The 72,089-nt window shown below is 42.1% G+C and overlaps 3 protein-coding genes across 4 annotated transcripts in view; 2 read left to right on the plus strand and 1 right to left on the minus strand.

Moving 5' to 3' along the window:
• Nucleotides 1-5,000: 5,000 nt before the first annotated feature.
• Nucleotides 5,001-13,800, plus strand: ccndbp1 (cyclin D-type binding-protein 1). The gene is made up of 8 exons (XM_023984048.2): nucleotides 5,001-5,207; nucleotides 5,538-5,597; nucleotides 5,750-5,829; nucleotides 6,300-6,381; nucleotides 7,595-7,691; nucleotides 10,549-10,622; nucleotides 12,981-13,057; nucleotides 13,516-13,800. The coding sequence occupies exons 1-8, from the start codon at nucleotides 5,120-5,122 to the stop codon at nucleotides 13,771-13,773; spliced, it is 816 nt and encodes a 271-aa protein (XP_023839816.1). The 5' UTR covers nucleotides 5,001-5,119; the 3' UTR covers nucleotides 13,774-13,800.
• A 3,973-nt stretch (nucleotides 13,801-17,773) lies between these two features.
• Nucleotides 17,774-31,840, plus strand: LOC111960669 (cyclin-D1-binding protein 1 homolog). Its single transcript, XM_023982843.2, has 8 exons — nucleotides 17,774-18,132; nucleotides 19,350-19,446; nucleotides 22,309-22,382; nucleotides 24,741-24,817; nucleotides 25,276-25,529; nucleotides 28,756-28,816; nucleotides 29,154-29,200; nucleotides 31,163-31,840. Exons 1-8 carry the CDS (start codon nucleotides 18,027-18,029, stop codon nucleotides 31,269-31,271), a joined length of 825 nt encoding a protein of 274 aa, XP_023838611.1. The 5' UTR covers nucleotides 17,774-18,026; the 3' UTR covers nucleotides 31,272-31,840.
• Nucleotides 31,841-55,612: 23,772 nt separating this feature from the next.
• The window catches only part of ppp4r1l (protein phosphatase 4, regulatory subunit 1-like), a 44,786-nt gene continuing 28,309 nt past the window's right edge, over nucleotides 55,613-72,089 (minus strand). For both annotated transcript variants that reach the window (XM_070438644.1, XM_023984091.2), the window contains exons 14-20: nucleotides 68,326-68,511; nucleotides 65,074-65,235; nucleotides 62,863-62,963; nucleotides 59,041-59,161; nucleotides 58,143-58,277; nucleotides 57,411-57,552; nucleotides 55,613-56,648 (exon numbers count right to left, since the gene is read on the minus strand). In XM_070438644.1, the coding sequence (XP_070294745.1) occupies nucleotides 56,503-56,648; nucleotides 57,411-57,552; nucleotides 58,143-58,277; nucleotides 59,041-59,161; nucleotides 62,863-62,963; nucleotides 65,074-65,235; nucleotides 68,326-68,511 (993 nt within the window). In that variant the 3' untranslated portion in view covers nucleotides 55,613-56,502. The remainder of the gene's footprint in view (nucleotides 56,649-57,410; nucleotides 57,553-58,142; nucleotides 58,278-59,040; nucleotides 59,162-62,862; nucleotides 62,964-65,073; nucleotides 65,236-68,325; nucleotides 68,512-72,089) is intronic.

Raw genomic sequence — 72,089 nt, forward strand, 5'->3', positions numbered from 1 at the left:
CCAAAAGTAGTCATTACATTTTGAATGCTTAGCAGGACAGGAAAAGGGTCCAATTCACAGACTTATCATGAGAACATCCCTATCTGTACTTCCTCTGATCTGATGGTCTCACTAAACACACAAATGATGTCTGAGTGTTGGCGTGTGCCCCTGGCTATCTGTAAATTGAAAAAAAATAATACAAATAGTGCTGTCTGGTTTGCTTAATATAAGGAATTAGATTTTTTTAATACTTTTACTTTTGATACTTAAAGTAAAGATTCACCTATTTTGAGTGTTATTGTTTTTGTGYATCTCTGAGCACTGTTCTATCGATTTCCTGGGTCAATTCCTGTTTAAATGTGCATCTGAGATATTGCTGTTCAAGCAGGCAGAAATTCAGCCGGTATGACGTAGCATTGAGAAAGCTGCTCTCACAACACTGGAAGTTAAGTTAATCTTTAAAAGGGAAGAGTCCTAATAACCAAGGCTGAAGGTATCTCTAGAYTAACATATGCCGCTAATTCTTTATATTTTGATGATAAAATAAGCAAAGAGAGAACAGATGCTTTCAACATTCTGTGGAGAAACCGTACCCATTACATTAGGAAAACTGTTGAAATKAACACTTATGAGTATGGTGGACTGAATTTTCTGGAGTTTACTACCTTAAATAATACTTTTAAGATTAATTGGATAAAACAATTCCTAAGAAGACCCACTTCTATGTGGAACTTTATTCCTCATCATGTCTTTACTTTTGGTGGCCTTAACCTCATGTTGGTTTGCAATTATAATATTGACAATATTACAACACAAGGCGAGACCCAGATGCAGACACAGGAGGCAGATGGTTTGAGTTCTGGTATTTATTAAAATCCAAGGGATAAACAAAAGGCAGGTCGGGGACAGGCAAGCGTTCATAGCCAGGGCAGTCCAAAACGGTACAGGGCGGCAGGCAGGCTCGAGGTCAGGGGCAGGCAGAGTGGTCAGGTAGGCGGGYTCAGAGTCAGGACAGGCAAGGGTCAAAACCAGGAGGAAAAGAAAAAGATACTGGGAAAAACASGAGCTGAGAGAAAACCGCTGGTTGACTTGGCAAACAAGACAGAAAACAGGTATAAATACCCAGGGGATAAGTGGGGAAGATGGGTGACACCTGGAGGGGGGTGGAGACAAGCACAAGGACAGGTGAAACAGATCAGGGTGTGACAGACAAAGTTCCAGTGAAACTCTGCTTTTCATTGGCAAGTTTTCTTGTCATGGTCCTTAATTTATAAGCATAATTTTTCTCCAGACATATTATATATGGAATAATCGGGACATTGTATGAAAACACTTTGTTTTTAAGAATATTGGTTCTGAAATAATATCCTATTGGTGAGCCAACTTTTAAATGCAGATAGGGAGGGCGTCACACTCAGACATTCAGAGAGGGAGGGCATATTATTGTGGCCCTGGTGGGACAAAACCAAAGGTCTGACTGCATGGAGATGCTTGGGAATTTGGCCAATATGGGGGATCATGTTGTGGGTGTTTCTGGGGAAGGGGGTATATCTGACCTCCATCATCTAGGACGTGACAACGGTTAATCAAATCTCTCAATTTCTGCCCATTTTTTTTGCACAGTTTTTACAGGCCTTCTCATACAGCTGCAACTGTATATGTATTCGTAAATCAAGACCTTTCTTGAGTTGGGCCCTGGGACGGTGCAGCAGTTGAGAATCTGAGTCTATGGTTGTTGTGGGGGAAAGGGGTTGAGTGTGTATCCAACAACTGTTTTAAGGGAGTAAAAGATGTTAGGGACAATATAGGATGATTCACAATAATTGTTTGCTAATATAATAATTGCTTGCCATAATGTAATTTTGGTAATGGCGACAGAAATGTATTTATACCTGAAACTTATTTATACCTTTATACCTGTATTTATACCTGTTTTCTGTCTTGTTTGCCAAGTCAACCAGCGGTTTTCTCTCAGCTCCTGTTTTTCCAGTAGCTTTTTCATTTCCTCCTGGTTTTGACCCTTGCCTGTCCTGACTCTGAGCCCGCCAAAATGGATGGTGTTAAGAGATAGATGGGAGGGATTGAATGGAGCTGAAGGGTGGGACAAACAACAACCATTGTAAAAGATACGGGGTCTGTAAAATGTATAATAGGTTCAGAAATTGTGAAATACYGGTTACAAATAGAAATCAAACTGGTTGGACATCAGAAATAGAGGAAGGACTAAAAATAAATAKGACTATTGTAAAATATATTGTGTCTGTAAAATGTATATAAACTGAAGATAGGCTTCTAAGTGTTATTGTTYATTAGTTTACTACAATTGGGGAGGGGTGGTAGGGTTTGCAGGGAATAATAAAGGTATAATCTAAAAAAAAGTATGTGTAATACATGAATACACACACCCCAAAAATATATGGGGGATTAGAAATGCAGACATTTACATTGATGGAAGCAACAGTCTTTCCGCAATATTAAAGCTGACCCACACCTTAAAAAAGGGGACAAAACCAKGAGGATGAGAAAAAGAGAGACTGGGTGAAACCAGGAGCTGAGAGAAAACTGCTGGTTGACTTGGCAAACAAGACGAACTGGCACAGACAGACAGAAAACACAGGTATAAATACCCAGGGGATAAGTGGGGAAGATGGGTGACACCTGGAGGGGGGTGGAGACAAGCACAAGGACAGGTGAAACAGATCAGGGTGTGACAGACAAAGTTCCAGTGAAACTCTCTGCTTTTCATTGGCAGGTTTTCTTGTCATGGTCCTTAATTTATAAGCATAATTGTTCTCCACACAAATACATATATGGAATAATCGGAACATATTGTATAAAAATACTTTGTTTTTAGAATATTGGTTCCCAAATAATATCCTATTGGTGAGCCAACTTTTAAATGCAGAGGGTCTTTCACTTAATTATAAGGAATTCTTATCACTTTACAAGATCCCTGTAACACCTAAAGATTTTGCAATTGTTTTTGATGCCATGTGTATCAAGACCTGACCCTCAGAACATACCTACAATTAACCCCGTTGACTCATCAGTAGGAAATATTTGTTTTTCTTTTAGTCCATTCAACAACAATAGAGCTATACGAGCCTTGTTTCAACAGGATCTATACATTATGTCATCAATCAATCAATCAAGTTTATTTTATATAGCCCTTCGTACATCAGCTAATATCTCGAAGTGCTGTACAGACACCCAGCCTAAAACCCCAAACAGCAAGCAATGCAGGTGTAGAAGCATGTAGAACCATGCCTTATTGGAATGGTTTTATTGATGTCTGTTGGAAAAGCGTTTGGATGTTAACTTTGGGGCGGCAGGTAGCCTAGTGGTTAGAGCGTTGGGCCAGTAACCGAAAGGTAAAAAAATGTAATAACGACTTATTAACAAAATTAAGGAAGTTTATTTTAAAATTATTCATAAATATTATCCTGCCAACCACTATATGAAGAAGTAAAAAAATTTTTTTTTTTTAAATGACCACCCAGAAACACGGTTGCATCTTTTTTGGCATTGTATTCGTGTAAGTAGACTTATAATTGAACACATTTATGAAGATTTGACACTATTATGGAGAGATGTGCTGCTTGGATTATTTACTTTTGAAAGAAATAAGTAGAAAAATGTTATGTAATTAATTTCATTATTCTTTTGGCCAAGTTTCATATTCACAAATGTACATTTACAAACAAAACACCACATTGTATTACCGTACAAAAATAAATTGAACTATATTTTAAGACAATTAAATAYTGTTAGAATGATAAATGTGTGTATGTCCCTTAACGTCCTTATGTAATGTGATATTGTACCCCCTAGCCCAACTGTCCTTTGTATATTCTTTAGATATACTTTTGTTCCCCATGTACTTTTTGTATTGATTTGTTGTTAATAAATAATGTAATAAAATATAGAAATACGACTTTTWGATCGTGAAAACTTATATCATACATTATCTATACTGGCTGGTAGGTTGTCTTCTCTCGAAGGAGCCATTGATTYCTACCTCGAGAATGTTTTTTAATAACAGACGGTCAAACACATTTCTGCTATTTGTCTGCCYCTTCAGTCCAGAATGCATTGCATAGTGCGGTACGAATGCTAGACTCCACTCTATGAGGCACATTGATCTGTACTGCAGGTCGAACATTGGGATATTGTAGACTCCTAAATTGATAGCGCAGTTTGTTTAGGTGATTTTACAGCTAACTAGCTACTTCAGATGCTGTTATTGACTTTGGTATTGTTGTGTGTAGCTACGTTTGCTARCTAGCTAGCCAGCCATACCACAGRGMGCATTGCATTGTGGACTTTGTAGTCGATTTGAGCTGCAACAGATTTCCACGTGTTGCTACCAACCTTATTCTAACGACAGAATTAAACATTTGTTCACAAAAATGTTATATAACACTAATATGTGGACAGGAATGAGTGGTTTTGGGTGGATTTTTCTTTTAAGTATATTTKAGCAATTATGTTTACTTTTGATACTTACGTATTATAAACACAGGGTCGTTACAGTATATTTAACACCAAATACTTTTAGACTTTTACTAAAGTAGTATTTTACTGGGTGACTTTTACTTGAGTTATGTTCTATTAAGGTATCTTTACTTTTACTCAAGTATGACAATTGGGTACTAACAGACATATGCAAATATGTGCTAGAACGCGGCAATAGGATCTCGCTAGCAAGTATGTGGAATGTGCATAAGGGGTATTGGYATGTGCATAAGGGCTATTGGCTCTGCCCACTATGATTAATTTGCTCCGATTTGAAACGACAAGGCCGTGGTCTATCTTGGGTTAGTTATAAACAACTGTTCATTTGAATGACGTTTATTGTTATCTGGTTCATCAAAATGTTTATTGGAGAACCACCATTTGTTTTTTTTGACAGAACTTCAGAGAAATTAGGCATATCTGAATTAATTGTATGCCTACTGTTAGTGAAATAAACKAATCTGATTGCAGTAACACGAGACTGCCCCAAGGTGGGGTCAGAAACCGAGCTATGATGGTGTGTCACTTATTTTCTTCCGACTGCCATTACAAAAATGTTCTAAGTAATAGTTGTTCCAGAATAGCATGAAGTTGTGCGTTCAACGCGTGTATACATGGTGCCATGAGTGCTGATAATTCTTGTGCGGACGTGTCGGTACCTTTACGGAACCTTCTGAACTCGGTCCAGTGTGTTCGAGACCGAGTAAAGGGTAGCTATTTGRATGGTGTTACCAGCTTTTTGTATTGATATGTTTACCATTTAGATAGCTTGCTTCAATCTAGAGCCATGTGATAGCTGTTGTTAGCTAGAAACATGGTGGTAACGTTAGCTAGGAGGCTAGCTAGCTAACAACACTGTTTTGATGCAGATAGCAAACATGGCGTGCCTTCTGAGGGAGSTAATTAAGGATAGGGTGTTGTTTTAGCTTCCCAAGTCTTCCTAACTAGCTCATGGTTGCTAAAGCTATAATGAATTATCTAAGTAGCTAGCTAATTAGCATATTCAGAAATTGTTGTAACGTTTGTTTGTTTGTCTTTAGATGGGGAGTCCAACGAGTCCAATGGGGTGTTCAACCTGTCAAACTTCTGGGATACGCTGAGTTGAGTTTTGCTTTCTTTAACACACAGTAAGATGTGTGACTCCATTGCGCTGACATTTCCTTTAATATTTATTTTGGTTGGTTTTCTTTCTAAGGCTTCGGTGATAAAAATGTTAAAAAGCAGTGAATAACGCTAACCCTCCAATCCCCAGCGCAAGCAGTGAAAGCAGCCTCACAGGAAGCCACTAAACTCAGCCTTGCCTTCTCTAAGCCTCCCGTGCCAACACAAGAGGTAAAACTGAGTTTACAAATGTTTAGCTAAATAATATGGTTCTCCGCAGKGACTGTTACTCAAGGGTACAATAGTTGTCGTCATCCCTCATAGACACTGTGGTAGATTATATAAATCCATATGCTTGGCGCATCCATAATTATTGGCCCAAAATATTGACTACTGCGAAGCTGCCACCAGCGATAGGGGGAATGCTGACAGGCACTGCAGTCAGGCATGGAAGACCACGACAGGCAGTCTCCCAATCGTGATTCTCCATGCCTCAAACTGTAGATTAAAACACGTAAAACAAATCCCAAAACTGAAAGTCTGAAACCTTAACCAATCCCCTTCAACCCTTCTTACACTTTGCTGCTGCATTCCCCGTCGTCTCTAAAACATGGGATTGAAGTTCAATTTTAATTGAGTTATAACCATAATSCTAGTAAACATTTTGTCATTAGTAAATGTTTCCACTTCTTCCTCATCAGGATGGTGAGAAGTTTGCTGAATCCATCCAGAAGAGCATTTTGGCACTATCCACTGTGTATTACTGGTTGCCCAAAAGCCATGGTAAGCTACAGTAAATGCAGAAAGTGTCTGCATGTAGGACTGATATTAGCGGGATATATATATATATATATATATATATGCATGCATACCTAGTTGGAATTATTACCCTGATCAATAGGGAAATACTTGGATTGCTTGAAGTCAACATAATATGCGGTGGTTGGAGTTCTCTTTGAGGTCAGTGTAGATCCACAATACAATTCTCTGAGGGGGTTGTTGGGGGGGACTGAAGATTACAGAATCATGTCTGTCCTATGAAATAAATTCCCAAATGTATTCTACAATATTTTATTTTCTATGTTATGCTGTGTGCACTGAACTGGCATGCATGATTGTTGCTGACACTCAGATATTCAGATGAAGGGAATTAAATGGTCTATAATATGCACCGGGGCAGCCCTCAACTCAAACAGTGGTTCAAAGCCTATACTTTATCACTCAGGGTGTAACTTTCCAGTGGTACAATTTTTGCCATGTTATTAAAACAAAATCAGACAACCCCCTAGTAGAATATTTTTCCTTTTTACCTAGTCGGCTTGTGTGTTCTATGCGAGATAAATATTCCTTTCAAGGCTCACTCTTAATAAAGGGAAAATGGTGTCTTACAAGGGCAATGAAATGCTTTATTATAGAAATCCATGTTTTTTTTCTTAGAGTGAATAATAATAATCAGGATGTTGTGTCCAATGGGTAAATGCAGAAGGACAAACCTCATTCTTCAGCCTATGTATTTATAGCCACTATGCTGCATCAGTTGGGCTATAACTTATAGTGCTTATTGCTAATGATGTATATGATAATAGACACATGGTCCAATATGTTAAAATGATATTATCATTTTTACCAATATGTTATTGGGCTCATTTCTGAGGTGCAAATTCTATTTTAAATGGTGCCAGTATTCTCAGTCCTTTTACATAAACATGATCCCGGAGAGGATCCCAGACCCCCTATGCAAGGGGACTGGAATTGGTCAAACTCGCAGTTTAATACATGTACAAAATGACCCTCTTTCTTTACAAGCATGATGGTCATGACTTTTTTACATGAAAGGGGTGGTTAACCTGGCCTCAGAAAATCAATCTGAGATCGACTTAACTTTCAGTCATGTTTTGTTGTTGCTTTAACCCCAAATGCCCCCCCCCCCCAAAAAACAAAACAGATACACCCTATTGGCTTTTAGTTGTCTTTCAATTCTCTCCTACTCCTGTAGGTATCACATTGCGGAGACTGGTGAGAGATGCCACAGCTGAGGTGCTAGATGGCATTGTGCAACTGGTGGACGTCATCGTCAGTTCCCCACTACAGAGGTAACACTGCCCACAGCTTTGAAACAATCTACATCGATATGCATTACAATGTTAAGGCTAGTTATTAGTTAGAATTTCAACAWTTTTTTTTTTTACATGGCTATTTACTGTGTAGGATTTGTTATTGCCTACATTTGGAGTGCAGGAGTTTGGAATTGAACAGAGTAATTTTATGGAGATATTCTCTCATCGATACAAAACATAAACGATAAAATAAACATTTTTCAGGGTGTTCTTAGTGGTGTCCTTAGTAGAATTGATGCAGAGTCTTAAAGGAAAAGGTTCCAAATAGTTTTTCTCACGTGTATTCAATCAACCCACTGGTAATACTCTCTGGAAATGTAATTGACAACTTTCACCTATTTAAGAAATCTTATTTGAAGCTCTTGTCAAGCGAAATGTTTCTGCTTTGGCAATTGCCTTCAAATCTTGTGGTCTTTGCAGCCAACTTTGCTCGCTTTGACAGCATTTGGGTAAAGCCGGTGGACCGACAGGCAGTCAACCAGTTTTAAAGTTAAAGAGCTATAATGGAGGAGGCTGCTTCAAGCTTAGTTGCAGAAGCACAAACAATAATTTTGTTACTAAGGCATGTATATCGCTGTAGGTGAAATGCACCCAGTGACAGTTTTCATGCCCTCATTTAGCTCGATAGAGGTGGAGGGATCAGGCCGCAATGCGTTGTGGGAATCGAAGGCCTGGGAGACAGGCCATGCTCCAAGGTCGCAACGACAAAATATTATGTTTTTTTGACAGGCAGTAGTCATTATTCAAGATTTGCCGACAACATACACTAGCATTCAAAAGTTTGGGGTCACTTAGAAATCAGTCAAGATAACTTTCACAGTCAAAAAGCAAGCCGAGATCTTATACTGAGACATTTTTTGTAATGTAAAAAAAACTACCCTAATAAAAACAATTCTGTAGGAATCAGGTTTGTGCAGTAGGCCTAATATATTATTACAGCATTTTGGCTATATGCCTGACCTGCCAATATTGTTCTTCTCAGACCAAATTATTTCAGAACTTGAGCTTTGATGCAAAATAGATCAGTTGGTGTAGCAATTGCGAGGTACAGCTGAACATAAATTGAAATAATTAGCTTTTTTATTTTACTGGACTGATGGTCATGCTTTGAAGACAACTGCTCTAGAAAGAGCCCAGAGTTTCTGACTTGGAATGCCTAGTTGGATGATCGTTTTTGAGTTCCCAGTTGTGTTGAATGCACTGAAGTCGGAGATTTCTGAGTTCCCATTTGTTTTGAACAAGGCATTAGTGTCCGCGGAGGGAGGGATAGAGCAGCAGAGGCTGCTCATGGTCCCTGCTCTCTCTTTCCTTTCATCCGGTGAGACTGACCAGAGAGGGGACACAGTCTTCCACCTGATGGAAAACCTTGAGTCGCTCTRCATCTGCCTCATGCACAAATTCATGTTACTATGACCAGAGAAAGTTAAATATTCCTCAATACTAAAATAGACACCAACGAGCTGCTAATAATGAATAAAAACGCAGGGATATCGATATACTTGGCTACTCATTCATAGCAGCTGAAGTGGGAGTTGGGAGAAGTGTGTTTTGTAATAGTGTTGATTTAAAAACATGAACTCATAAAAACAGAAACTCTTTGCTCTATTCTTTGACAGTCTCTGGTCATGGTTTTAAAAGTTTGATATTCTCTTAGGCTGGTACCAAACTTTGCTGTGGCCAGGTCGTGGAAGCTTGTAGGCACAGTGATTTGAGCTATCCGATTGGCCAGCGCACTATGTACACTTAGCCACAGATCTCCCAGTATGCTGGGTCAGCGAAGTTTGTCTTTTCAGAAAAACGAAATCGTCCAAAATGGGAGCACTTTGCCTACCCGGTGCGCAGGACTTCTGAATCAGGTGTGGCTACCACCAACAGTGCAACACAAGAAAAAAAATTACGCTTGGCTTTTCTATAGATGTGTTTGGTGATCAACTTGGGTGAACTTTGCCTTTTTAGCATGTCAACTATAGCAGTAAGCAGGTTTCGATCCAAACAGTTCAATGCAGATTAGTTACCTGACAGATGGGAAAGTCAACGCTGGGCTGATGGAAAAAGGAAATGTCAGTACAATTTAATAAATGCCGAAACACAATTTGTTTGTTCAACATGGTGGAATCTTTTTGTGTCAGTAAAATTAATTATGCGTGAAATGGCGATTGGAAATAGCTTTTTATGCGCAAATCACACAATGATATGTTGTGGTCCTCCCACTACTACTTGGGAAAGCATGTGGTTTATTAGGCAACAGATAAAATAAGTTCTGAACTTCACAGGGTGGTGAAAGTGCATGGTGATGAGCTTGATGCTCTTTTCCAATAAATATTGAGGGTTTTGTTCTGGTGACATGACGATTGATGCTTGGCTGCCATTTGACAAATAAAAATACTCTCGCTCTTAATAGCATCATCATTTAGGCTAGCCTACCTCCACTGTATCTGCGGGCTGTTGGCCAGAGCGCATGTGCAAAGATGGGAGTGGGCACATTTTCTATATAACGCAACAGTTTTGGTGACAAAATCATTCGTAGAGTTGAAAATGCGATTGAAACGCGATTGAAACCCATCTTAACTTGTATTTTTTTATTCGGTACATGGGAATTTAACCGCAAAGTTATTTTTAATGTGCAGTACGTCATCACACAGCCTTTTATCCGTACAAGTCAATTTCATAGAAACATCTCTGGTGGGAAAATGTACGTATTGTTTTAATGCAGATTTTTGCATGAAAATCTGTCGTCAATTGGATGGAATCCTAGTTGGTGTCTGTCAGACATAGTAGAATTATACCGTTTTATTGAAGGACCTACAATTCTTACTAAAGCTTTTTTATTTAGTTTATCACAGGAACAGCTCCAATCTACAGGTGGGGTATGGTCAGCGTGTGACCAGTTTGCACATTTACCAAGAGGTGAGTAAACTTTACAGAATTCATCTAGTTCAGCATGTACTGAACGTTGCAGATAAGAATGCCATGAATAGAGCTGGCATGATTGCTTACTGTACATGTCAGATTGTGTAAACAAGATGTGTGTATTTCTATCTGAATGTTCCACAACGGTTTGCCCTGCTGAACGCAGCCCTGAGCCTCCATGTCCAGAAAAGTATACTACGAAGCAAGCTAGATCTACTCAGGGTTTCCTAAAGCTAGCCAGTTTCAGTTGCCTTCCATTCCAGCTCAGGCTTCATACGTACTACGACAGTGGATATTGCTCGTCTGCCTGCCGCTAACTCTAGCAGGCTTGTAACTGCGTGTGCATGTCACACCTGGCTAGTGGAACGCCGAACTCGTCAGTAAGACGATGTTGGAACATMAATTAAAAAGTTTAGCAAATTCAGCAGGCTATCGTGTGAAATTGACTTTTAGAAGTGCCGTCTTTATTTTATTACTTTGGTGTGGTTATCAATGCACGAGCAGCTTTCTTCCCCACTAAAGTTTTACTGTGTGTGAAGTTTCCAATGCATTTGTCATTACTAAATGTGTAATGTGATAGGTTTTTTAACACAAAAACATATTTGATTTAATAAATATTTAATCAGTCTTCCGCAAATCAAGTGGATGATGACACAATCTTTGTAAGAGGGAGGGAATCTGATTACGTTGGTCCTCAACTTGCGCCTCTGATTCTTCATTCTGGTTAAATGTAGTTAGCCTACCCCGGAGCAGGTTAGATCTGAATGATTCGTTGCCATAGAAATKTACCTGTATAAAAGGTGAGCCAATTTCATGGTACCGGTTATCCTAAATAGAACTTAAAGTTGTCTCGCTAACTCCTCAACTTACATTTGTAGTACGGGGCTATTTTTAAAGCAAGAATCCTTAATTGTAGCAATAACAAAGTGGCCACCCTGCTTCATTTTTAGTTAAAAATGGATGGGCCTGGAGAAATGTAACACTTCTCAAATTCATAGACAGCTATGGAAGGAAGGACTGATCATCCATGATATCAAAATTATAGTTTTAACTGTGTATTGAGGCTAAACAGTTTGTTTACATTTGCGTTGTTTACAAACATTGGAGTCATCAAACAAGCTGATATTTTGGGTTGATCAAAGCTCATGAGGCATTGAAGTATACAATGCTGTGAAAAAGTATTTGCCCTCTTTCTAATTTTCTCTCTTTTTGATACTGAATGTTATCAGATCTTCAACCAAAACCTAATATTAGATAAAGGGAACCTGAGTGAACAAATAACATAACTTTGTTTATGAAATAAGTATGTAATTGTTCTAACACCCAATGCCCCAGTGTGAAAAAGTAATTGCCCCCTCCCTTACTCTTAACTGCTTGTGCCACCTTTAGCTGCAATGACTCGAACCAAATGCTTTCTGTAGTTGTGGATCAGTCTCACGTCGCTGTGGAGGAATTTTGGCCCATTCTTCCATGCAGAACTGCTTTAACACGGCGACATTTGTGGGTTTTCAAGCATGAACTTCTCGTTTCAAGTCCTGCCCATCTCAATTGAGATTAGGTCTGGACTTTGACTGGGCCATTTCAAAAYGTCAAATTTGTTGCTTTTTAGCTGTTTTCATGTGGACTTGATTGTGTGTTTTGGATCATTGTCTTGCTGTGCTTCAGCTCCCATACGGATGGCCTGACATTCTCCCTTAGAATTATCTGATTCAGAGCAAAATTCATGGTTCCTTCTATCAAGGCAAGTCGCCCAGGTCCTGAGGCAGCAAAGCATCCTCAAAGCATCACACTACCACCACCGTGCTTGACCGTTGGTATAAGGTTCTTACTGTGGAATGTAGTAATTGGTTTTCTGCAGGCATAATGGGCCCCATTTCATCCAAAGAGTTATATATTTGACTCCTCTGTCCATGGAACATTCTTCCAAGATCATCCAGGTGCTTTTTGGCAAACTTGAGTCAACTTTTTTGGGGAGATGGGTCCTATTATGTCTGGTGAAAACCAGACATTTCATAATACTTGGCTCTAGTCTAGAACATATTTTTCTGACAAAGATAAGCTGCGTAAGAAAAGGATGATACATTTTGATTGGCACCCAAGTAATCAAGTGTTTTATGTACAAGGAAAAACTATGCCAAAGCAATCCCCAACTGTGTACATTCCCATGTTAGTACAGTATATTCCTGTAAAAAAAAATCTAGTGTGTGTGTATATAATGTCTGGCCCAGAGCCATAAATATACATGGTTAGGCATGCAACTGCTGGTGTAAAAAGGGCTGTATTAAACAATCTGATTGTTCCGAAAACCATAGGGCCATAAGAGCATGTCTGTGCCTGTCGTGTTTGTCCATGCAGATAACCGGGCAGCAGTGCTGGGGGTCTTGGCCTCCTATATCGGGGTGGTAAAGGATGCCATAGAGGAGATGGAACAGGTGCCCTTTACGCTTTCACCAATGATGGCTTCATTTCACTTCTCACCACATTTTCTTCAGGAAAATAACCCTTTTATAATTGTTGTAGCTAACTTAATAAAAATGTCTGTACACGTTTTCCATGAATACATTAGCATTTTCATTGAGCTGAAAATGTAATGTCACCTTATGTTGCCATCTCGTCTGTCTCCATATGTCCCTTTTGTATCCTACACTTGTCCTCGTGTTCGCTTGGGTGTCCCAATAATATATATGTTTTTTATTCTCCTGAAGTGTACACTCGTTCACCATAAAGCATTGGATTTGTGGATGCTGAAGGGAGTTTCCACCATATGTCTTGTATCAGTCATTTCCTTTTAAATCAGTGAAAGGAAGTGAACAAGTGCACACTTTGGGAGGAAGGCACAATAATTGTGACACAGCCCAAGTTTATATCCTCAAATCCCCTCTCCCACTAGGCGCAGGCTGAGAGCCAGGACCCATTCAGTGACGTGCTGGATGACGAGGACCAGGACTCGCGGGGCAACCAGGACACATACTGGTCCGAGGAGGACCGCCAGCTCATGGCGCCCTGCCAGGGCCTGATGAAAGCATCTGCTGCCTGCCTGAAGAAGCTGGTGTCTGCCGTCAAGGCCAATGGCAACGTAAGCATGCCAGAGACTGTGGCGCAGCTGGATGACCTGGCTGATATCGCCAAGGAGATCAGCCCCAGGTAAAAGAGGATGGTCGATTCCAAATGCATTTAAAGGGATGGATAAGTTAAGGGAGTTTAGTCTACATAAGTGCTTATTAGGGTGTAGAGCTAGGTTAGAAGGTTGATTTTGGTCTTTGGCAGATGACATTGATGGTGGTTGGTTCATCTCCTGATTATCTACACGGGATGTTTTACCCCCAACCCTGGCTTAGTTTCCCAGATGCCAGGATGATGAGACAATGAGGCGTTCTTCTAAACTCTTCCAGGCTATCTCTATCTCAGGTCACACACCACATCTTGTCTGGAATGCCGTTTGTAGGTTTTTATCAGTCATTGTCAACTCAAGCTACAGTTGAAGTCGGAAGTTTACATACACTTAGATTGGAGTCATTAAAAATCGTTTTTCAACCACTCCACAAATTTCTTGTTAACAAACTATAGTTTTGGCAAGTCGGTTAGGACATCTACTTTGTGCATGACACAAGTAATTTTTCCAACAATTGTTTACAGACAGATTATTTCACTTATAATTCACTATCACAATTCTGGTGGGTCAGAAGTTTACATACACTAAGTTGACTGTGCCTTTAAACAGCTCTGAAAATTCCAGCATTATTCAAGATTTCTGACAACGTACACTACCCTGTTCAAAGTTGGTCACTTAGAATGAGTCAAGATCTTATACCCTCAGAATTTTTGTAATGTAAAAAAAACATTACCTCCATAAAAACAGTTTCTGTGGAATGAGGTTTTGTGCAGTAGGCCTAATAAGTATTATTACAGCATTTTGCGATATGCCAATATTGTTCTTCTCGACCATATTATTCAGAATTTGAGCTTTGATGCAAAATAGATCAGTTGGTGTAGCAATTGTGAGGTACAGCTGAACATAAATTGAAATAATTAGCTTTTATTTTACTGGACTGATGGTCATGCTTTGAAGCAACTGCTCTAGAAAGAGCCCAGATTTCCGCTTGGAATGCCTAGTTGGTGACCGTGTTTGAGTTCCCAGTTGTGTTGAATGCACTGAAGTCGGAGATTTCTGAGTTCCATTTGTTTTGAACAAGGCATTAGTATCCGGGAGGAGGGATAGAAGGGAGGGATAGAGCAGCAGAGGCTGCTCATGTCCCTGCTCTCTCTTTCCTTTCATCCGGTGAGACTGACCAGAGAGGGACACAGTCTTCCACTGATGGAAAACCTTGAGTCTCTCTGCATCTGCCTCATGCACAAATTCATGTACTAGACAGAGAAAGTTAAATATTCCTCAATACTAAAATAGACACCAACGAGCTGCTAATAATGAATAAAAACGCAGGGATATCGATATACTTGGCTACTCATTCATAGCAGCTGAAGTGGGAGTTTGGAGAAAGTGTGTTTTGTAATAGTGTTGATTAAAAACTTAAACATGACTCATAAAAACAGAAACTCTTTTGCTCTATTCTTTGACAGTCTCTGGTATGGTTTTAAAAGTTTGATATTCTCTTAGGCTGTACAAACTTTGCTTTGTGGCCAGGTCGTGGAAGCTTGTAGGCACAGTGATTTGAGCTATCCGATTGGCCAGCGCAGATATGTACACTTAGCCACAGATCTCCAGTATGCTGGTCGCGAAGTTTGTCTTTCAGAAAAACGAAATCATCCAACATGGAGCACTTTGCCTACCCGGTGCCGCAGGACTTCTGAATCAGGTGTGGCTACCACCACACAGTGCAACACAAGAAAAAAAATTACGCTTGGCTTTTCTATAGATGTTTTGGTGATCAACTTGGGTGAACTTTGCCTTTTTAGCATGTCAACTATAGCAGTAAGCAGTTTCGATCCAAACAGTTCAATGCAGATTAGTTACCTGACAGATGGGAAAGTCAACGCTGGCTGATGGAAAAGGAATGTCATACAATTTAATAAAGCCGAAACACAATTTGTTTTGTTCAAATGGTGGAATCTTTTTTGTGTCAGTAAATTAATTATGTTCGTGAAGGCGATTGGAATTAGCTTTTTATGCGCAAATCACACAATGATATGTTGTGTCCTCCCACTACTACTTGGGAAAGCATGGTGGTTTATTAGGCAACAGATAAAATAAGTCTGAACTTCACAGGGTGGTGAAAGTGCATGGTGATGAGCTTGATGCTCTTTTCATAAATATTGAGGGGTTTTGTTCTGGGACATGACGATTGATGCTTGGCTGCCATTTGACAAATAAAATACTCTCGCTCTTAATAGCATCATCATTTTAGGCTAGCCTACCTCCACTGTATCTGCGGGCTTGTGGCCAGAGCGCATGTGCAAGATGGAGTGGGCACATTTTCTATATAACGCAACAGTTTTGGTGACAAAATCATTCGTAGAGTTGAAATTGCGATTGAACCCATCTTAACTTGTATTTTTTTATTCGGTATCATGGAATTTAACCGCAAAGTTATTTTTAATGTGCAGTACTGTCATCACACAGCCTTTTATCCGTACAAGTCAATTTCATAGAAACATCTCTGGTGGGAAAATGTACGTATTGTTTTTAATGCAGATTTTGCATGAAAATCTGTCGTCAATTGGATGGAATCTAGTTGTGTCTGTCAACAGACATAGTTAGAATTATACCGTTTTATGAAGGACCACATTCTTACTAAAGCTTTTTTATTTAGTTTTATCACAGGACAGCTCCAATCTACCGGTGGGGTAATGGTCAGCGTGTGACCAGTTTGCACATTTACCAAGAGTGAGTAAACTTTACAGAATTAATTTAGTTCAGCATGTACTGAACGTTGCAGATAAGAATGCCATGAATAGAGCTGGCAATGATTGCTTACTGTACATGTCAGATTTGTGTAAACAAGATGTGTGTATTTCTATCTGAATGTTCACAACGGTTTTGCCCTGCTGAACGCAGCCCTGAGCCTCCATGTCCAGAAAGTTATACTACGCAGCAAGCTAGATCTACTAAGGGTTTTTCCTAAAGCTAGCAGTTTCAGTTGCCTTCCATTCGCTCAGGCTTATACGTACTACGACAGTGGATATTGCTCGTCTGCCTGCCGCTAACTCTAGCAGCTTGTAACTGCGTGTGCATGTCACACCTGGCTAGTGGAACGCCGAATCTCGTCAGTAAGAACGATGTTGGAACATAATTAAAAAGTTAGCAAATTCAGCAGGCTATCGTGTGAAATTGACTTTTAGAAGTGCCGTCTTTATTTTTATTACTTTGGTGTGGTTATCAATGCACGAGCGCTTTCTTCCCCACTAAAGTTTTACTGTGTGTGAAGTTTCCAATGCATTTGTCATTACTAATGTGTAATGTGATAGGTTTTTTAACACAGCAAAAACATATTTGATTTAATAAATATTTAATCAGTCTTCCGCAAATCAAGTGGATGATGACACAATCTTGTAAGAGGGAGGGAATCTGATTACGTTGGTCCTCAACTTGCGCCTCTGATTTCTTCATTCTGGTTAAATGTAGTTAGCCTACCCCGGAGCAGGTTAGATCTGAATGTTCGTTGCCATAGAAATTTACCTGTATAACAAGGTGAGCCAATTTTCGGTACCGGTTATCCTAAATAGAACTTAAAGTTGTCTCGCTAACTCCTCAACTTACATTTGTAGTACGGGGCTATTTTTAAAGCAAGAATCCTTAATTGTAGCAATAACAAGTGGCCACCCTGCCTTCATTTTTAGTTAAAAATGGATGGGCCTGGAGAAATGTAACACTTCTCAAATTCATAGACAGCTATGGAAGGAAGGACTGATCATCCATGATATCAAAATTTATGTTTTAACTGTGTATTGAGGCTAAACATTTTGTTTACATTTGCGTTGTTTACAAACATTGGAGTCATCAAACAAGCTGATATTTTGGGTTGATCAAAGCTCATGAGGCATTGAAGTATACATGCTGTGAAAAGTATTTCCCTCTTTCTAATTTTCTCCTTTTTGATACTGAAATGTTATCAGATCTTCAACGCAAACATCCATAATTATTGGCCCAAAATATTGACTACTGCGAAGCTGCCACCAGCGATAGGGGGAATGCTGACAGGCACTGCAGTCAGGCATGGAAGACCACGACAGGCAGTCTCCCAATCGTGATTCTCCATGCCTCAAACTGTAGATTAAAACACGTAAAACAAATCCCAAAACTGAAAGTCTGAAACCTTAACCAATCCCCTTCAACCCTTCTTACACTTTGCTGCTGCATTCCCCGTCGTCTCTAAAACATGGGATTGAAGTTCAATTTTAATTGAGTTATAACCATAATGCTAGTAAACATTTTGTCATTAGTAAATGTTTCCACTTCTTCCTCATCAGGATGGTGAGAAGTTTGCTGAATCCATCCAGAAGAGCATTTTGGCACTATCCACTGTGTATTACTGGTTGCCCAAAAGCCATGGTAAGCTACAGTAAATGCAGAAAGTGTCTGCATGTAGGACTGATATTAGCGGGATATATATATATATATATATATATATATATGCATGCATACCTAGTTGGAATTATTACCCTGATCAATAGGGAAATACTTGGATTGCTTGAAGTCAACATAATATGCGGTGGTTGGAGTTCTCTTTGAGGTCAGTGTAGATCCACAATACAATTCTCTGAGGGGGTTGTTGGGGGGGACTGAAGATTACAGAATCATGTCTGTCCTATGAAATAAATTCCCAAATGTATTCTACAATATTTTATTTTCTATGTTATGCTGTGTGCACTGAACTGGCATGCATGATTGTTGCTGACACTCAGATATTCAGATGAAGGGAATTAAATGGTCTATAATATGCACCGGGGCAGCCCTCAACTCAAACAGTGGTTCAAAGCCTATACTTTATCACTCAGGGTGTAACTTTCCAGTGGTACAATTTTTGCCATGTTATTAAAACAAAATCAGACAACCCCCTAGTAGAATATTTTTCCTTTTTACCTAGTCGGCTTGTGTGTTCTATGCGAGATAAATATTCCTTTCAAGGCTCACTCTTAATAAAGGGAAAATGGTGTCTTACAAGGGCAATGAAATGCTTTATTATAGAAATCCATGTTTTTTTTCTTAGAGTGAATAATAATAATCAGGATGTTGTGTCCAATGGGTAAATGCAGAAGGACAAACCTCATTCTTCAGCCTATGTATTTATAGCCACTATGCTGCATCAGTTGGGCTATAACTTATAGTGCTTATTGCTAATGATGTATATGATAATAGACACATGGTCCAATATGTTAAAATGATATTATCATTTTTACCAATATGTTATTGGGCTCATTTCTGAGGTGCAAATTCTATTTTAAATGGTGCCAGTATTCTCAGTCCTTTTACATAAACATGATCCCGGAGAGGATCCCAGACCCCCTATGCAAGGGGACTGGAATTGGTCAAACTCGCAGTTTAATACATGTACAAAATGACCCTCTTTCTTTACAAGCATGATGGTCATGACTTTTTTACATGAAAGGGGTGGTTAACCTGGCCTCAGAAAATCAATCTGAGATCGACTTAACTTTCAGTCATGTTTTGTTGTTGCTTTAACCCCAAATGCCCCCCCCCCCCAAAAAACAAAACAGATACACCCTATTGGCTTTTAGTTGTCTTTCAATTCTCTCCTACTCCTGTAGGTATCACATTGCGGAGACTGGTGAGAGATGCCACAGCTGAGGTGCTAGATGGCATTGTGCAACTGGTGGACGTCATCGTCAGTTCCCCACTACAGAGGTAACACTGCCCACAGCTTTGAAACAATCTACATCGATATGCATTACAATGTTAAGGCTAGTTATTAGTTAGAATTTCAACAWTTTTTTTTTTTACATGGCTATTTACTGTGTAGGATTTGTTATTGCCTACATTTGGAGTGCAGGAGTTTGGAATTGAACAGAGTAATTTTATGGAGATATTCTCTCATCGATACAAAACATAAACGATAAAATAAACATTTTTCAGGGTGTTCTTAGTGGTGTCCTTAGTAGAATTGATGCAGAGTCTTAAAGGAAAAGGTTCCAAATAGTTTTTCTCACGTGTATTCAATCAACCCACTGGTAATACTCTCTGGAAATGTAATTGACAACTTTCACCTATTTAAGAAATCTTATTTGAAGCTCTTGTCAAGCGAAATGTTTCTGCTTTGGCAATTGCCTTCAAATCTTGTGGTCTTTGCAGCCAACTTTGCTCGCTTTGACAGCATTTGGGTAAAGCCGGTGGACCGACAGGCAGTCAACCAGTTTTAAAGTTAAAGAGCTATAATGGAGGAGGCTGCTTCAAGCTTAGTTGCAGAAGCACAAACAATAATTTTGTTACTAAGGCATGTATATCGCTGTAGGTGAAATGCACCCAGTGACAGTTTTCATGCCCTCATTTAGCTCGATAGAGGTGGAGGGATCAGGCCGCAATGCGTTGTGGGAATCGAAGGCCTGGGAGACAGGCCATGCTCCAAGGTCGCAACGACAAAATATTATGTTTTTTTGACAGGCAGTAGTCATTATTCAAGATTTGCCGACAACATACACTAGCATTCAAAAGTTTGGGGTCACTTAGAAATCAGTCAAGATAACTTTCACAGTCAAAAAGCAAGCCGAGATCTTATACTGAGACATTTTTTGTAATGTAAAAAAAACTACCCTAATAAAAACAATTCTGTAGGAATCAGGTTTGTGCAGTAGGCCTAATATATTATTACAGCATTTTGGCTATATGCCTGACCTGCCAATATTGTTCTTCTCAGACCAAATTATTTCAGAACTTGAGCTTTGATGCAAAATAGATCAGTTGGTGTAGCAATTGCGAGGTACAGCTGAACATAAATTGAAATAATTAGCTTTTTTATTTTACTGGACTGATGGTCATGCTTTGAAGACAACTGCTCTAGAAAGAGCCCAGAGTTTCTGACTTGGAATGCCTAGTTGGATGATCGTTTTTGAGTTCCCAGTTGTGTTGAATGCACTGAAGTCGGAGATTTCTGAGTTCCCATTTGTTTTGAACAAGGCATTAGTGTCCGCGGAGGGAGGGATAGAGCAGCAGAGGCTGCTCATGGTCCCTGCTCTCTCTTTCCTTTCATCCGGTGAGACTGACCAGAGAGGGGACACAGTCTTCCACCTGATGGAAAACCTTGAGTCGCTCTRCATCTGCCTCATGCACAAATTCATGTTACTATGACCAGAGAAAGTTAAATATTCCTCAATACTAAAATAGACACCAACGAGCTGCTAATAATGAATAAAAACGCAGGGATATCGATATACTTGGCTACTCATTCATAGCAGCTGAAGTGGGAGTTGGGAGAAGTGTGTTTTGTAATAGTGTTGATTAAAAACTTAAACATGAACTCATAAAAACAGAAACTCTTTGCTCTATTCTTTGACAGTCTCTGGTCATGGTTTTAAAAGTTTGATATTCTCTTAGGCTGGTACCAAACTTTGCTGTGGCCAGGTCGTGGAAGCTTGTAGGCACAGTGATTTGAGCTATCCGATTGGCCAGCGCACTATGTACACTTAGCCACAGATCTCCCAGTATGCTGGGTCAGCGAAGTTTGTCTTTTCAGAAAAACGAAATCGTCCAAAATGGGAGCACTTTGCCTACCCGGTGCGCAGGACTTCTGAATCAGGTGTGGCTACCACCAACAGTGCAACACAAGAAAAAAAATTACGCTTGGCTTTTCTATAGATGTGTTTGGTGATCAACTTGGGTGAACTTTGCCTTTTTAGCATGTCAACTATAGCAGTAAGCAGGTTTCGATCCAAACAGTTCAATGCAGATTAGTTACCTGACAGATGGGAAAGTCAACGCTGGGCTGATGGAAAAAGGAAATGTCAGTACAATTTAATAAATGCCGAAACACAATTTGTTTGTTCAACATGGTGGAATCTTTTTGTGTCAGTAAAATTAATTATGCGTGAAATGGCGATTGGAAATAGCTTTTTATGCGCAAATCACACAATGATATGTTGTGGTCCTCCCACTACTACTTGGGAAAGCATGTGGTTTATTAGGCAACAGATAAAATAAGTTCTGAACTTCACAGGGTGGTGAAAGTGCATGGTGATGAGCTTGATGCTCTTTTCCAATAAATATTGAGGGTTTTGTTCTGGTGACATGACGATTGATGCTTGGCTGCCATTTGACAAATAAAAATACTCTCGCTCTTAATAGCATCATCATTTAGGCTAGCCTACCTCCACTGTATCTGCGGGCTGTTGGCCAGAGCGCATGTGCAAAGATGGGAGTGGGCACATTTTCTATATAACGCAACAGTTTTGGTGACAAAATCATTCGTAGAGTTGAAAATGCGATTGAAACGCGATTGAAACCCATCTTAACTTGTATTTTTTTATTCGGTACATGGGAATTTAACCGCAAAGTTATTTTTAATGTGCAGTACGTCATCACACAGCCTTTTATCCGTACAAGTCAATTTCATAGAAACATCTCTGGTGGGAAAATGTACGTATTGTTTTAATGCAGATTTTTGCATGAAAATCTGTCGTCAATTGGATGGAATCCTAGTTGGTGTCTGTCAGACATAGTAGAATTATACCGTTTTATTGAAGGACCTACAATTCTTACTAAAGCTTTTTTATTTAGTTTATCACAGGAACAGCTCCAATCTACAGGTGGGGTATGGTCAGCGTGTGACCAGTTTGCACATTTACCAAGAGGTGAGTAAACTTTACAGAATTCATCTAGTTCAGCATGTACTGAACGTTGCAGATAAGAATGCCATGAATAGAGCTGGCATGATTGCTTACTGTACATGTCAGATTGTGTAAACAAGATGTGTGTATTTCTATCTGAATGTTCCACAACGGTTTGCCCTGCTGAACGCAGCCCTGAGCCTCCATGTCCAGAAAAGTATACTACGAAGCAAGCTAGATCTACTCAGGGTTTCCTAAAGCTAGCCAGTTTCAGTTGCCTTCCATTCCAGCTCAGGCTTCATACGTACTACGACAGTGGATATTGCTCGTCTGCCTGCCGCTAACTCTAGCAGGCTTGTAACTGCGTGTGCATGTCACACCTGGCTAGTGGAACGCCGAACTCGTCAGTAAGACGATGTTGGAACATMAATTAAAAAGTTTAGCAAATTCAGCAGGCTATCGTGTGAAATTGACTTTTAGAAGTGCCGTCTTTATTTTATTACTTTGGTGTGGTTATCAATGCACGAGCAGCTTTCTTCCCCACTAAAGTTTTACTGTGTGTGAAGTTTCCAATGCATTTGTCATTACTAAATGTGTAATGTGATAGGTTTTTTAACACAAAAACATATTTGATTTAATAAATATTTAATCAGTCTTCCGCAAATCAAGTGGATGATGACACAATCTTTGTAAGAGGGAGGGAATCTGATTACGTTGGTCCTCAACTTGCGCCTCTGATTCTTCATTCTGGTTAAATGTAGTTAGCCTACCCCGGAGCAGGTTAGATCTGAATGATTCGTTGCCATAGAAATKTACCTGTATAAAAGGTGAGCCAATTTCATGGTACCGGTTATCCTAAATAGAACTTAAAGTTGTCTCGCTAACTCCTCAACTTACATTTGTAGTACGGGGCTATTTTTAAAGCAAGAATCCTTAATTGTAGCAATAACAAAGTGGCCACCCTGCTTCATTTTTAGTTAAAAATGGATGGGCCTGGAGAAATGTAACACTTCTCAAATTCATAGACAGCTATGGAAGGAAGGACTGATCATCCATGATATCAAAATTATAGTTTTAACTGTGTATTGAGGCTAAACAGTTTGTTTACATTTGCGTTGTTTACAAACATTGGAGTCATCAAACAAGCTGATATTTTGGGTTGATCAAAGCTCATGAGGCATTGAAGTATACAATGCTGTGAAAAAGTATTTGCCCTCTTTCTAATTTTCTCTCTTTTTGATACTGAATGTTATCAGATCTTCAACCAAAACCTAATATTAGATAAAGGGAACCTGAGTGAACAAATAACATAACTTTGTTTATGAAATAAGTATGTAATTGTTCTAACACCCAATGCCCCAGTGTGAAAAAGTAATTGCCCCCTCCCTTACTCTTAACTGCTTGTGCCACCTTTAGCTGCAATGACTCGAACCAAATGCTTTCTGTAGTTGTGGATCAGTCTCACGTCGCTGTGGAGGAATTTTGGCCCATTCTTCCATGCAGAACTGCTTTAACACGGCGACATTTGTGGGTTTTCAAGCATGAACTTCTCGTTTCAAGTCCTGCCCATCTCAATTGAGATTAGGTCTGGACTTTGACTGGGCCATTTCAAAAYGTCAAATTTGTTGCTTTTTAGCTGTTTTCATGTGGACTTGATTGTGTGTTTTGGATCATTGTCTTGCTGTGCTTCAGCTCCCATACGGATGGCCTGACATTCTCCCTTAGAATTATCTGATTCAGAGCAAAATTCATGGTTCCTTCTATCAAGGCAAGTCGCCCAGGTCCTGAGGCAGCAAAGCATCCTCAAAGCATCACACTACCACCACCGTGCTTGACCGTTGGTATAAGGTTCTTACTGTGGAATGTAGTAATTGGTTTTCTGCAGGCATAATGGGCCCCATTTCATCCAAAGAGTTATATATTTGACTCCTCTGTCCATGGAACATTCTTCCAAGATCATCCAGGTGCTTTTTGGCAAACTTGAGTCAACTTTTTTGGGGAGATGGGTCCTATTATGTCTGGTGAAAACCAGACATTTCATAATACTTGGCTCTAGTCTAGAACATATTTTTCTGACAAAGATAAGCTGCGTAAGAAAAGGATGATACATTTTGATTGGCACCCAAGTAATCAAGTGTTTTATGTACAAGGAAAAACTATGCCAAAGCAATCCCCAACTGTGTACATTCCCATGTTAGTACAGTATATTCCTGTAAAAAAAAATCTAGTGTGTGTGTATATAATGTCTGGCCCAGAGCCATAAATATACATGGTTAGGCATGCAACTGCTGGTGTAAAAAGGGCTGTATTAAACAATCTGATTGTTCCGAAAACCATAGGGCCATAAGAGCATGTCTGTGCCTGTCGTGTTTGTCCATGCAGATAACCGGGCAGCAGTGCTGGGGGTCTTGGCCTCCTATATCGGGGTGGTAAAGGATGCCATAGAGGAGATGGAACAGGTGCCCTTTACGCTTTCACCAATGATGGCTTCATTTCACTTCTCACCACATTTTCTTCAGGAAAATAACCCTTTTATAATTGTTGTAGCTAACTTAATAAAAATGGCTGTACACGTTTTCCATGAATACATTAGCATTTTCATTGAGCTGAAAATGTAATGTCACCTTATGTTGCCATCTCGTCTGTCTCCATATGTCCCTTTTGTATCCTACACTTGTCCTCGTGTTCGCTTGGGTGTCCCAATAATATATATGTTTTTTATTCTCCTGAAGTGTACACTCGTTCACCATAAAGCATTGGATTTGTGGATGCTGAAGGGAGTTTCCACCATATGTCTTGTATCAGTCATTTCCTTTTAAATCAGTGAAAGGAAGTGAACAAGTGCACACTTTGGGAGGAAGGCACAATAATTGTGACACAGCCCAAGTTTATATCCTCAAATCCCCTCTCCCACTAGGCGCAGGCTGAGAGCCAGGACCCATTCAGTGACGTGCTGGATGACGAGGACCAGGACTCGCGGGGCAACCAGGACACATACTGGTCCGAGGAGGACCGCCAGCTCATGGCGCCCTGCCAGGGCCTGATGAAAGCATCTGCTGCCTGCCTGAAGAAGCTGGTGTCTGCCGTCAAGGCCAATGGCAACGTAAGCATGCCAGAGACTGTGGCGCAGCTGGATGACCTGGCTGATATCGCCAAGGAGATCAGCCCCAGGTAAAAGAGGATGGTCGATTCCAAATGCATTTAAAGGGATGGATAAGTTAAGGGAGTTTAGTCTACATAAGTGCTTATTAGGGTGTAGAGCTAGGTTAGAAGGTTGATTTTGGTCTTTGGCAGATGACATTGATGGTGGTTGGTTCATCTCCTGATTATCTACACGGGATGTTTTACCCCCAACCCTGGCTTAGTTTCCCAGATGCCAGGATGATGAGACAATGAGGCGTTCTTCTAAACTCTTCCAGGCTATCTCTATCTCAGGTCACACACCACATCTTGTCTGGAATGCCGTTTGTAGGTTTTTATCAGTCATTGTCAACTCAAGCTACAGTTGAAGTCGGAAGTTTACATACACTTAGATTGGAGTCATTAAAAATCGTTTTTCAACCACTCCACAAATTTCTTGTTAACAAACTATAGTTTTGGCAAGTCGGTTAGGACATCTACTTTGTGCATGACACAAGTAATTTTTCCAACAATTGTTTACAGACAGATTATTTCACTTATAATTCACTATCACAATTCTGGTGGGTCAGAAGTTTACATACACTAAGTTGACTGTGCCTTTAAACAGCTCTGAAAATTCCAGRAAATTATGTCATGGCTTTAGAAGCTTCTGATAGGCTAATTGACATCATTTGAGTCAATTGGAGGTGTACCTGTGGATGTATTTCAAGGCCTACCTTCAAACTCAGTGCCTTTTTGCTTGACATCATGGAAAAAMCAAAATAAATCAGCGAAGACTTCASGGGGGAAAAWGTGTAGACCTCCACAAGTCTGGTTCATCCTTGGGAGCAATTTCCAAATGCCTGAAGGTACCATGTTTATCTGTACAAACAATAGTACGCAAGTATAAACTCCATGGGTACACGCAGCTGTCATACAGCTCAGGAAGGAGACGAGTTCTGTCTCCTAGAGATGAACGTACTTTGATGCGAAAAGTGCAAATAAATCCCAGAACAACAGCAAAGGACCTTGTGAAGATGCTGGAGGAAACCGGTACAAAAGTATCTATATCCACAGTAAAATGAGTCCAATATCGACATAACCTGAAAGGCCGCTCAGCAAGGAAGAAGCCACTGCTCCAAAACCACCATAAAAAAGCCAGACTACGGTTTGCAACTGCACATGGGGACAAAAATCTTACTTTTTGGAGAAATGTTCTCTGGTCTGATGAAACAAATATAGAACTGTTTGGCCATAATGACCATCTTTATGTTTGGAGGAAAAAGGGGGAGGCTTGCAAGCTGAAGAACACCATCCCATCCGTGAAGCACGGGGGTGGCAGCATTATGTTGTGGGGGTGCTTTGCTGCAGGAGKRACTGGTGCACTTCACAAAATAGATGGCATCATGAGAAAGGGAAATTATTTGGATATATTGAAGCAACATCTCAAGACATCAGTCAGGAAGTTAAAGCTTGGTCGCAAATGGTCTTCCAAATGGACAATGACACCAAGCATACTTCCAAAGTTGTGGCAATATGGCTTAAGGACAACAAAGTCACAGTATTGGTGTGGCCATCACAAAGCCCTGACCTGACCTTAATCCCATAGAAAATGTGTGGGCAGAACTGAATAAGCATGTGTGAGCAAGGAGGCCTACAAACCTGCCTCAGTTACACCGGCTCTGTCAGGAGGAATGGGCCAAAATTCACCCAACTTATTGTGGGAAGCTTGTGGAAGCTTGGGTTCCCAAAACGTTTGACCCAAGTTAAACAATTTAAAGGCAATGCTAATTGAGTGTATTTAAAATTCTGACTCACTGTGAATGTGATGAAACAAAAAAGCTGAAATAAATCATTCTGTACTATTATTCTGACATTTCACATTTTTAGTGGTGGTGTTCCTAACTGACCTAAGACAGGGAATTTTTACTAGGATTAAATGTCAGGAATTGTGAAAAACTGAGTTTAAATGTATTTGGCTAAGGTGTATGTAAACTTCCGACTTCAACTGTATCTCTGGCAAAAACCCATTTCCTTGACTATAGCCCAGACTAACTGCAGGAAGCTAAAGTGGAACCATTCCCTTTACAGAAAAACAGAACTAAACAGAATAGAAAGGTCATACTATTTATTAAGTGTATATAATTGTCTATTAATATAAAATAAATAAGGTAAATGCATGATTTTCTCCCACACATATTAAAACYGTGACACACACCTACTGGTAAAGTGATAACACCGGCTTCGAGTGAATTTGGAGGAAAATTGGCACGGTTGGCAAACCAAAACTGGCCTAGACAATATCCAAAACAACACACTSAATTAATAAATGTTCAATAATTGTAAAGTCATGTCTTTCTACTCAACACAACAAATTTGACCAATCTGGGAGGTAAAGTAATTCAACTATTCAATAATTTTGCTGTCTATTTCGGATGGAATCCAATGCCCGCACCCCAGCCCGGAACTCCCTGGCTGGCTATTTTTTCTATTTGGCTGGCTACTCCATATACTTGAGGAAAACAACTACGGACAAGCTGTTTGTGAGCTAAAATCTGTCTACCAAATCAAAGGAGTAGTTTTCTTCTGAATGCAACGGTGTAGCTAGTTTCCCACTACAATCAGACTGTACTGTCAGCTAAAAATGACATGCATCGCTCGAGACTAGATCCGGGGGCTATTGACAGATCTATATATAAGAGAAATGAAAAGTGCAGGAGCGGTGGTAGCTTTCCCAAAATTCCACTGTTTTCCAGAAATGCCGGTTGGAATATTCCCAGAATCAGGAGCAAGTCATCTGGAATCCAATGAGCAGGATTTCTGGAATATTGCAACCGTGCCAAAACCTTGCTTCCTTGAATGTTGCTTTTCAAGGAAACAAGGTTTTGGCATTACTCTGCAGAAGTTTGATAAATGGTTGGTTCCTAGTACCTCCAAAGCCCCTTGCCATCAAGTACATGAAGCAGCAAAAGTCGTTTTTAAAGAAAAAATGCAGTAGCTAATAGCTAATAGCTAATTGATGCACAATTAGGAAGCAGGTTGATACAACTACACTGAATGCCAGATCTGCTCATGTAATGACTGAGAATAGTTTGTTCTCATGCTTGTGCATCATTAGACAAAGTGTATATAGTGTCCACACCAGACACTTACCTTGGACGAACCTTGGACGAGGTCACAGTATATGATAGATCTAGTAATCTTTGCAATACGCTTAACTCAGGAACCAACGCTTGTTTTATGGGGTTGACCTCTGACTCTCTCTTTGTGCTTCCAGTGTTGATGACCTGGTACTCAGTCTCTACCCACCCATGGATTACTCAGGAGTGGATCAAAACGTAAGGCGCTTGGATCATTTGTGTCATAGACAGTGTATATAATTAAGTGATTGTACCTCAGTCATGACGAAAGTTGTGCTGTTTAATTGGAAGTGGTGGCTCCAAATGAATAATAACATTATTTTAATGTTTTACTTTGTTAATGCTATTAGGTTTTCCTTATTGAAAGGCTTTGTTGAAGTAGTTGTAACACAATAGGGGAGGAGACAGACAACTTGGCATGTTGTATACATACACTTCATTTATTTTCTGCTGAAGTATGTTTGGGATGGCTTGTAATTGTTAAAATATACTTTTATGATGTTTCTTCCAAACGCTCTCTTTGTCTTCATTCCAGGCATGTAAACTGACCTTGGTGCTAAAGAAAGTGTTGGATATCATCAGGTGTGTATAGAAGGGCCTGTTTGTCTGTGAGCCACGCAAACAGTGTTGTGTTTTCACCTGTTGGCTACTGAAACATCCACTTGGCAGGGCTTATCTATAAATTCTTCTTRTGGAAAGACCTGATAGAACTGGCTTCTAATGTCAGACAGTACAGTTGTGGCCAAAAGTTGAAAATTACACAAATATGAATTTCCACAAAGTTTGCTGCTTCAGTGTCTTTAGATATTTTTGTCAGATGTTACTAGGGAATACTGAAGTATAATTACAAGCATTTCATAAGTGTCAAAGGCTTTTATTGACAATTACATGAAGTTGATGCAAAGAGTCAATAGTTGCAGTGTTGACCCTTCTTTTTCAAGACCTCTGCAATCCGCCCTGGCATGCTGTCAATTAACTTCTGGGCCGCAGCCTGTTCTCGCAAAATCAATGCTTGGAGTTCCAGAATTTGTGGGTTTTTGTTTGTCCACCCGCCTCTTGAGGATTGACCACAAGTTCTCAATGGGATTAAGGTCTGGGGAGTTTCCTGGCCATAAACCCAAAATATCAATGTTTTGTTCCCAGAGCCACTTATCACATTTGCCTTATGGCAAGGTGCTCCATCATGTTGGAAAAGGCATTGTTCATTACCAAACTGTTCCTGGATGGTTGGGAGAAGTTGCTCTCGGAGGATGTGTTGGTACCATTCTTTATTCATGACTGTGTTCTTAGGMAAAATTGTGAGTGAGCCCACTCCCTTGGCTGAGACGCAACCCCACACATGAATGGTCTCAGGATGCTTTATTGTTGGCATGACACAGGACTGATGTTAGCGCTCACCTTGTCTTCTCCGGAAAAGCTTTTTTTCCGGATGCCCCAAACAATCGTAAAGGTGATTCATCGGAGAAAATTACTTTACCCTAGTCCTCAGTTGTCCAATCCCTGTACCTTTTTGGAGAATATCAGTCTGTCCCTGATGTTTTTCCTGGAGAGAAGTGGCTTCTTTGCTGCCCTTCTTGACACCAGGCCATCCTCCAAAAGTCTTCGCATCACTGTGCATGCAGATACTCACACCTGCCTGCTGCCATTCCTGAGCAAGCTCTGTACTGGTGGTGCCCCGATCCCGCAGCTGAATCAACTTTAGGAGGCGGTCCTGGCGCTTGCTAGACTTGGGCGCCCTGAAGCCTTCTTCACAACAATTGAACCGCTCTCCTTGAAGATCTTGATGATCCGATAAATKGTTGATTTAGGTGCAATCTTACTTGCAGCAATATCCTTGCCTGTGAAGCCCTTTTTGTGCAAAGCAATGATGACTGCACATGTTTCCTTGTAGGTAACCATGGTTGACAGAGGAAGAACATTGATTCCAAGCACCACCCTCCTTTTGAAACTTCCAGTGTGTTATTCAAACTCACTCAGCATGACAGAGTGATCTTCAGCCTTGTCCTCGTCAACTCACACCTGTGTTAACGCGAGAATCCCTGACATGATGTCAGCTGGTCCTTTTGTGGCAGGGCTGAAATGCAGTTGAAATGTTTTTGGGGGATTCAGTTAATTTGCATGGCAAAGAGGGACTTTGCAATTCACCTGATCACTCTTCATAACATTCTGGAGTATATGCAAAATCCCATCATACAAACTGAGGCAGCAGACTTTGTGAAAATTAATATTTGTGTAATTTTCAACTTTTGGCCACGACTGTACAATGGTAGCGGATGAGCTACAGTCTACTGAGAGCCACTAGTTTCTGATGCATCATAGTTGTAGGGAGGAAGCCAGCCATTACACCTTCATGAGAGAAATAATGACTTAAGTTGCTCTTTACATCACCGCTCACTTAAACTCTTTGTGTCTCAATATTATTYGTTTTCCGTCAAGGGGACCAGTCTGAGAGGATTTGATAGGTGGATGAATGAGGGAAGGAAGAAAATGATTGCKTTTTAGTGTACTCTATTTTGACACAGCCTTCTTGTCCTCTTCCCTCAGAGTGAGTCACGTGTGTTTAGAAGCAGACCTGAACTGGGTGCAGTTTCTGAACGGGGCCCTGGATCACAACCTACAGAAGATCAAAGCTCTGATTCAAGGCTCCAGCTAGATGACGAGTGGAGGGTGTGCGTGAGGTGAATGGAGACAAAGGTGTGTGTGTACACGTTTATGGAGAAAGGGAAGGTGTGTGCGCATGTGTGAAGAGGACATCCTCTCTGACCTTGAGCTCAATGGACTTTGTTGAATGTTACACAAGTGTGTTTACTTCCCCCTTGTGTACACACTCTATACATCATTAAGACAGACATATTTGCAAAACATAAAAATCTTGATTCATGTGTGTATAAATATTTATAGATTAATTTTGGCTTTACCACTCATCTAGCTGGATRTTTTGCAGTGGCATAAGTCTGTTTGGAGATCTTTAATCAACAGGCTTGACTTTGCAAATAACAATAAGATGCCGTTTGCATATACYTGTTTTCATAGAATTTGTACACATTCAAACTACAGTATTATACATTGAGGGAAAGCGATTTCTGTGTACTTCTGCTGCCCACTTTTTGAAAATTAGAATTYTTGCTGAATATTGTTCAACAATGAAGACCATGCTATAAAATATGATAATGACCGGCACTTTGTAAATACAAAATAAAAGTAACTCGCCTTGCACTCAAACATGAGCAGGATTACATTTATTTTTCAGAAGTGGTTGTCGTTATTCTTCGAGGGCTTTAAGATCTGCCTGTAGACACCGGTCACATTGCAGCTTGCCTTAATATCTGTGAATTGGCCACAGTCGAATTCAGCCACTACCTTCTTTGGAGTGAAGGGCACCTGCACACATACCCTATGCCCTGGTTTTAGCAGAGGAAATCTGAGGAGACATGAACAAATTATACCTCTAAAACATTTGACTTCTAAACTACAAACACACACAAGGTTGTGTGTAAAATATCACAGATGAGAGAACTCAAAGCTATAACTGCATGTCCTTTCTAGTTTAGCCAAGAGCTCAATAATCTCTCATGGACAGACTACACAGCCAAAACCTTGATGCTGTTGTTCTCCAGCATGTGCTCACTGTACACAGAAGGGGATGGGGATAGTCAGATCTGACAACACAGACAATGCATTTCAATGTCATGGTATCACAGGCCAACATAGTGTAGAGTCCACAGGACAACGTTAGTGACCTTTTCAAGACCTTAACGATTTGCCCTCTTGAAATGCACCACATTTTTGTCATAATCAGTCATGTTCTCCTGATCATATAATTTAGGCCAGGATTCAATCCGATTGCTGATTTGGACAATGCACCATTTAAAGGTCATTTCTGATTGAGCCAACAAATGCAATGTTTAACATGAATGTGGTCTGCAAACACATAAAATGTGCAATGTGGACATCAATCTGTTTCTGTTTTTGTCATTGTCTTGCCTGACAGCAGCAAAGCAGAAACAGGTCGTCAGTCAGGCTGGTTGAGACCATTGGAATGAGAAACACTTCAGCCTTTCATCATGCATAATGCATGCACAATATGCATAAAAATAGGTGAAAGAGAACTTTGGGACAGTATGAAAAAGCTAATCTATTTTTACACTTTTTTTGCAGAGTAGCCTATGACATTTAATTCAAGTTAAAGCTGCTTTTTTTTAATGGCAGTGAGGAAATTAAAGGCCCTAAACAGCAGGAAGTATCCAAAAAAGGAAGCTTGTACTGATAACATTGTATAATGAACTACAGTGTAACTGTATACAAAATATGTACAGACACAGGAACAAATCCGCATGTTATGTCCTTCTATAACATAATTTGCTGATCTGCCCATATCTGTAAATATTATATAGTTCTCTGCAATATACTGTACAGGCCAATTTTTTTTTTTTTTAACAGCTGTCAGAAATGATTAAATGAACAGAACATCCAAAATATTTAAATCCTTATTGGTGTAAGACAATTTAACATTCTACACCTTTACCATACTCAGTATTAGTTTTTCAAGTCACCCAATTACCCAGTCACTGTACTATATGACCCTCTGTCACTTAACATGATATAGACTACGTTGACATTTCAATATCCACATTTTTCATTATCTGAATTCGATCTTGCAAAGAGCAGTACTAGTTGACTTACCAAAATCCATTCAAGCCGTCTGTCACGTGGTTATGTTTGCAAGTGGAGCGAGTTGCTTGTCATAGTACTGTAGTGAAAGGATGCCAGAGCTTTTAAAAGGAGCCCTACCCATATCACAAGAATGTCTCTAACGTCATACAGTTAGAAATGTACACACCCTTTCTTACCTTGCAGGAAATGGTCCTCATACAGAACAGGATAGGAATGGTCTTGCCCTTGGCAAGTTGGCTACGCTCAATATTGAAGACATAGCATGACCTAGGTCCTAGATCATTAAATKTACAGTTTATGTTGATTAATCAACATAGACTCCCTTTTTAATTGCATTTTTATTTATATTATTTTCTAATAGCTTCTGACTTATATTGTTCTGYCTGAAGACAGTGACCAGGTAGTGGTTTGATGAGGTGTCCAGTAGGCTACATAGTAAATATCACCACATCAGCATTCATATTAAACCAGAGATGTGAGTTTAAGTGCAGCATTGAGATTTAATTGCTTTAGGTATACGACTCTCCTTTATGGTTTTAGTTTTATTACATGGTTCAATACATTATTTGATCATAGGATGCCTTTGACCACAGACAACCACTATGGCAGTGAAACAGTAAAGTAACTTGTACTATAATAGGGCATCAGGTAATGTGAATGAACGTGTGTAAATGTCCCCAGGCAGAAAAAGGTATTGAGCGCCATCTTGAGGTTCAGAGGTGGTGATCCGAAAGTACACTAATAGAAAACATAATCTTTATTATTTCAGTCATCATATGTCAGTGATTGACATTAATGGGGAAGTTCACACTCAATTTTAGAAAAAAATGTCCACTCTTCCATAAATCCATATTTGCATATTGTTGTTATTGTAAACAGCATCATTCGAACATGGATTTATGGCAGTGGAAAATTATTCCTAAATTGAGTGCAGAGACATTATCCAGAATGAGATTCTGATGTAATATGAGTTGGTATGGAGCATTTTGTAACATGCTTTAGAGTAGACACATTTTCATAATGCATTGTAGTCAATGGCAAGTGATGACKTAAATACCATTTGGGGGATCAACTACAAGCACAGAAAAGTGAAAATAAGGCTACATGTAAAAATGGGAGAACTTCCCCTTTCAAGGTTGTGCTATTGCCTGAGGAAAGGGACCTGAGCAGTTGTGCAAGTTGAACTTCTCTGCGGTTGCACCGTTGGGCAGGTGATTTAATTTCAGTAGTCTGATCTTTCTGATTCCTCCCGTGTGTAGGTTACAATTTGCCATGGGCAAGACCATTCCTATSCTGTTCTGTATGAGGACAGGTTACACAACACATAATGACCAAAAGGTTTTTTGAAAATATATAAAAAATGTCAAACTGAAATACCTAATTTACATGAGTATTCAGACCCTTCGCTATGAGAATTGAAATTGAGCTCAGGTGCATCATGTTTCCATTGATCATCCTAGAGATGTTTCTACAACTTCATTGGAGTCCACCTGTGGTAAATTCAATTGATTGGACATGATTTGAAAAGGYACACACCTGTCTATATAAAAGGTCCCACAGTTGAAAGTGCATGTCAGARCAAAAACCAAGCCATGAGGTTGAGGATTGTGTTGAGGCRCAGATCTGAGGAAGGGTATCAAAACATTTCTGCAGCTTTGAAAGCCCCCAAGAACACAGTGGCCTCCATCATTCTTAAATTCAAAAAGTTTGGAACCAGCAAGACCCTTCCTAGAGCTGGCCGCCCAGCCAAACTGAGCAATCGGTGGAGAAGGGCCTTGGTCAGGGAAGTGACCAAGAACCCGATGGTCACTCTGACAGAGCTCCAGAGTTCCTCTGTGGAGATGAGACAACCATCTCTGCAGCATTCCATCAATTAGCCTTTATGGTTAAAGGCACATGACAGCCCGCTTGGAGTTTGCTAAAAGGCACCTAAAGGACTCTCAGACCATGATAAACAAGATTCTCTTGCCTGATGAAACCAAGATTGAACTCTTTGGCCTGAATGCCAAGTGTCACATCTGGAGGAAACCTGGCACCATCCCTACAATGAAGCATGGTGGTGGTGGCAGCATCATGCTGTGGGGAGATTTTTAAGCAGCAGGGACTGGGAGACTAGTCAGGATCAAGGGAAAGATGAATGGAGCAAAGTACAGAGAGATCCTTGATGAAAAAATGCTCCAGAGTATTGATACAGTATGGAGCATTTTTTCATCAAGGATCTCTCAGAGAATGCCAAGCGTGTGCAAAGCAGTCATCAACACAAAGTGTGGCTGCTTTGAAAAATCTAAAATATATTTAGATTTGTTTAACACTTTTTTGTTACTACATGATTCCATATGTGTTATTTCATAGTTTTGATGACTTCACTATTATTCTACAATGTAGAAAATAGTAAAAATAAAGAAAAACCCTGGAATGAGTAGGTGTGTCCAAACTTTTGACTGGTACATCTCTGGTTTTTCCATGCATCTAGACCGGACGGCAGCCTCTGGTAAGGTGAAGGGGTGTGTCTCTTTGATAACAACAGCTTATGCACAATCTCTAATGTTAAAGAAGTCTCAAGGTTTTGCTCGCCAGAGTTAGAATACCTCATGATAAGCTGCAGACCATACCATTTACCAAGAGAGTTTATCTATATTTTCGTAGCTGTCTATTTACCACTACAAACCGATGCTGGCACTAAGACTAAGCAAATAAGAAAATGCACATCCAGAGTYGGCTCTTCATGTGACCAGTGATTTTAATGCAGAAACTGAAATCTGTTTTATCTCATTTTTACCAATATGTCACCTGTGCAAGTAGAGGTGACAAAACTCTTGATCACCTTTACTTCACAACAGAAACACAAACAAGGCTCTCCCTTACCCTCCCTTTGGCAAATGCAGGGAGTTGGACAGAGACATGTTGGGCTGGGTGAATGGAATGGGGAGTTGGGCGTGTAGGCCCACCTTTTTTTGTTTCTTTTCTTTAATTACTCATTTATTACAAAATCCTGTTTGATCAATATGATAATCCCCCCCATAAAAAAAGACGCTTGTTGGATGTGGCAGGGCTTGCAAACTATCCCAGATTTCATAGGAAAACCAGCCGTGTTTGCTCGCTTCGAAGCAAGCAACAATGAACCATGCATGAGAGCACCAACTGTTCTGGATGACTGTGTGATCTCACTCTCCGTAGCCGTTGTAAGACTTTTAATATTCACAAGGCCACACGGCCAGACGGATTACCAGTACGTGTAGTCAGAGCATGCACAGAAGTGTCTTCTCTGACATATTCAACCTCTCCCTGACCCAGTATGTAATACCAACATATTTCAAGCAGACCACCAATGTCCCTGTGGCCAAGAATGCCAAGGTAACCTGTCTAAATGACTATCGCCTCGTATCACACTATCGCCGCTCATGGGTGCGTGCTTAGTACCCTCCTGTACTCCCTGTTCACCCACAACTGCGTGGCTGCGCATGACTCCAACACCATCATTAAGTTTGCTGACGATACGACGGTGGTAGGCCTGATCACCAAAGACTATGTGACATCCTACAGGGAGGAGGTCAGTGACCTGGCAGTGTGGTGCCAGGGGCAACCTTTCCCTCAAYGTCAGCAAGACATAGGAGCTGATCGTGGACTACAGGAAACGGAGGACCGAGCAATCCCCCATCCACATCGATGGGACTGTAGTGGAGCGGGTCGAGAGCGTCAAGTTCCTAGGTATCCCCATCAYCTAGGAATTAACATAGTCCACACACCAACATAGTCGTGAAGAAGGCACGGCAACATGTCTTCCCCCTCGAGGCTGAAAAAGATCCTCAAGAAGGTCTACAGCTGTACCATTGAGAGCATCTTGACTGGCTGYATCACCACTTGGTATGCCAACTGCTTGGCATCTGACCGCAAGCTGCTACAGAGGGTAGTGCGTAAGGCCATCCAGGACCTCTATACCAGGCAGTGTCAGAGGAAGGACCTAAAAATTGTCAAAGACTCCAGCCACCCAAGTCATAGACTGTTCTCTCTGCTACCGCACATCAAGTGGTACCGATGTACCAAGTCAGGAACCAACAAGACCCTGAACAGCTTCTACCCCCAAGCCATACGACTGCTAAATAGTTCATCAAATAGCTACCCGGACTATCTGTATTGAGCCCCTTTTCGAATCAAATCTATTCAAATTGTATTTGTTACATGTGCCGAATACAACAGTAGACCTTACAGGGAAATGCTTACTTACAAGCCCTTAACCAACAATATACGCTGCTGCTAGTGCTTATTTATCCTGTTGCCGAGTCACTCTACCCATGCTTATATGTACATATCTATCTCAAACACCTCGTACCCATGCACATCGACTCAGTACTGATACCCTGTGTATATAGCCAAGTTGTTTACGAAGCATGCAACAAATATTTTACATTTAATTTTAATACATTTCAATTTTTATGTTTTTTAATTAATTAACTTATTTTTTTACCCCTTYTTCGCCCCAATTTCGTGGTATTCAATTGGTAGTTAGTCTTGTCTCATCGCTGCAACTCCCGTACGGACTCGGGGAGGCGAAGGTCGAGAACCGTGCATCCTCCGAAACACAACCCAACCAAACCGCACTGCTTCTTGACACAATGCCCACTTAACCCGGAAGCCAGCCGCACCAATGTGTCAGAAGAAACACCGTAAACCTGGCGACCGTGTCAGCGTGCACTGTGCCCTGGCCCGCCACAGTAGTCGCTTGTGCGCGATGGAACAAGGACATTCCTGCCAGTCAAACCCTCCCCTAACCCGGACGACGCTGGGCCAATTGTGCGCCGTCCCATGGGTCTCCCAATTGCGGCCGGCTGCAACAGAGTCTGGACTCGAACTCAGAATCTCTAGTGGCACAGCTAGCACTGCGATGCAGTGCCTTAGACCACTGCGCCCCTCGGGAGGCCTGACAAATAAAATTGTATTTGATTTTGATATTGTGAAAAGTAATTTTATGTTTAAAATAAATTATGGAATTTGTTAATAATAAAAAATAGAAAAGTGAAGTTAATAAGGTTAACAGGTTGTAATAACTGTTGTTTAGATACTATGATGTGCAGTATAATAAAGTATAGGCTAGCCACATCACGTCAAATAAGGAGGTAGCAGCAAGTCTTCAGTAAKAGAAATACAGTATTGCTATTACCATTTTTGGTGCTGGTGGTTCTTTTTTTTGTCTCTCTATATATGACTGCATGCAATATTCTATGTACTATTCTATGTTTTTCTTCTAAGCCATATCACATTGAATACATCCATCGTTGTGGACATGACAGGTAAGCTTGCATGCATGATATCATACAGGCTATGATTTTTTTTTTAGCTAAATAAGCTATTTTACTGACTGTTTAAGAATGATTAATAGTCAGAATAGTGATGTTTCACTGATGTTTCACTGTGAAGCTAATATTGCATTAGTACTGCTAATGTTTTTTTCCTAATGAGTAGGCTTGCATTGTGATTAATTCCCACAACTATCACACCAGTGCATATTATTAAAACACACCGATGTTCAAGATGATATATTAGTTAACTCATTTTGAAAGGTGATATGATGCAATCTAACTACACTGAACAAAAATATATACGCAACATGCAACAATTTTACTGAGTTAAAGTTCATATAAGTAAATCAGTCCATTGAAATGCATTCATTAGGTCCTAATCTATTGTTGGGTTCTGAGAATATGAAATATACTTATTCATGTCACTGATGGAGTGCTAAGGTTTAGAGGGTCTACACCAGAAGTTAAGGGGTATAGGAGGAAGGTATATAGTGGGTGCAACTAAGCTTGGAATGTGTTGAGTGCAGGGAAACGATTGCATGTGGCAGTACTGATAAGGGGAGAAACCGTTGAAGGCTCATATCACTTAGCTCCCTGCTTAGCAATAATGATGCAATGTGTAGCGATAAGGAGGAGACCACCCAAAGTGGAGTATGTATACTACCACGGGGGAAGCCATGTCTGTGGCTGACTTACAGCTGTATCGACCCTTCTCTAGTGTCCGTGAGTTATTTACTGAAAATTAGAACCTAACACCATGGATTTCACATGACTGGGATTACAGATATGCACCTGTGGACACACTTTCAAATTAGTAGATTCAGCTATTTCAGGCACACCCGTTGCTGACAGTTGTGTAAAATCGAGCACACACCCATGCAATTTCCAAAGACAAACATTGGCAGTAGAATGGACTTACTGAAGAGCTCAGTGACTATCAACGTGGCACCGTCATAGGATGCCAACTGTTCAACAAGTCAGTTCGTCAAATTTCTGCCCTGCAAGAGCTGCCCCAGGCAACGGCAAGTGCTGTTATTGTGGAAACGTCTAGGAGTAACAAAGGCTCAGCCGCGAAGTGGTAGGCCACACAAGCTCATATAACGGGACCGTCTAGTGGTGAAGCACATAGCGTGTAAAAATCGTCTGTCCTCAGTTGCAACACTCACTAACGAGTTCCAAACTGCCTCTGGAAGAAACGTCAGCACAATAACTGTTTGTCGAGAGCTTCACGAAATGGGTTTCCATGGCCAAGCAGCCACACACAAGCCCACGAACACCATGCGCAAAGCCATGCGTCGGCTGGAGTTGTGTAAAGCTCACCGTCATTGGACTCTGAAGCAGTGGAAACACGTTCTTTGGAGTGATGAATCACGCTTCACCATCTGGCAGTCCGATGGACGAATCTTGGTTTGGCGGATGCCAGAAGAACACTACCTGCCCGAATGCATTGTGCCAACTGTAAAGTTTGGTCGAGGAGGAATAATGGTCTAGGGCTGTTTTTCATRRTTCGGGCTAGGTCCCTTAGTTCCAGTGTAGGGAAATCTTAACGTCACAGCAAAAAATGACATTCTAGACGATTTTGTGCTTCCAACTTTGTGGCAACAATTTGGGGAAGGACCTTTCTTGTTTCAGTATGACAAAGCCCCCCTTACACAAAGCAAGATCCATACATAAATGGTTTGTCGGGATCGGTGTGGAAGAACTTGACTGGCCTGCACAAAGCCCTGACCTCAAATCCATCGAACACCTTTGGGATGAATTGGAATGCCGATTAGTGCCTGACCTCACTAATGCTCGTGGCTGAACGGAAGAAAGTCCCCGCAGCAATGTTCCAACATCTAGTGGAAAGCATTCCCAGAAGAGTGGAGGCTGTTATAGCAGCAAAGGGGGGACAAACTCCATATTGATACCCATGATTTTGGAATGAGATGTTCGACGAGCWGGTGTCCACATACTCTTGGTAGTGTATGTGTGAAGTACATTGTACTATCAATTGGGGAAAGAGAGCCTCAAATATCATATTCATTTGTACATATCCACTATAAACATATAAAAGCACTTTACATATCTATTCTGAAGAAAAACAAAGGCAACATGTAAAGTGTTGGTCCCATGTTTCATGAGCTAAAATTAAAGATCCAACCGTTTCCATGTGCATAAAAAGCTTATTTCTCTCAAATTTGGGGCACAATTATTTTTTACATCCCTGTTAGTGAGCATTTCTCCTTGCCAAGATAATCCATCCACCTGACAGGTGTGGCATATCAAGAAACTGATTAAACAGCATGATCATCACACAGGTGCTGGGGGACAATAAAAGGCACTCTGAAATGTGCAGTTTTGTCACACAACACCACAGACGTCTCAAGTTTTGAGGGAGCGTGCAATTGGCAGGCTGACTGCAGAAATGTCCATCAAAACTGTTGCCAGAAAATTGAATGTTAATTTCTCTACCATAAGCCGCCTCCAACGTTGTTTACAGAATTTGGCAGTGCCTCCAACCGGCCTCACAACTGCAGACCACGTGTAACCACGCCAGCCCAGGACCTCCACATCCAGCTTCTTCACCTGCGGGATCGCCTGACTGTGCTGAGGATKAGTTCTGTCTGTAATAAAGCCCTTTTGTGGGGAAAAACTCATTCTGATTGGCTGGGCCTGGCTCCCCAGTGGGAGGGCCTGGCTGCCAACAGCTCCCCAGGCCCACCCATGGCTGTGCCTTTGCCCAGTCATATGAAATCCATAGATTAGGGCCTGATGAATTCATTTCAATTGACTGATTTCCTTATATGAACTGTAACTTTCAAATTGTTGCATTTTTATTTTTGTTCAGTATAGTAACCCTATTTGAAGAACTCATACACTCAAGAACTCATACATATTTGGACAAATTCACTCAAAGTTTATTAAAGTCCCATATTCCTGGCACGCAATGACTACATTAAGCTTGTGACTCTACACACTCGTTAGAGACTTTTGCAGTTTGTTTTGGTTGTGTTTTGGGTTATGTTATGTTTTGCCCAATTGAAACTGAATGGTGAATGATGACTAGAATAATTTTATTTCTAAGTGAGTATATAAAGTAAGAAGTTTCTTTACACTTCTAAATGAATCATGATAATTCCATGATTAAGAAAAATTTGGTATGAATAATGATGAGTGAGAAAGTCAGAAGCTACAACACATGCTAACCTCTCACCATTACCAATAACAAGGGAGATTAGTATTGTTTGTTTAAAAAAATGTTTTTGGGGGGGGGGCTATATTTGTCCCTCTAACTTCCTCACTGTTTATCATTCACAATTAATTCATAATTATCCATAATGCATAATCATGGTAGCATTAACGTTAACCTAAAATAGCAGGTATAACATACACGCCTGAAACTAGATCCCCTACATACTAGTCTTGACGAGTAGAAATCAAACTACAGGGGGCTGACTTCAAACTGATACTGGTAAGTCTCATTCAACTTTGTATCTAATGCTCTTTTTGAGAGATTACATTTTACAGTATTCCATTCACCCTGTTGCAACTGCATTTTCACAAATTTGCAACCATTTGTGCTCTTGCTCATCGGCTGCCGTCCTGAAGCATCCGAGAGCGAAGTAGAGTCGGTCATGAAACGGCGGTTGCAGCAATCAGCAGACTGGAAAGGAGGGAGAGGAGACGAGCCAGGGGTGCGGAGGCACCTGCGCCATGATGGACTTGGGAAGAGGGGTATATTTTGAGGGTGGAGAATGGTATGGAGTGAGGGATGGTATGTGCTATCTACTGGGAGTAGAGATGGGGAGGATGTGTCCATCCGACGCTGAGGATAGACATCTTTCCTGTCTCTCCTTCCAGCAGCTTGGAAAATATACACTAACCCTATTAACACTAGGTAGAATTTTGAGGTTTTGACCTGTTTCATTTTTTATTTGATTTCACCTTTATTTAACCAGGTAGGCCAGTTGAGAACAAGTTCTCATTTACAACTGCAACCTGGCCAAGATAAAGCAAAGCAGTGACAAAAACAACAACACAGAGTTACAAAGGTAGAGTCAATAACACAATAGAAAAATCTATATGGACAGTGTGTGCAAATGTAGAAGATTAGGGAGGTAAGACAATAAATAGGCCATAGATGCAAAATAATTACAATTTAGCATTAACACTGGAGTGATGGATGTGCAGATGATGATGATGTGCAAGTAGAGATACTGGGGTGTAAAAGAGCAAAAATAAATAACAATATGGGGATGAGGTAGTTGGGTGTGCTATTTACAGATTGGCTGTGTACAGGTACAGTGATCGGTAAGCTGCTCTGACAGCTGATGCTTAAAGTTAGCTGGACGGGCACTCTATAGGCCGGGTCACTCACAATACCACTCCCATCAACCTACGAGTGTCAGGGAACTATTGCGAGGCAATCCAATTTATGCTGATTAAGTCTCCTCAGGTTCTTAACTGACTTTTCTAGTTAAATAACGGTAAAATTCAAAATGTTTGTTATGACAAACATGATCTTCCTGTCTGGGTTGGCGCCCCCCCTCTTGGGTTGTACCGTGGCGGAGATCTTTGTGGGCTATACTCGGCCTTGTCTCAGGATGGTAAGTTGGTGGTTGAAGATATCCCTCTAGTGGTGTGGGGGCTGTGCCTTGGCAAAGTGGGTGGGGTTATATCCTTCCTGTTTGGCCCTGTCCGGGGGTATCATCGGATGGGGCCACAGTGTCTCCTGACCCCTCCTGTCTCAGCCTCCAGTGCTGCATTAGTTTACGTGTCAGGGGGCTAGGGTCAGTTTGTTATATCTGGAGTACTTCTCCTGTCTTATCCGGTGTCCTGTGTGAATTTAAGTATGCTCTCTCTAATTCTCTCTTTCTTTCTCTCTCTCGGAGGACCATGCCTCAGGACGACCTGACATGATAACTCCTTGCTGTCCCCAGTCCACCTGGCCGTGCTGCTGCTCCAGTTTCAACTGTTCTGCCTGCGGCTATGGAACCCTGACCTGTTCACCGGACGTGCTACCTGTCCCAGACCTGCTGTTTTCAACTCTCTGGAGACCGCAGGAGCGGTAGAGATACTCTGAATGATCGGCTATGAAAAGCCAACTGACATTTACTCCTGAGGTGCACTGTGATTATTATTATTTGACCATGCTGGTCATTTATGAACATTTGAACATCTTGGCCATGTTCTGTTATAATCTCCACCCGGCACAGCCAGAAGAGGACTGGCCACCCCTCATAGCCTGGTTCCTCTCTAGGTTTCTTCCTAGGTTTTGGCCTTTCTAGGGAGTTTTTCCTAGCCACCGTGCTTCTACATCTGCATTGCTTGCTGTTTGCGGTTTTAGGCTGGGTTTCTGTACAGCACTTTGAGATATCAGCTGATGTACGAAGGGCTATTTAAATACATTTGATTTGATTTATTGGGATTCTCTTGGTTCCAGCAACACACTCCCATCATAGACTGGACTGCTGGAGCCCGTTCTAACACGCCCATTGTCTGAAGTCAGCGCAGCCTGCCCCGGGACATCTTCCTGTGGGCTCGGAAGTTGCCCCGGACCTCTTCGCCATTCCCGCGGAGTACCAGGACCTCCGGGAGGTGTTCAGTTAAGCCYGGGCCACTTCGCTTCCGCCGCCCCGACCCTGACTGTGGGATAGACCTTCTCCCAGGCATCACTCTGCCCCGGTGACGACTTTACTCTCTGTCGGGTCCGGAGACCAAGACTATGGAGACCTACAATGAGGACTCCCTAGCTGCAGGGTTCATCCGTCCTTCTGCCTCTCCCACCGGCATCAACTACCAGGCCCTCAATGACATCATGGTGAAGAACCGCTACCCGCTACCACTCATCTCCTCGGCCTTGAAGCCGCTCCAGGGGGCCACCGTGTTCTCCAAGCTGGACCTACGGAATGCCTACCACCTGGTTCGGATACGGGAAGGGGACGAGTGGAAGACTGCCTTCAACACGGTCAGCAGGTCTCTACGAGTATCTGGTCATGTCATTTGACCTTACCAACTCCCCAGTTGTGTTCCAGGCTCTGGTTAATGATGTTCTCCGTGACATGTTGAACCGGTTCGTCTTCGTCTACCTCAATGACATACTCGTCTTCTCCCGCTTTGCCCAAGAACACATGCTCCGTGTCCGACCGGTTCTCCAATGCCTCCTGGAGAACAAGCTTTTTGTGAAAGCRGAAAAGTGTGAAATCCATCGCTCCACCATCCCCTTCCTGGGTTACATCATTGCTGTGCAGGGAGTGTACAGATGGATCCCGGAAGGTGAGAGCGGTGGTGGATTGGCCACAGCCTACATCCAAGGTGCAGCTGCAAAGTTTCCTGGGATTCGCCAACTTTATTGCCACTTTATCCGGGTTACAGCTCCCTGGCTTCCCTCCTGTCTGCACTCACCTCTCCCAAGGTTCCGTTCACGTGCTCCCCAGCTGCTGACCGGGCGTTCCGGGATCTCAAACACCGTTTCACCACAGCTCCCATCTTGGTTCACCCTGACCCGTCCCGCCAGTTCGTGGTGGAGGCCGATGCTTTGGATGTCGGAGTGGGGGCTGTCCTGTCCCAGCGTTCTGCCCTGGACCTCAAGTTACATCCCTGCGCCGCCTTCTCCGATCGCCTCAACGCCACAGAGAGGAACTACGATGTGGGGAATCGTGAGCTTCTCGAGGTGAAGATGGCATTGGAGTGGAGGTACCTCCAGGTGTCCCCTGGCTGGAGGGGGCAGAACCTCCGTTCATTGTGTGGACCAACCACAAGAACCTGGTATATCTCCGCACCGCCAAGCGTCTCAATTCCAGGCAAGCTAGGTGGGCCCTGCTCTTCCGGATGTTTGTGCCCTTCACTGTACTCTCCTCAGTCCTGGAGTGGGACTCCTCCAGGCTTGCCTGCCACCCKGGCTCCCGTCGGACCCTGGCCTTTATTCTACAATGCTTTTTGTAGCCTACCATGGTCCCGGACATCTCCGCGTTGGTTGCCGCCTACATGGTCTGTGCGCAGAACAAGACACCTCGGCAAGCTCCAGCTGGTCTTCAACCACTGCCTGTCCGTCACCGTACCTGGTCTCACATATACCTGGACTTCGTCATGGGTCTTCCCCCGTCTGATGGCAACACCACCATCCTGACAGTAGTGGACCGGTTTTCCAAAGCCGCCCACTTCATTCCTCTCCCCAAGCTACCCTCTGCCAAAGAGACGGCCCAGCACGTCTTCCGGGTCTATGGACTCTCGGTGGACATGGTCTCCGACCGGGGTCCTCAGTTCTCGTCCCGCGAGCCAACCAAGACTTGGAAACAACTCTTCGCTGCCTGGTCTCCGCCAACCCCACCACCTGGAGACAGCAACTAGTGTGGTTCGAATACGCCCGCAACACCCTTCCTCGCTCTTTGTGTGTTCCGTGGGCTATCAGCCCCCGCTCTTCCCTGAGGAAGAGGTCGGCATACCTTCGGCCCAGATGTTTGTCAGCCGCTGTCGTCGTACCTGGAAGCCCGGTCGGCCCTTCTCAAGACCACCTCCAGGTATCGACGACAAGCGGACTGCCACCGGACYCCGGCATCAACTCGGGCAGAAGGTATTGCTGTCCACCTGGGAGGAGTCCCGCAAACTTTCCCCCTGGTTTATCGGCCCTTTCCCATCTCCAATGTCATTAGCCCCTCTGCTGTTTGTCTTCTGTTGCCCCGTACSATCCGTATACATCCCACTTTTCATGTGTCTAAAATCAAACTCATGTCTTACAGCCCTTTGTCTCCTGTTTCCAGGCCCTCCTCTCTCCCCCGTTTAGTCTATTCACTGCTAGACTGGTAGCTGCCTTCAGCAGAGTAAAGTTGTTTGTTTTCCATCTTTGACTGACATTAGCTAATGTAAGCTAGCTAATGTTACCAAATAAGAGTATCTCAATTTGGTAGCCATCTAGTCTACGCTTGTCTGGAAAACAGTCCATTACTAAACATTTCTTTGTTGATATAGCTAACTCCCTCTCTATTTGTGTGTTGGTAGTGTAACAGTATAACTTTAGTCCGTCCCCTCGCCCATACCCGGGCTCGAACCAGGGACCCTCTGCACACATCAACAACGGTCGCCCACGAAGCATCGTTACCCATCGCTCCACAAAGGCCACGGCCCTTGCAGAGCAAGGGGCAATACTACTTCTAGGTTTCAGAGCAAGTGACGTAACTGATTGAAACGCTAGTAGCGCGTACCCGCTAACTAGCTAGCCATTTCACATCCGTTACACTCACCCCCCTTTCAACMTCCTCCTTTTCCGCAGCAACCAGTGATCCGGGTCAACAGCATCAATGTAACAGTATAACTTTAGTACGTCCCCTCGCCCCGACCTCGGGCGCAAACCAGGGACCCTCTGCACACATCAACAACGGTCGCCCACGAAGCATCGTTACCCATCGCTCCACAAAGGCCACGGCCCTTGCAGAGCAAGGGGCAATACTACTTCTAGGTTTCAGAGCAAGTGACGTAACTGATTGAAACGCTAGTAGCGTGTACCCGCTAACTAGCTAGCCATTTCACATCCGTTACAGTAGCAATGATGCATATGTATAAATCGTCTATGGTTAGTTAGTTTGTTCTCAGCCAGTCTCAGCTGGCTAGCAATCTTGCTCCCAATAGTGACGCTAGTTTAACGAACAGCAAGCTGACAATATTGAAAGGTACATGTTTGGTATGCTTAGCTAGCCAGTCTAATAAAGATCAATACAATTAGTGGGGTGGTTCTGCTACAATGATACACACAGGCAAGGAAATTCTGTATCTAGAATCCAATCCAGGAAGAAGCCCAGACACCCCGGTATTGGAATGTAAGACAACAAACTATAAAAAATATACTCCATTGTACAGTTTGAACAACAGTTGAACCGTGCCCCAGCATATCACCAACATTAGGGTAGTCTAGTTGAACATGCATACATGTGCACGGGCACAGAGATAACATTTACAATAATATCTAGCCTAATATAAATAAATATGGCATAACCCTCAACCCTTGCACAGTGACCAGACTATACAAATGAGCCTTGGTAGGTAGGCAGTCAGTATCTACCTACAGCCAGTGGTGTAAAGTACTTAAGTTAAAATACTTTAAAGTACTACTTAAGTTGTTTTTTGGGGTTTCTGTACTTTACTATTTATATTTTGACAACTTTTACTTCACTACATTCCTAAAGAAAATCATGTACTTTTTACTTACATTTTCACAGGAAAATTGTCAAATTCACACACTTATCAAGAGAACTTCCCTGGTCATCCCTACTGCCTCTGATCTGGCAGACTCACTAAACACAAATGCTTCATTTGTAAATTATATCTGAATTTTGGAGTGTGCCCCTGCTATCCGTCAATAAAAACATTGAAAATTGTACGGTCTGGTTTGCTTAATATAAGGAATTTGAAATGATTTATACTTTTACTTTAGATACTTAAGTATATTTAAAACCAAATACTTTGACTTTTACTCAAGTGGTATTTTACTGGGTGACTTTCACTTTTACTTGAGTCAATTTCTATTGAGGCATCTTTACTTTTACTCAAGTATGACAATTGAGTACTTTTTCCACCACTACCTACAGCCATGTCTGTCAGGGATGCTTCAGCAATTGTTTTATAGTAAAACCAGCTTCAGTTGTAGAGATTTACAACAGTAAATTGTTGTATTATTGTTTCTCCTCACTGTTTGCTCATAGACTTAGCTAGCTAGCTTGCTGGATATGCAATACTTGTTATTTACATCTGTTTGGAATCCTATCTTGCGTCATGCCTATAATTTTGTGAGATTGAAATGTATCCAAGGTCATAATCATAACCAATGTCAACCCTCGTCAATTATGTTACATAGCTAGCTAGTAAAATGTACTGTTGCTTATGTTCCACATATTTGCTAACAAGTTACAAATGTGAGTTATGGCGCATAACAAGTCAGTAGACACCAGGTTAACTAGCTAGCCAGCTCCAGTCAGACATTTACTGGTGAACCTAGCTTTAGGTGGCTGGTTGTAACGTTATAGCTTTTTGTTTAGTAGCTAGCCTTACAAAAGAGCTCCGATTTGTAAAACCTCTTCTATTTTTAGTCATAGATATGACTACCAGTAGTTGTTTAGGTAGCTAACTAAGCTAGTTAGCAAACAGAACAATTTCCCCCCACTGTAACACAGTAGTATGTTAGCCAGTAATACACAATATGGGTTTCAGTAGATAAACTAAAAAGTTACCTAGCTAGCTAGGTGGCTTGCAGGAAAAATAACTTACTTAGCTAGGCAGCGTATTTGTCATCTGCCCTCTTGGGGCTGATATCGGCTGTAGCTGAGCTTCTAACATTAGCTAAATCCAATTCTATATTCCGGTTGAAACATGTATGGTTGAATGTCACCATGTAGCTAATAGATGCTCCGTCATTTTTATTTATTTTTCTATTTAACTAGGAAAGTCAGTTAAGAACAAATTCTTATTTACAATGACGGCCTACCAAAAGGCCTTCTGCTAGGACGGGGCCTGGGATTAAAAATAAAATAAAAATATAGGACAAAACACACATCACCACAAGAGACACAACACTACATAAAGAGAGACCTACGACAACAACATAGCAAGGCAGCAACACATGACAACACAGCATGGTAGCAACACAACATGACAACATGGTAGCAACAACATGGCAGCAGCACAAAACATCGTGTTGATGAGAGGAATCAGTTGAAGCCATTGCGTTTGGTCAGTTCATTCGGTTTTACCCAAAGGATTGTTGTTGGTGTCTGCCTCCTTGTTTAAAAAGTATGCATTGAGGGATGYGGGCTAGAGCACGAAGCACTGCCCATCACAACTTGTAGTCTTTCAGAGAATAAAAAAAGTGTCTGCTTGTATATATAGCAATGAATCCGCTGATAGGAACATAGCTGAAAGACGTCTAATGGCTCTATCAAACAAGGACAACCATATCTAAACCCACAAAAACGTATAGTGCAATCAGTATAACAAAAATGGCACAAAGCAAGATTACATACATTTTTTMATCTCACCCCCCTTCCTCATCAATACACTGGAAGCTATCATAGGGTGTATCATGTATCATGCGTGAAGCCCTGACCTGCCTTCCTCCTGGAAAATTATGTGTGAAACACATCTCACTGTCCTAGAAATGCCTCAGACATGATGAAAACAAGCCCAGATTCCACCAGGGTGAAATTCCCCTTTAACTTGTGGAGTAGCTGGTTTAATGTAGCTCCATATAGGGTCTGTGTGGCAGCCTGCATCTGGCCCCCCTCTGGACCGGGGACCTAGGCGGGAACTCAGCCATACCTTTGTGCAGTATGTAGGCCAGGCCTGGGCCGTACCTTTTTATTTTACAATCGTTTTGAAATGGCACTCTCACTCCTTCCTGTAGGAGAGAGTGATACTAAACAGAGTCCACCGCAGGGAGCTAGTGTACACCGAWGCCTCGCTAAAAGGGAATGTGTGCAGTGTTCAGAGGCATGGCAGCGAGCGGACGCTGTAGCCCCCCATAGAGTGGCAAGCACATCAATGTGCTGGGGCTCAGGGAGGTTCGCCAGGCACTCCAACAGCTACTGCCCTACTTGGAGGGGAAGCATGTCCTGGTCAGATCAGACAACACCACGGCAGTGGCGTATATTATTCATCGAGGGAACTGAGATCCGAGCCATTTTGTGGAGGTGCCGTGGGGCTCTTGTTGTGAGCTCAGACCCGCTTAACGTTGCTGCGGGCAGCACACATTCCCGGGGTCTTGAACTGGGTAGTGGACATGCTTTCGAGAAATGGCTCGCTGGAGGGGGACTGGAGTAGACCCTCAGGTGGTGTTACAGCTGTSGGAAAGGTTCGGGAGAGCGCAGGTGGACCTGTTTGCATCTCAGGAGAACAGTCATTGTCCTAGCTCGTTCTCGATGTCGGACTCTTCAGGCCCTCTGTGTTTGGATGCCCTCGCTCATGATTGGCTGGCAACGACACTTTATGCATTCCCACCATTTCCCCTGATCACAGCTATGCTAGACAGGGTCAGTTTTAAGGGCCACCGGCTACTCCTGATAACCCCATACTGGCCGAGCTGACCATGTTGTCCCTCCTCTCTGGGACCCCATGGCAGCTGCCACAGAGACCCGACCTGCTCTCTCAGGCTCGGGGGACGCTCTGGCATCTGGACCTCTGCCACCTCCAGCTTTGGGCTTGAGAGGCGTCAAATGGGCAAGTCTAGGCATTCAGGACAATGTGGTGAACACGTTGCAGAATGCCAGGCTTTTCTCCACCAATACGCCATTAAAGTGGGCATATTCTGTACTTGGTGTGAGGGTCATAATGTTGCCCCCAATACGTGTGATATACAAACGGTTTTACACTTTTTACAWTYACTGCTTGATGTGGGCCGAGCAGCATCTACTTTGAGAGTGTATTTGGCTGCAATTTCGGCTTGCCATGACAATGGTCCGGAGGGACACATGGGTAGCCACCCATTGCTCTCCAAGATTATGAAGAGAATTAGACATCTGCTTCCAGCGAAGGCCCGTTCGGTGCCAAACTGGAACCTTGATGTGGTGCTGTCAGCACTTGCTAAGCCACCCTTCRAGCCCCTGGGTTTAGCGTTTTTGAAGCACCTATCCATGAAGGTGGCATTCCTGTCGGCTATTATGTCTACTTAGAGGGCTGGTGAACTTCATGCTATTTCAGTGAGCGCTGAATGTTTTCCAAATGGGTACAGACAAGGGGAGTGTTATCCTCCGGCCTAACCAGAGTTCTGGGGAAGAGCCTATCGAAACAGAGACTCTCACATTGGATTGAGGACACTATTACTACAGCATTTAATTTGGTATTGTGATACCATGTTGGAGTGTTCCAATATAGTGCGACATAACGAAGGTTACGTATGTTACCATGGGCATTGGAGCTCTCCAATCCTCTTGCCTGATCTATGGTGCCTCAAAGTTACTCCCATTCTTCTCTGCAGATCCTCAAGCTCTGTCAGATTTGGATTGGGAGTGTCGCTGCACAACTATTTTCAGATCTTTCCAGAGACGTTGGATCGGGTTCAAGTCTGGGCTTTGGCTGGGCCACTCAAGGACATTTAGAGACTTGTCCCGAAGCCACTCCTGCGTTGTCTTGGCTGTGTGCTTAGGGTCATTGTCCCGTTGGAAGGTGAACCTTCGCCCCAGTCKGAGGTCCTGAGCGCTATGGAGGAGGTTTTCAACATCCTCAACTCAACCAGTGGTGTATGGGCTTTTTAGGYGTGCACTGATGCTACCCTGTGATATGCAGTGCCCACTTTGTCAAAGGCAGGGACACAAAATATTTATCTTGTCCATTCCCAGCGTGCCTCTCCAGGATGCTGACAGGATCTGCAGAGAAGATGTAATGTAACAAAATGTGGAAAAAGGGCAGGGGTCTGAATACTTTCCAAATGCACTGTATGCACAAATGTGGACACTATTTCAGCCAGACCTGTTGCTGATAGGTGTATACAATCGCGCACACTGCCATGCAATCTCTATAGACAAACATTGGCAGTAGAATGGCCTTACTGAAGAGTTCAGTGACTTTCAATGTGGCATTGTGATCAGATGCCACCTTTCCAACAAGTCAGTTTCTGCTCAGCTAGAGCAGCCCTGGTCAACTGAAAGTGCTGTTATTGTGAAGTGGAAACGTATATGAGCTACAAAGGCTCAGGTGCGAAGTGGTAGGCCACACAAGCTCACAGAATGGGACCGCCGAGTGCTGAAGCAGGTAGCGTGTAAAACTTGTCTTTCCTCTGTTGCAACACTCACTGAGTTCCAAACTGCCTCTGGAAGCAAAGTCAGCACAAGAACTGTTCGTTGGGAGCTTCATGTAATGGGTTACCATGGCCGAGTAGTCACACACAAGCGTGAGATCACCATGCGCAATGTCAAGCGTCGGCTGGAGTGGTGTAAAGCTTACCGCCATTGGACTCTGGGGCAGTGGAAACGCGCTCTCTGGAGTGATGAATCACCCTTCACCATCTGACAGTCCGACGGACTAATCTGGGTTTGCGGATGCCAGGAGAACGCTACCTGCCGCAATGCACAGTGCCAACTGTAAAGTTTGTGGAGGAAAAGTGGCCCGRCGCTGTTTTTCATGGTTCGGGCTAGGTCGTTTAGTTCTAGTGAAGGGAAATATTAACGCTACAGCATACAATGACATTCTAGACAATTCTGTGCTTTCAACTTCATGGCAACAGTATGGGGAAGGCCCTTTCCTGTTTCAGCATGACAATGCCACGTGCACAAAGTGAGGTCCATACAGAAATGGTTTGTCGAGATCGGTGTGTAGGAACTTGACAGCCCTGACCTCAACCACATCGAACCCCTTTGGGATGAATTGGAATGCCGACTGCAAGCCAGGCCTAATCGCCCAACATCCGAGCCCAACCTCACGAATGCTGTGGCTGAATGGAAATAAGTACCCGCAGTAATGTTCCAACATCTAGTGGAAAGCCTTCCCAGAAGAGTGGAGGCTGTTATAGCAGCAAAGGGGGATCAACTCTATAGTAATGCCCATGATTTTGGAATGAGATGTTCAATGAGCAGGTGTCCACATACTTTTGGTTATGTAGTRTATTTAACCCCTTTTTTGGGCAGAAACAAAACTACATTCATACTTCCATTCGTTTTTTTTTACCAGTASGGGTTACCTTCAGACGAGTACCTTGACACTTGTGGTGGTCATAGAGCAAAACAATCTCCTCTTTCCATCGCGTGATCATAATAGTTTTGTAGGCCAAACCGTTCGGATGCTACAGACGTTTACGTGAGATGACCAATCTGCGGGATGTCTCGTGGTCTGGCAAACACTGTTGTAGCTCTGCCACCTTTCAACGGCTGATGCTGAAGTGCGACACTGGCGGATTGAGACCCATGCAATGCTCTCTAAATTTAAACTGGCAGATWTTTGATGGGGATAAAAAAAAAAAGTAAGTTACTTAGAGGTGATAATTTTTCAACGCTCTGATTGGCCAAAGTGGCCAAGCCTCTGATTCGCATCCACAGTTCGCACACAGCCTACAGTTCATAATTCTCACCACCACCAGGGAAGAAACCACAATTTCTCTAGGCTGCTATCCATAGGCTATTTATCTGGTTTGTCATTCTATAATTCTTTCATATGATTTTTGTAGTAATTACATATATTTGTTTGAATACATTTTACAGAAATAGTTTTAGCAGCTCCAATAAAGTGAGGGAGCGCCGCGGCAGCACTACAGGCGTTACCATTTCTCCMGAAAGTKGAAGGACTGTTCTGGCACGCTGCATGAAACGGAGGCGTGCTTYACCTGCACGGACAGTGGCAGAGGCTGACGATCTATTATCAAAGGTCTGAGGAGGCGCACAGCGTGGTATCAGGGTTCTTGTTATCCGGGATCATTGGGGACATCCCAACTCAGACGTTACCTAGAATACGTTCTCATTTGTGTCCTTAGAAAAAATAAATAATAATGATAACATCGGGAAGATTGCACAAGTGGTAGCAAAGCAGCCAAATGTGTATAGTTGAAGACAGTGCAACGTTTTTTTGTCACCAGAGCGGTTTAGAACGCGTTGGTACGTTCCACTTTACCAGCATACAGAAAGAAGTATAGAGAGGGTTCCTGCAGATACAGCAAGAATGCCTTGAATTGCAAGCCGCAATCACAACCTTCATCCATTTTCCATTTTGTGGATGCGCAACAATAACACAGCCTCATAGTTGAAAAATATCTCATGTTTTAAGGTCAGAACATAGGCCTACTTTTTGCGTTTTATATTCTATAAAAAATCTGTGTTGCAGGTGTGACAGAATGCTGTGACTCATTTGTTGGTTTTCCAATGTTAGTTTGGAGTCAGGCTACACATTCCACATCTTGATTTTTCTGATTTATATTATCATTTTAATTACAGAATACTAAAAATAACAATACATAAAACGTCTTTAAAAGAAACCATTGAATATTACAAAGGTTGTGAATTGCAAAGTTAGGATATAAAATCTTTGAACAATGGTACATAATTGAAAATAAAAATACATTTCATAAAATGCATATATTAACAGTTCTACCACATAAAAAAAAACAAGATGGGCACAAATTGCAGACAGATGAGATGAGTTAGGTAGGCTACTGCGATAGCGCAGTGAACTATTCCATAACATGGAAGAGAGACGTGTGATGCACGCCACACCAAAATCAGTTTTAAGTTCTCAAGTCGTGTCTATGGTCAAAAATCAGTTGCCATGAACACAGAAAAAAAAAAAAGAGATTCAAACTACTACAAAAGTGACTTGGTGACTGCTCCCATTATATTCACACTCATGTCTCTACAGAAACCCCTAAAACTGGCCTTGGGTCCTCAAAAAAACTGGCTCCATTGGTTGAGCTATACAATGCTTGCCAATGTTTGGAAGTTACTTCTTCTCGAACGTACATAGCGGTCAGAGCATCTTGGAACACAAACCCTGGGTGCACAACCAGGGCACACAACCATTCCTATACTGTACAATTGTGGTCAGTGGTCCGACTTACCGAAAAAGCTACCATTTGACCATAAATCTGCTATCATGGTGTCGACCAAAATGGGATTGGAATCCACAATGTGGAAGTGGATAAGGGGGAGCGCTTTTCACAGGGCTTTAACCTTTTCGACCATTGAAAAAAACACATGCATAACCAACATTGTGCTATCAATCTCCAATTCTCTTTTTCTGTTTCTTCTTTCTACAAGTCATTTGGGATGCAGCCAAGGACTTGCAAGTCCAGCTGACACCAAAGGCTTTTTCAGGGACAGCAACCTTATATAATGTACAGATTGTGATGCATTGTGTAAGCATTTTTCTCATGTCTGTCCATACATTATATTTATATCGGCAACATTGTAAAACATTGCACCCAATTCTAAAAGCCCCAAACTCCAGTTCCACGACAAAACTGGCCCAAGTCATGTCCGGACAGAGGTATTTCATTGGTCTCTGCCAAAAATGGGAGATAGGTACACATTATTGGCATGGCAAACACAGAGGGGGAAGAAGCCATGAGTTCATTATGATCTTTTGTTCTGCCAATAAAGTGTCCAATATGACTTAGGAGTGCCGAGTGATGCAGTTGTTCCTTCTCCTGAGCAGTAGTGGTTACAGTGGCCCATGAAGACAAGATGAAGAGAGAGGAAGAAAGAGAGATAAACCGAGATGAGTCAAAAGGACCTGAGAGAGCCGCCTGGACACGGAGGGGTGGAGGTGAAGCGACGATGGGACAAGAGCCGAGCCGCTCAGTGGGTTGATTTCCACCTGGGATCCAACGCCATTTTGCAGTGGCTGGTTTAGCTTAACTAGTTGCCGTTTTCAGACCGAGTCCCCCTGAGTTTAAGCGCACATCAGAATAATCAGGTTGTCAGTTGTCATTTTGTAGTCGTTTAGAAATCCAGAGAAAAGCGGGAAATAGAAATCAAACACACAATTATCACAAATGTACTATTAGCTTTGGAGAGAGAGAATGCTTGTCGGGTTTAGCGACAAGTGGTCTGTGATTACAGGGTCTCAGTCTTAGGATGCTAATGTGGGTAGGAGGAGAATTTGAGTCCCGGAAGAGGTGTCACACTGTTTGCTACTACAGTGGGCTCCATCTAGCCCCCCATCCCCAAGTCCTGTTCACTGTTCTCTAATGGGAGGAGTCCCAGAGATTAGAGTGCTTGTTTCACATGATGTGTATGTGCAAACACTTGGGTATGTGCATCTGTACGTGTGTGTGTGTGTGTTGGTGAGCATGCATTTATGTATGATACATGTCAGTATTCACATGAGTGTACATGTATGATTGTGTGTGTATGTTTGAGAGAGAGAACATGAATGATTGTATGTATGTGAGTATATGCATGTATGCTTGAGTGGTATCAGTGCTGCTGGTGATAGTTGTTTTGTGCGTGCGGAGCTGGCTGGCTGGGTCTAGATCAAGGCAGCCGTGTCCATAAGGGCCATGTTGGGATCCTGGCTGGCAAAGAAGCGTACGTCTCGGTCCTTGTCCGCCTGCAGGGCCATCACAGTCTCCTCCAGCTCGTCTGAGTAGGCACTGCCTGGCTCTTTAAAGTACGCTGCAGAGAGAGCMAAGTAAAGTCAACATTTATTTAAAGTGCATTTTACATGCGTCACAACCCTAGAAATAGAATGAATAGAACGTGTGCCCCCATTCAATTCAAATCAATGAGGCCATAATAAGTGGACCGGTGGGGAGTAATATTTCTATGGTCACAACACACTTTACATAATTAAAAAGGAATATAAGAACGTAGGAAAATTGGGAAATATGAAAAGAAAAAAGGGGAACAATGAGGGAAAACATTACCAACAAAATGAAGGGAGCAAATAGTCCACAGAAGAGAGAGAGGGAAAACAATATTCTAAGTTGTATGCTCGTTTGGATAATGGAAAATACTGCATCACACATTTTGGGAGGAGCCAAAACACCACTATGCCACGAGATACATTTGTTGCACTGGGAAAGACAACGTACTACAACTATAGTACACCAACTGTCATCAGTGTCCAATTTAGCCATCTTTAGCTTATACCCAGGAGTTTGTCAAGCAATAGCTTGAACGAGTGTCATTGTTTTTTATATAGCCAATGCTTAAAAATGTACAAGACATATTCCCTCTCGACGGCAAATAAATATGTATTTTATTCTTGGGTGCATAGAGGGCCCAGTGTGCTTTGGGGTGAAGTTTTACCTAGGTACAGATCTAGGATTAGCTCTCCATCCCCCAGTCCTAACTGAACCATTAGTTGGGAAAATGCTTAACTGACCACATATCAGCATCTAGGGGCAACTTCATCCTACACCACCCAGTCTTTACCTTTCTCCATTACACTCTGACGCAGTGCTTTGGCCACCAGCACACGGACGTTGGCGACTGGGTCCGACGATAGGCTGAGTAGACTGGGGAGGAGGTGCTGGGCAAACTGGTCCATGGGCATACAGTCCTCCTCCACGATGGCCTGGGGAACACAGCGGAGAATGAGTTAATACAAACCAACTTAAATAGCGAGACAAGACAGATGACACATGGAGAGCAGGGTTGTATTCATTAGGGAATGCTAAATAATTTGTTTGACTATTTTCCAATGGAAAACAATATTAGAGTTTCTTATTGGACTACTCTAGGTCAGGGCTCTCCAACCCTGTTTCTGGAGAGCTACCATCCTGTAGGTTCACACTCCAACCCTGATCTACCACATCTGATTATAATAATTAACTGGTTGAAACGCTGAACCAGGTTAGTTACAACTGGGGTTGGAACGAAAACCTACAGGACGGTAGCTCTCCAGGAACAGGGTTGGACACCCCTGCTCTAGGTAGTCCCTTCCTTTTGCAGTCAGTTTATTTCCATTTGGTGCCTAATGAACATGACCCAGCAGTCAACAATGGCCATACAATCTTCACACCTGCATTCTTTCAGAATAGTGCTATGGCAGGCACTGCTGACGCAATTTCACCCCCAAAAAAATCTGAACGCAGTAGCTATTGGAAATGGTGTTTGTACAGATTTTCATATATTGACATTTTGTGAACAAAACATTGTCCTGACCTGGCAGATAAAGGCAAAGGCCTGGCGGCCCACCCACTTGGGACAGTGGCAGAAGCGGACGATGAGCTCGTTGATGAAGTTCAGGCCCAGTTCGTGGGCTCCACACGCATACATCTTCTGTAAGATCTCCACCACCTAGGATGGACGAGACAAGGATGAGACAGAGGCTGCGTCCCAAATGGCACCTTATTCCCTATACAGTACACTACTTTTGACCAGAGGCTAATGGGCCCTGGTCAAAAGTACTGCATTATAGACGGGTTGGTTGTTTAGCAACAAAACCGACGCGTGTGCAACTATGGGGCAACACAGACAGGGTTGGCTTAGATTGTTGACAATATGTAAACTATATTTTGTCTATTGAAAACATAAATACATTTGCACAATGAGCACTTGTCTCTCGAATACATCATTAGTTATTGGTTAACTAGCCAGCGAATGTTGGCCATTTTAGCATAGGTATGACATCAGTCAAAATACCTCAAAACAAGGCATGGTATCAAGAACAAGATAAAACGAACTGAAACAAGCCACCACCGATTCCCCACATGGCAGCTTCTTCTCATTGTTGCTAGTTATCTGGCCATCCAGAATCACAACAACACATGTCCGCTATCCCGTCTATAGGGAATACTCGGGTGCCATTTGGGACACAAGCAACGTTTTGGTGCTTTCCATTCTAAAAAGGCAGGCAGGCCACTGCATTAAGATGAGATAATAATTGTCTACTTCCACAGAAGTTTTCAACATCAGAAATACCCCAATTGACACTACAGACATACTCACACCTCATATCATTCAGCACAATTACTACTTTAAGTTGTTCAATAAAAAAAAGAAGAAGATAATTCAACACAGTTACAGTTCCAATAACACAAGTACAAAACGGCATGCCTACCAGCTTGTAAGAGATCCACCGAACTTCCGACACTTTGTCTGAGCAGAGGGTCAGTGCTATTTGTCTGAGGTAGTCATACACATCGTAGTGGCTGTACAACTCTATGATCAGGATAAGCTGCCTGTGGACACATGGGAGAAATTCTGTTCAACACACGCGGGCTCTAATGTATAGGGGTCATCATGTATGTATAGGGGTCATCAAAAAAAAGAAAACTGTTTAACTGAGGTCTTCACTCCACAAAAGAGGCCCAACAATATTGCTATATGATTTGGGAGCACTAAGTTAGATGGCGCACCTGCCATCTTTTCCATTGATTGCTTTTGTGACAGCATGAACAGCGCCAGGTTACCCGTCTGTTTGTGCTATCATACATAGTCCTTGTCACTCATTCATTTTCATGTTTGGCTTGACACTGTGCAATGGAGTGGGAAAGAGTACTATCAGTTATGGGACCAGGCAGGCACCATGGAGGGCTTTCTCCATCTTAAAAGTAGTCAGTTCTCTTATTTTTTTATGTTAGTGATTTACTGCCATATGCCGTGCTGCTAAGGAGTATAATTCATTGGCTGCGTACACAGATTTGCAGATGTTGTCACGGGTGCAGTGAACTGCTTAGGTTTCTAACTCCAACAGTGCAAGTAATACAATATCAATACACACACACAATCCCCAAAAATATATAATAGAAATCAGAGAGAGCAATGTCAGAGCCCGGAATATAAATAAATGGTGTGTATGGACAGTATATGAATAGAAAAGGTGTGTACAGCAGTAGTTACAGTTTAAGTCGGCAGTTTACATATACCTTAGCCAAATACATTTAAACTCAGTTTTTCACAATTCCTGACATTTAATCCTAGTAACAATTCCCTGTCTTAGGTCAGTTAGGATCACCACTTTATTTTAAGAATGTGAAATGTCAGAATAATAGTAGAGAGAATGATTTATTTCAGCTTTTATTTCTCTGGGGATGATTAGGTAACTGTGATGGTATGAAGGCCAGATTGGGAATTTAGCCAGAACACCGGGGTTAACACCCCTACTCTTACGATAAGTGCCATGGGATCTTTAGTGAGCACAGAGAGTCAGGACACTAGTTTAAGACGGCACCCTACACAGGGCAATGTCTCTAATCACTGCCCTGGGATCTTTTTGTAGACCAGAGGAAAGGGTGCCTCCTACTGGCATTCCAACACCACTTCTAGCAGAATCTGGTCTCCCATCCAGAGATGGAACAGGACCAACCCTGCTTAGCTTCAGAAGCAGGCCAGCAGTGGGATGCAGGGTGGTATTGCTGCTGCATTTACAGTGCATTTGGAAAGTATTCAAGATCCCTTGACTTTTTAATTTTTTTTTCACATTACAGGCTTACTCTAAAATTGATTTAAAAAATGTTTTGAACTACACTACACACAATACCCCATAATAACACAGCAAAAACAGGTTGAGAAATTTGCGCAAATTTATATATTTTTTTAATCACATTTACATAAGTATTCAGACCCTTTACTTAGYACTTCGTTGAAGCACCTTTGGCAGAGATTACAGCCTAGAGTCTTCTTGGTTATGACACTACAAGCTTGGCACACCTGTATTTGGGGAGTTTCTCCTATTTTTCTCTGCAAATCCTCTCAAGCTCTGTCAGGTTGGATGGGGAGCGTACCTGCACAGCTATTTTCAGGTCTCTCCAGAGATGTTAGATTKGATTCAAGTCCGGGCTCTGGCTGGGCCACTCAAGGACATTCAGAGACTTGTCCCGGAGCTACTCCTGCTTTGTCCTGGGTGTGTGCTTAGGGTCGTTGTCCTGTTGGTGGCCTGATTGGTGGAGTGCTGCAGAGATGGTTGTCCTTCTGGAAGGTTCTCCCATCTCCACAGAGGAACTCTGGAGCTCTGCCAGGGTGACCATTGGGTTCTTGGTCAACTCCCTGACCAAAGCCCTTCTCCTCCGAATGCTCAGTTTGGCTGGGCGGCCAGGTCTAGGAAGAGTCTCGGTGGATCCAAACTGCTTCCATTTAAGAATGATGGGAGGCCACTGTGTTCTTGGGGACCTTCAATGCTGCAGACATTTTTTGGTACTCTTCACCAGATATATGTGCCTCGACACAATCCTGTCTTGGCGGTCTGCGGACAATTCCTTCGACCCCATGGCTTGGTTCTTGCTCTGACATACACTGTCAACTGTGGGACCTTATATAGACAGGTGTGTGCCTTTCCAAATAATGTCCAATGAATTGAATTTACCACAGGTGGACTCCAATCAAGTTGTAGAAACATCAAGGATGATCAATGTAAACATGATGCACCTGAGCTCCATTTTGAGTCTCATAGCAAAAGGTCTGAATACTGCGTCGTCATTATGGAGTATTGTGTGTAGATTGACGAGGTGGGKAAAAATTATTGAATCCATTTCAGAATAAGGCTGTAACATAACAAAATGTGGAAAAAGTGAAGGAGTCTGAATACTTTCCGAATGCACTGTATAGTGTAGATGCAGAGGGTTAACACCTTTAGTTGGCTCTCCCTATTTTGATTTCTCGATAAACATTCCTTTATCTGATTTCCCTGATTTTCGTTTTGCTCCACCTTTTTGGTTTGCTTCCTGTCTATGATTGGTGTGGGTTTTTCTTTTGATTGCCACTTCTTGGGCAAATTCAGTGGGTGCTCATGGTGGGTGTCTTTCAGGTTCCAGGAGTTGTTGCTAGTTAAGTAGACACCCCCATGACTGTCTTTCAGAACCCCTCCTAAAACACCACCTGTTTTGTTTTGGTTGTTGTCAGTGACTCMGTTCCCCCTTCTGTTTGAGCAACAAAAAAAAATCTTGTTAGGGCAAGTAACACCCTCCACTGCGGCCCCGTCGATGTGGATGGAGGCGTGCTCTCTCTGCTGTCTCCTGTTGTCCACTGTCAGCTTTTGTTGACATTGAGAGGTGAGGTTATTTACCTGGTACCACTCAGCTAGGGCACTAACCTCTTGTAGGCTCTTGTCGTTGTTGGTGATCAGGCCTAACACTTGTGTTATCAGCAAGATTTGGAGTCGTGCTTAGCCACACAGTCATGAGTGTACAGGGGTTACCGAACAGGGCTTAGCACACATCCCTGGGGGGGCTCTTGTGTGGAGGATCAGCGTGGGACAGAGATGTTGTTGCCTACCCTCACCGCCTATGGGAGACCCGTCAGGAAGTCTAGGACCCAGTTGCACAGGGAGGAGTTTAGTCCCAGGGCCCTGAGCTTAGTGATGAGCTAGGGGGGCACCATGGTGTTGAAAGCCTATCTGTAGTCGATGAACAGCATTCTCACATAGGTATTTCTCTTAAATCAGGTGGGATAGGGCATTGTGCTGTGCAGTGGCTATTGCGTCATCCAWGGATCTGTTGGGGCAGTATGCAAATTGTAGTGGGTCGAGGATGTCAGGTAAGGTGAAGATGATATGGTCCTAGATTAGCCTCTCAAAGCACTTCATGATGACAGAATTGAGTACTACGGGGCAATAGTCATTTAGTTCAGTTACCTTTGCTTGCTTGGGTACCAGAACAATGGTGGACATCTTGAAGCCAGTGGGGATGACAGACCGGAATAGGGAGAGGTTGAATATGTCCGTACACACTCCTGCCAGCTGGTCTGCGCATTCTCTGAGGACGCGGCTGGATGGAACTCTGTGATCCCTCCCTAAGCCATTGAAAGGCCCATGCAAGTTGACTACTAAAATGGTGCATGCCATCAGAGACTTGTGGCAAGTGGGCCCTCTAGGGAGAAATATGGAGGACTCAATCCTAAATGAATGACAAAGATTGGCCCTGATCTAAATTAAAGGGAGACTTACTCGGCCAGCTCGTATCTAAACCTCCAGTTGCGGCTGTTGTCTGTCACCATGAACTCCTGCAGCTGGTACAGGTACTCTCTCCTCTTCTCAGCATGGAGTAACTGCCACAGACAAGACAGAAGATACAGACAGCTGAAATACCACAGATCCAAGTTATCATGTCTCACCAAAGTGAGCAGTATTCATTGTTACAAAACCCCTGGACAACACATTCTCTTTTATTAGTGACAAAAGGCACATGTTTCAAAAGAAATGGAGGCAACACGTTTAAGACTGAAAAGACACAAATACAAATGTCTCTCCACCTCTAGACCAACCATATTGTTATTGTGAAAGACAATCTGTTCTGTGACAACCATATAAACTCAGTACACAGGTCAAGTCAGGCAGCATTCTACAAATGCCTCACATAAAAAGGTGACTATCATGCAGTGCATCAGATAGCCATCTAAATCTACGCTGAACAAAAATATAAAACGCAACATGTAAATTGTAGGTCCCATGTTTCATGAGCTGAAAAAAAATCTCTGAAATGTTCCATATGCACAAAAAGCTTATTTCTCTCAAATTACATGAACAAATTTGTTTGCATCCCTGTTAGTGAGCATTTCTCCTTTGCCAAGATAATCCATCCACTTGACAGGTGTGGTATATCAAGAAGCTGATTAAACAGCATGATCATTACACAGGTGCACCTTCTGCTGGGTAAAATACCACTTTAAAATGTGCAGTTTTGTCACACAACACAATGCCACAGATGTATCAAGTTTTGAGGGAGCGTGAAATTGGCATGCTGGCCACAGGAATGTCAACCAGAACTGTTGCCAGAGAATTGAATGTTMATTTCTCTACCTCTAACATCGTTTTAGAGAATTTGGCAGTACGGCCAACTGGCGTGATGTGGGTCGAGYGGTTTGCCGATGTCAACGTTGTGAACAGAGTGCCCCATGTTGGCGGTGGGGTTATGGTATGGGCAGGCATAAGCTACGGACAAAATAGCATTTTATCGATGGCGATTTAAAATGCACAGAAATACAATGACGAGATCCTGCGGCCCATTGCCGTGCCATTCATCTGCCGCCATTACCTCATGTTTCAGGATGATAATGCACAGCCCCATGTCGCAAAGATCTGTACACAATTAATGGAAGATGAAAATGTCCCAGTTCTTACATGGCCTGCATAATTACCAGACATGTCACTCATTGAACATGTTTGGGATGCTCTGGATCAATGTGTATGACAGCGTGTTCCAGTTCCAGCCAACATCCAGCAACTTCGCACAACCATTGAAGAGGAATGGGACAACATTACACAGGCCTGATCAACTCTATGTGAAGGAGATGTGTCACGCTGCATGTGGCAAATGTGGTCACACCCCTGCTTTTTTTTWATGGTATCTGTGACTAACAGCTGCATATCTGTATTTCCAGTCATGTGAAATCCATAGTTTAGGGTCTAATGAATGTATTTCAATCGACTGATTTCCTTATATGCCAGTAGAATACCACACTGCATCCCACTGCTGGCTTGCTTCTGAAGCTAAGCAGGGTTGGTCCTGGTCAGTCCCTAGATGGGAGACCAGATGCTGCTGGAAGTGGTGTTGGAGGGACAGTAGGAGGCACCATTTCCTCTGGTCTAAAAAATATCCCATTGCTGTGTAGGGTGCCGTCTTTCGGATAGGACGTTAAACGGGTGTCTTGACTCTCTGTGGTCACTAAAGATCCCATGGCACTTATCGTAAGAGTAGGGATGTTAACCCTGGTGTCCTGGTTAAATTCCCAATCTGGTACTCATATGGTCACCTAATCATCCCCAGCTTACAATTGGCTCATTTATCACTCCTCTCCCTTGTAACCATTCCCCAGGTTGTTGCTGTAAATGAGAATGTGTTCTGTCAATTTACCTGGATAAAAGAAAAAACTACAATACAATTATATGAGCTGTACRCTCAGTAAAATGTTGTGTTAATTTTTGGTTCAGTATAAATCCAATCTAGATTAACCATGTGGCAGCTAAAAGTTCCAGTCTGTTTGTGCTATAATACCAACTCATTGTCAATGTTTGACTTGACAATGAGGAATGGCGTTGGCAAGAGCACAAACAGATCTTGAACCAGGCTAGTAAAACAGCACAGCAAGTGGACCAACATGTAGATAGATGATTTAGAGTCGCTTCACAGTTTCCTTGTTACATGTATGGTGGTCTCACCTTAAGGAAGTCATAGAGGTGTTTGAGCACGCCGATGCGCACCTCGTCCAGGTCCTTAAGGAAGCCGTTGAAGATGGGCACCAGGTCGGCCGCCGTAAGCTGGTCTCCCAGGATCACCGCCAGCTCGTGGATGGAGAACGCCAGCGTACGGCGCACCTTCCACTGTAGTGGTAATGAATATAAAGACAGAAGATTAGCTTGGCCCGACACCAAAATAAGACTTTTCCACATGTCAGTGAGATAAAACACAAAGGAAATGGCTGATATGACTCGGTCAACGACTACACAGGCTAACACAGCCACTCCATACCTCAGCCAAGCTGCAATACCACTCATTGAATAATGAATTTAACAATCCACTATTCTTCACAAAAGTAAGTGAAGTTAAGCCTTAACCTCTTTAGTTTGCGGCAGAGGCAGCAGATTCCTCCACTATTCACCTGACACTCTACTAGAGTACGAACAGAACAGACCCTCTCCTCTCCTAACCCACATCCAGGCCAGATTTTGTAAGGCCATATATCCACCCCCACACACTGCCTCGGTGGAAGAGCCCTTTGAGTCCTCCTCTGTGAAGTCTGTGTGACCCAGATCATGAGACGAGGAAAGTGTTTAGGGCTAAATTAGGCGGATGTAATAATGTTTCTGCTATGGTGTGTCTCTCTGCCTAGGTAGGAGTAACGGCTCTCTGAGACTCAAACACTGTGATCACGCCAGGTTTCTTAGCATTTGAATCATCCAGCATTTAGGAAGGTTTCATGTTTCTCATTATAGTTTGTTGGGAGGTTTGAACTTTTAAGTGAAAATGACAAGCTGTATTGATTTTGGTTGCAAACTAATAACTCCATATTACATCATGAGCGCTGTTACCAAGCAGTCACTGTACTTGTCATTTGCATAGCAACGTACATACAAACAAATCTAACCGTTGCTTTCTGACGGGTATCAGTGCATCAATCTCTAATGATGAGATTATGTCAACACATGGCGTGTTGTTCACTTTCACACCTCACAGTCTGATACATTTTAAAAGCTGTATTTATTTTTGTTGGAAACCAAGCAGTTACAATTAAAAGAATGGCGCCGGAGGAGATGGCTGCTGTTTTACGGACTCCTAACCAATTGTGCTATTGTGGGTGTTTTTTCGCGTGATTTGTAATTTATTTTGTACATAATRTTTCTGCCACCGTCTCTTATGACCGAAAAGAGCTTCTGGATATCAGGACAGCTATTAATTGACTTTTTTCTTTTCTTTAACAAGTCGGATTTACTTCAGACACCCGACAAGGTCCAAATCCCTGTCATTCGCATGAGAAAGAGACAGAGATATCGACGACATAGGTCAGGGTGCCTTGTAAGGATCCGACGGCGAGTGGGTAATCTGTTAGACAATGTACAATCAATGGATAACAAAATAGACGAGCTACAGTTGAAGTCGAAAGTTTAAATACACATTAGCCAAATACATTTAAACTCAGTTTTTCCACAATTCCTGACATTTAATCCTAGTAAAAAATACCTGTCTTAGGTCAGTTAGGATCACCACTTTATTTTAAGAATGTGAAAAGTCAGAATAATAGTAGAGATAATGATTTATTTCAGCTTTTATTTMTTTCATCACATTCCCAGTGGGTCAGAAGTTTACATACACTCAATTAGTACTTGGTAGCATTGCCTTTAAATTGCTTAACTTGGGTCAAACGTTTCAGGTAACCTTCCACAACCTTCCCACAATAAGTTGGGTGAATTTTGGCCCATTCCTCCTGACAGAGCTGGTGTAACTGAGTCAGGTTTGTAGGCCTCCTTGCACGCACACGCTTTTTCAGTTCTACCCACAGTTTCTATAGGATTGAGTTCAGGGCCTTGTGATGGCCACTCCAATACCTTGACTTTGTTGTCCTTAAGCCATTTTGCCACAACTTTGGAAGTATGCTTGGGGTCATTGTCCATTTGGAAGACCCATTTGTGACCAAGCTCTAACTTCCTGACTGATGTCTTGAGATGTTRCGTCAATATATCCACATAATGCCATCTATTTTGTGAAGTGCACCAGTACCTCCTGCAGAAAAGCACCCCCCACAACATGATGCTGCCACCCCGTGCTTCACGGTTGAGATGGTGTTCTTCGGCTTGCAAGCCTCCCCCTTTTTCTTCCAAACAGAAACATGGTCATTATAGCCAAACAGATCTATTTTAGTTTCATCAGACCAGAGGACATTTCTCCAAAAAGTACAAACTTTGTCCCCATGTGCAGTTGCAAACTGTAGTCTGTCTTTTTTAATGGGGGTTTTGGACCAGTGGCTTCTTCCTTGCTGAGCGGTTTTTCAGGTTCTGTCGATATAGCACTCGTTTAACTGTGGATATAGATACTTTTGTACCCGTTTCCTCCWGCATCTTCACAAGGTCCTTTGCTGTTGTTCTGGGATTGATATGCACTTTTTGCACCAAAGTACGTTMATCTCTAGGAGACAGAACGCGTCTCCTTCCTGAGCGGTATTGSGGCTGCGTGGTCTCATGGTGTTTATACTTGCAAACTATTGTTTGTACAGATGATCGTGGTACCTTCAGGCGTTTGGAAATGGCTCCCTAGGATGAACCAGACTTGTGGAGGTCTACAATAGTTTTTCTGAGGTCTTGGCTGATTTATTTTGATTTTCCCATGATGTCAAGCAAAGAGTCACTGAGTTTGAAGGTAGGCATTGAAATACATCCACAGGTACACCTCCAAGTGACTCAAATGATGTCAATTAGCCTATCAGAAGCTTCTAAAGCCATGACATAATTTTCTGGAATTTTCCAAGCTGTTTAAAAAGGCACAGTCAAGTTAGTGTATGTAAACGTCTGACCCACTGGAATTAGGATACAGTGAATTATAAGTGAAATAATCTGTCTGTAAACAATTGTTGGAAAAATTACTTTTGTCATGCACAAAGTAGATGTCCTAACCGACTTGCCAAAACTATTGTTTGTTAACAAGACATTTGTGGAGTGGTTTAAAAACGAGAAAAACGAGAAAAACGAGAACCCAGTGTTTAGAACCCAGTGTCCTGGGTCATGTTCATTAGGGCACGCAACTGAAAACTTGTAAAACAAAAACGCTTCGCAATGGAAAATKAGCGTTTCTTATTGAACAATAAATTGTACCCTTCGTGTTTCAGTCAGTTTTGGTGCTTAATGAACACAACCCAGGTCAGGGCCCCACCTGTATAGCCCAAAATAAAGATATGGGAGTGCCCCCCAAAAAGCACACACCTGTACGTCAGTGGCGAGGGTCTCGTAGGTGTCCTTGAGGCAGTGCCAGTTCTGTTGGCCCAGGGTGAGGGCTACGCCGGGCAGGCTGAACGCACAGTGCTTGGCAATCTCTGTGTCCACCGTCTGGGCCCGTGCCGGGTCCGTCATGGAAAGRTACTGGTCCAGCAGCTGCTGGGGAATCACATTCTGGAGAGGGGGGAGAGGGACAAGAGTAAGAGGAGTGGTTCAAACCTGTCACTATCCTAGCCATTGCAACAGCAGCTGTCAGTAGAAAATGTTAGGAGGCTGGTTTGGTTTCCCGGACACAGACTAAAGCCCGGTTCACATTTAACACCCGAGACTATTTGATGCAGATTTAGAACAAAGTTTGCTTGATCTGAATGGTGTAGTTTTAGAACATCTCATGTCGGCTGCTGGAGGAGTTTCCAAAATGCAACATGTCAAATCTTAGCTAAAGACTTGAGAGGAGACAGTCCGTTTAGCCAATCAGAGAACAGTGTGCTAAAGTTAAGTGTTTAAGTCAAGCTGACAGCCAACTATCAATTTCTGAGGGGTTAGCTGCAGTGAGCTATCCTAGCTTTTTTTTAATTACACATACATAAAACTTTGGGAAAAGTATTATTTGTTTCTAAACTCACCACACACCCCTTCTCTTTTCCACACTTTGTTGTGTTTGTTGTGTCATTTTGTCAACAATCGTCATAAAATAAAAAAAGATAACACTAATATATCTTGATTAGATATGTATACAACCAATTTTACATTTAAGTAAGTTTGGTGCAGTATTTATAAAAAAAAAAATAATAATAAAAAAAAAATGAAAACGAGTCGTCTCTCATTGAATGACAGACTTTATTGAAGAATCCCTACTGTTGACCAATGACCGACGAAGGGGCGTAGGCGTTTGGCTCCGAACTTCGGCTTGCCTCCAGAGAATGTTTTATGTGCCCGAACATCCCCCCCAAAAACTAGCCAAAGTCAAAAATGAACAAAATGTTGTTATAATATATGCACAAACTCTACCGAACTGTTTCGGCTGGGAAACAGGCGGACGGACGCCTGTAGTCTCTAAGAGCTTTGCACACCTGGATTGAAGCTCAGTCATGTAGGTTGTTGGCCATTGATAGACAACCATTTTCAAGTCCTGCCATAGATTTTCAAGCTGATTTAAGTCAACACTGTAACTAAGCCACTTAGGAAAATTCAATGTCGTCTTGGGAAGCAACTCCAGTGTATATTATTGTATAATTGGCTTTGTGTKTTAGGTTATTGTCCTGCTGAAAGGTGAATGTCTCCCAGTGTGTTGGAAAGCAGACTGAACCAGGTTTTCCTCTAGGATTTTTCCTGTGCTTAGCTCTATTCCGTTCTTTTTAACCTAAAAACCTCCCTAGTCCTTGCCGATGACAAGCATACACACAACATGATGCAGCCACCACCATGATTGAAAATATGAAGAGTGGTACTCAGTGATGTGTTGTGTTGGATTTTCCCCAAACATAACRCTTTGTATATTCAGAACAAAAACTCAGGGACCTTACAGATAATTGTATGTGTGGGGTGCAGAGATCGGGTAGTCATTTAAAAATCATGTTAATCCTTAAGAGTCTAAGCCGGGTTTGGGTTCTATTAAGCTAGCCTTTGGTATTGATTTAGGATGGTCATACCAAGGATCATTTAGCTATTTGATTTAGAATTTTAGAACCCCTTTAGGTATCAAAAAATAAAACATTGAATGTTGCCTTACTGCTATTAGCCCATAGAAATGCATTGAATAACAGATTAATACATGGAAAAACATTCATTCAAGACTTGAGACATTCATTCAAAGAGATCACATTTATTTTGAGGTCGCAAAATAGAACTTCTACGTTTAAGACAGGAGAAACAAATTGATTCAGAAGATAAAACATTTGTTACTTTTTTCTCAACTTGTTTCTATTACTTTTTAGCATGTCAAGCTAGCACACATAGTAGGCAGCTAGCTAGAAAGCAAGCTTTGTAGCCATGGATTGTGCACCTTTCATCGTTTAGCTACAGTACTTACCGCCACAAATTCTGTTTACTTTGATATCTATACTGAATGAAGCACTTAAGGTGAACTCATGGGCACCTTTAACTTTTTAACTTAATTAAAAGRGGGAAATTTGCCTTAAAATGTTTTGTGCAACTGACTTAAAGCTCAGCAAACATCAAGGGAAAATATACTTAAAAGATATTTTGTGCAACCGGGCCCTGTCCTCTATCAGATATAAGAAAGATGAGGATTATTATAATTTTTTACTCATATTTAACAAACAAAAAAATGGCACTAAATGACTTCTATATATACACTTCCATAAATGTTTTAAACTGGTACCAAGCTACCTTCAGACGAGTCTTACGAGGCTTGTGGGCGTCCTAGAGCAAAACAACTGTCATGTTCGTGAGCGGTGACCTTCCTTTACAGCAACGACGTTAGGAAGGGCACCTGTATCACCTTTCTCTAGAGGRGTCATATTAGTGTGTAGCCCAAACTAAATCGGACGCTACAGACAGAAATTGGCAGATCGGCAATACCGACTTCAGACAAGTCTAGTGAGGTTTGTGGGGGGGTTGTAGAGTAAAACGGAGAACACCGTCATTGTGGTGAGAGTCATCTTTCCAGAGTGGTCTTATTAGTTTGTATGCCAAACCRTTTGGACACTACAGACACTTTCGTGAGAAGACCAATTTTCGGGATGTCTCATGGTCTGACAAACACCGCTGTAGCTGGCAACCTTCCACCGCAGATGCGGAAGTCCGCCATTGGCAGATAGAGTGGATTGAGACGCAGCACATGCTATAATACATATCTAGCTTCAACAGACGGATTATGATGGGGATTTTTTATTATTATGCTAATTATATTTCCGCGGGGGCGCAGACATTGACTCTAGGGGGTTACTTAAACACTAATATTACACACAGAGAGTCCAGGCAACTTTTGTGTGACTTGTTAAGCACATCTTTACTCCTGAATTTATTTAGGTTTGCCATAACAAAAAGGTATTGACTCAGCTTTTCATTATTAATTAGTAAACATTTCTAAAAACACAATTCCAGTTTGACATTATTGAGTATTGTGTGTAGATCAGTGCCAATCTCAATTTAAACCATTTAAAATTCAGGCTTGTAACAACAATATGTGGAAAAAGTCAATGATATTCTTACTTTCTGAAGGCACTGTACATGGCACTTTTCCCACATAGTATTACATGACAAAAATACAGTTCAATATACACCACACACAAAAAGGTATTTAGACATATGCGGGAACACATGATACCTGGCGCTCTCAGCCCCAGCCACTACAGATCATGAGTTTTTAATCCCACCCCTCAGCTACTCTCAGCCCATCCAACTGATCTCTATAGACCACTCTCTCTTGTTTTCCATGTGCCATATATTTCTTTAACTGTGCTGTGATGTCATAAATTAATTCTGAACCTTTCTAATCTCATAGTATCAACAGATTGTAAATTAAAAACTGATATTTTTGCAAACAGTATTATTATACTGTTAATTGATTCACTCTGGCTTTCCAAATTGCCCATTTTTCAGCCATTCTCGCACATGTGACCAACTAATCTACATGGGGGCAATACCAGAATAAATGTTCTAATGATTCGTTCTCTTTGCAGCAAAATTGGCAGAGCTGAGATGGTTGTATGCCCCATATATACAGTGCCAGTCAAAAGTTTGGACACACCTACTCATTCAAGCGTTTTTATTTGTACTATTTTCTA

The sequence above is a fragment of the Salvelinus sp. IW2-2015 genome, linkage group LG1 (assembly GCF_002910315.2).
Source record: "Salvelinus sp. IW2-2015 linkage group LG1, ASM291031v2, whole genome shotgun sequence".
Lineage (NCBI taxonomy): Eukaryota > Metazoa > Chordata > Actinopteri > Salmoniformes > Salmonidae > Salvelinus > Salvelinus sp. IW2-2015.

Excerpts from the sequence above, each read along its gene's own strand:
- LOC111960669 (XM_023982843.2), top strand. The coding sequence starts at position 18,027 with ATGTTTCCACTTCTTCCTCATCAGGATGGTGAGAAGTTTGCTGAATCC. Across the intron at positions 19,447-22,308 it reads GTCAGTTCCCCACTACAGAG|TTTATCACAGGAACAGCTCC; the intron begins GTAACACTGCCC and ends TTTTTTATTTAG. Across the intron at positions 25,530-28,755 it reads GCCAAGGAGATCAGCCCCAG|TGTTGATGACCTGGTACTCA; the intron begins GTAAAAGAGGAT and ends TTGTGCTTCCAG.
- ccndbp1 (XM_023984048.2), top strand. The coding sequence starts at position 5,120 with ATGAGTGCTGATAATTCTTGTGCGGACGTGTCGGTACCTTTACGGAAC. Across the intron at positions 10,623-12,980 it reads GTTTGCACATTTACCAAGAG|ATAACCGGGCAGCAGTGCTG; the intron begins GTGAGTAAACTT and ends TTGTCCATGCAG. Across the intron at positions 13,058-13,515 it reads CCATAGAGGAGATGGAACAG|GCGCAGGCTGAGAGCCAGGA; the intron begins GTGCCCTTTACG and ends CTCTCCCACTAG.